Raw genomic sequence first — 72,089 nt, 5'->3', positions numbered from 1 at the left:
TCCACCTACTCACCCATCCACTATCTCCTCTGAAAACACCTACTTAACACCCTTCCCGCATTCCTCCACACTGCTTCCAAGAGAATCATTTCAGTAGATTCCCACTGGAAAAGGTGGGCGGTGCCTTGAAGGAATGTTTGAGTTGTACTATGTTGTAAAGGCTGAGCTTCGGGGAACAGCTTGCACTTGCTCTGACACCAGCCCTGCACACAGCCCAGACACTCCTCAGGCCAGATTCCATTAAGGCTTGTCATTGCGAGGGGAGGGAAAGTCCTCTTGAGAGTGGCCATCCTGCCGTGAAGATTCCAAAGATCAGAGTAATCACTTTAAGTGTGTATTATCAGGTTCTTATCAAGGCATTCATCCATTTATGAAAATAAGCATATGCCTTTCTACCCAAAGCCTAAAAAGGAAGAGAGGACTCAAGAGAAGTTAAAAATAAAAGTTACTTCTTACAGGATTTTGACAGGTTTCGAGAGGAGAAAAGGTGGCAAACGTAAAAGGAGAAACCCTGGGTCCTAGGACCAGTTCCACGGGAAATTTGTTGATATCATTTAGTCCCAAATTTCCAAAGTTTCTCTATTGGTCAGATGAAGATCAAGTGAAATAAAAAGATGCAAACTGCTTTGAGAAAACAAAAAGTAGATACAAAGAGACAGGAAGGGATATGTACTAAAAGTCCTCTATATACCATAAACAATACATGAATTTATCTCAAGGAATTTTCACAAATAACATGTGGATAGCATTATTTGGGAGGCTGTTAGCAATATTTAAAAAATGGGGATTTGAGTTTTAGTGATGTTACTTAAAAGTTGTATGTCCTTGGACAATTTCCTTAACCTTTTTCAATTTCATTGTGTTCATCCATAAGATGAAGATATTTAAAATAACTACTTCATAGAGTTATGAAGACTAGTAAAATATGTAAATAGTTTAACACTAGGTAAATACTATGATTTTTTTATTAATCTTATTTTTCAGTAATTTGAGTAATTGAGTAAATGACCAGGGAAGCTCTTGCCTAAGGGCACTTGGCCACAAGTAAAAGCCAGGATTCAAGCCCCAAATAGAATCTTAGAACACCACACTGTTCCCAAAAGTTTTTGCTATCGTCACATCTGAATGTATTTGCCCTGAACATATTTTAATAATCGCTTAGCCAACTAGAATAAAAGAGACAGTAGGAGGAACTAAAACTAGCCAGAAAGGGGAAGATTCTTTAGAACAAGCTAGAGTAAGGTGGCTTTCGCAAGCCAAATAGAGTTCAGACAGATTTTGCAACTGTAGAGCATTATTTGTAACTTGGGGATACAGAATCAATTCATTCAACATATTCCTCTGGTCTGAATGATCCTGGTTATTTTTCTACTCAGGCCAATCTCAAATCTCATTAAAATAATGGATAATGGGTTGGAAGAATCATAGCTTCTTTCTGTTGACATCTTATCATAGTTTTCATCTGAAAATGTCAACTCGCTAGCTCTTTAGGGATGAGCTCTCATTTTCTCTGCTGAAAGAATCAGTGTTACATTTTAAACCTGATTATTTTATAATTAGGTTAATGTTTATGAAGTATTCTCATTTCTCACACCGCGTGTGTGTTGGGACAGGACTAATGGTAATGGAATAAATCATTTAAAAACACACAATATCTTAACTTGCAGGTTCTCTGTCAGAAAGCTAAGAAATTGCAAGATTTGGTTTTGATCTTTTTACTCTCTAATTGTCAGTTGTTTGATGTGGGAAAAAGTATTCTCCTCATCAGTAAAAAAAGATATGGTAATCCCTGCATTGTAAAGTAGATATGTGGATTAAACGAGATAATGTATATATGCTTGTTGAACACTAGACTTTCCTGGGAAGAGTATGATTTCCTGTATCAATTACTAATGGCCCCAGTTTACTAGGCACTTGTAAGAAGGACACAACAGTCACTCCATTGAATCCTCACACAACTTTCCAAGGTAGGTTGTTTTGTTTTGTTTTGTTTTTTTGCAGTACGTGGGCCTTTCACTGTTGTGGCCTCTACTGTTGCGGAGCACAGGCTCTGGAAGCGCAGGCTCAGCGGCCATGGCTCACAGGCCCAGCCGCTCTGCCACATGTGGGATCTTCCTGGACTGGGGCACGAACCCGTGTCCCCTGCATTGGCAGGCGGACTCTCAACCACTGCGCCACCAGGGAAGCCCCAAGGTGGGTTTTTTAATTCCCACATTACAGATGAGAAAGCTGAGTTGTAGAGATTTTAGATCACTTGTCCAAAGCAGAATTAGGATTGAATGCTCAGTCTGTGTAACTTCAAAGCTCACTTCTTTTCCACTGCACCAGCTGGCTTCTCAATCTACTAAAAAATTAATATTGAGTGCCTACGGTTTGCTCACATTCACGTATAAAATATAAATAAGAAAGAGTATAAATGCCCTACTCTGGGTGATGGGATGCCTGGCTTCTAAACTGCTTATACCGCAGACTAGCTGTGGTCCCTGAACTAAATTACTGGGCAGCTAATTTCATGACTGATATACCATGATGAGTAATCAAAAAGTCTAGTTGAATTTCTGCATCAGGAATCAGATTAACGTAAACTTGTGCAAGAGGGAAATAATTCCCATTTTCTTCTTCCTCCAAATCCCATAAAAACACAGCAGGAAGTGTCGATGCTACTCTCACTTCACCACAGCTTCTTCCTCCCCCGCACCGTGTCCTCAAGTTCATTCTCGATGTCTATGTCTTTATTCCTGCCCTGCCACTAGGTTCATCAGTACCATTTTTCTTTCTTTTTTTTTTTTTAGATCCCGGAAGCACAGAACAGGGAGATCAGCTTGGTGCTTTGCGATGACCTAGAGCAGTGGGATAGGAGGGTGGGAGGGAGGCTCAAGAGGGAGGGGATATGGGGACATACGTATGCATATGGCTGATTCACTTTGTTGTACAACAGAAACTAACACAGTATTGTGAAGCAAGTATGCTCCAATAAAGATCTATTAAAAACAAAAACAAAAAACAGAGCAGGAGAAATGTCCCTCCCCCAGAACCCTAGAATTTGGGTGTGTTTATGTGTACAACATAACATCTTTTCTTCTTCTCCATTTATGCTAAATGGAGGGTCAACCATATATGATAAAATACTCATACAAGGAAAACAAAGTGGTGATTTCAATGCATAGGGGCTGTGGTCTTGAAGTCATGTGTGTGTTAAATCTTTTTCCCTTGACAGTTGTCAGTGGACATAGTGTCTGTACTATTTGAAATAGGCCAAACTACCCTCCTATTTGGCAGTGCACATCCATGAAAACAAGTCTTAGGAATGCCAGGTTTTTCATGGAAATATTCTTTGATGCAACTACTGCTCCTTGCTCTCTGTGGTACATCTGGGCCTGTGAAACTTCTGAACTCGTCTATTTCCTGGCCCCATGATGAGCCTCTTAGACTTGTCAACAGAATTCAACCCTTTCTGATGTTGATCTTTTTATTGCACTTCTCAAAGAGGTTTTGACTTCTTTGGTAGTTCATAATAGGTCTTTCCTACACCTGCCTGGCTCAGTTCTGGCTCCTGGAATGAGCCAGGATCAGGCTGTCCTGAAGCCGAAAAGGATTCTCTCCGGGAAGTTATTCACCCAAGGGCTGATCTATGATTTGTGGGACCTGAGACATAAAAGTTTGGAGAATAGGGGACTTTTAAAGAAAAAGAAACAAAACAAATGCTAAATTATGTATGAAAGTGAATATTTATTTAGAATTAGAAATCACAGCTAACAGATTTTGAGAGACTGATGAATACTATAAACACAAAACTTAGAAAAATCATGTAAATTTGTATTAACTACCTGCTTAAGACACAAGTATGGTGTAACATAGTACTCTTCAAACAACTTGCTTTTATTACCAGATTTCAAACATGTTCCTTTTCCAGTACCTTCTTCTTACACTTGGTAGTGGAACCTTCATAGGACCTGTTCATAAAGTAACATGCTCTCAGACCCTTTTGAAACAGCACAGTGAGGGGCTGAAGTTTTCCTAGAAGCCATTACACTAGGATATGATTACTTATCTACCCCTGGAAATGTTTGAGAATGCTATAAATATATCCCACTCAATCCAAATCCAAACTGTGTATGTCTACCAACTAAACTTTCCCTTAGCTTAATCCCCACTACCCCATGCAGGGAAAGTGTAATAAGGACCATCTGAGTAAAAAAGAGAGTGCTCTGAAATGATTGTGGTTAAAATAGCTTATTTTTGAAATATTTGCAGAAACATATGTCAACATGAATGCTGGGATGCATCCCAGGGCTTGGGAAGGGGCCTTGAAGCTTTAGCCTAGTTCGCTTCAGGGCAAATCTGACTGTGTACATGCCACTTCAACGTGTCCCCGTGGTAAAGAGAAGTCCTACTTACAGGATATTGGTGTGTGGCTTTGCATTTTTTTCCAGTTATAATTTCCTTTGTTACTTAGCATGTATCATAGCTTCCTTTGTGCATCATTAAATGTGCACTCATGGCATCATTTGGAAGCGTTTCTCTCCATTCCAAACATAAAATGCTAATCTATCCTCTATTGCTGTCTTTGGTTTATTTTCAGGCAAAGCTGTGATGTAAACACTTTCATGCCTCAGGTCTCCTGGGGATGGAGGCTCTGCTCACCTGTGGACAGGTGCTCACACCATGGATTGCCCTGTGAATCAAATGGCCCCTGAGGAGACAGGGGGCTAAAGGACTCGAGGCACTGGGTAGAATTCTGAGGGGAACCTTTTACACAACTCTGAAGCACCATGTGATTCTCTCCATGGCCACTGCCTGTGCTCTAGGTGACAACACAGCCACGCTGATTCCAGGATGAGCTCAGACGCTAGGAATTGGCTCATGGGAGCCAAAAGTTCGGGATGTTCCCTTCCCAAAGCTTCACAGCATGCAGAGGACTCAGGTGGGCTGTGTGACACCTCAAACTCAGTGCTGCTGAAAATGAGTCTGCTGGGCAGCATCAGCACAAAATACTTGTTAAAGATGTCATTTCATGGGCCCCAGTGCAAACTTGCAGGAACATAACGTCTTAGATTGGGGCCCCTTATCCTTAAGGGATTTTGCACACACTTTAAAGCTTTAAAAGGAATGCTTAGCTAAGTGGTTCCCGTCCATTAGGATCACATGAGGAGTATTGAGAAATAACATCACCTGTGCCTCCCCCTCAGAGTCTGTCTATTGATCTGGGTGGAAACATCAATGCTATTTTAATTAAGTGCTCCAGGTGATTCTAAGCTAAGGCCAGGATTAAGCACGGGGGCTACTGGGTATATCTGTGAGAGTTGCGTCCAGGCATTGGTCCAAGGGTGGGTAACAGAACATGCTCCGCACGTGTTTGGAAGGGGCAGGTCAGTGCAACCAACAGATTTCATGCTGTAGCAGAAATTTTGGGTGTTTGTGTAAGAGGAGAGCACATGCAGACAGGAAAGAAAACAAATCACAATTTGGTCTTCATATAGGAGTTCATTGTTCCTGAATTTCTCCTGAGACAAAAGACTGGAGAGGTTGGCATTTTCAGCATTTCAAGGTCCTTCTTTCTCTGGATGCAGTGGGAGCAGGTGAAGGAGTTGTGCTGATGCGTTTGAAGGTATGATCTCAAGATGCAGATGTGATTCCGCAACATAATCTTGCCTGAGGATACAATCCAAAGCATGAGGAGGAAACGGCAGGCTTTCAGGTAAATGCCCTCTCCCGAGTCAGAGGCTGTGTCTGTTTTTGCTCCTGAAATGCCACGGATTGAGAACTCGCAAACATTTAATTCTCTACTTCTCATGTTCCTGCATAGCGGGGTGGTTTTCAACTGCTTATATTTTTTAATTGAAGTATAGTTGATGTACAGTATTATATGTTTCAGGTGTAGAATATAATGATTCACAATTTTTAAAGGCTATACTCCATTTATAGTTATTATAAAATATTGGCTATAGTGTCCCTGTTGTACAATATATTCTTGCAGCTTACTTTATACATGATCATTTGTATCTCTTAATCCCTTACTCCTGTGTGGCCAATCCCCCTTCCTTCTCCCCACTGGTAACCACTAGTTTGTTCTCTATATCTGTGAGTCTATTTCTATTTTGTTATATTCACTATTTGTTGTATTTTTTAGATTCCACATATAAGTGATATCATACAGTATTTTTCTTTCTATTTCTGACTAATTTCACTTAGCATAATACCCTCCAAGTCCATCCTTGTTGTTGCACATAGCAAAATTTCATTCTTTTTTATGGCTGAGTAGTATTCCGTTGTGTGTATTTACCACATCTTCTTTAACCATTCATCTGCTAATGGACACTTAAGTTGCTTCCATATCTTGGCAATTGTAAATAATGCTGCTATGAACATTAGGGTGCATGTATCTTTTCTTTTTTAAAAAAAATTTACAAGTTTTTTTAATGTAAATTTATTTATTTTATTTATTTTTGGCTGTGTTGGGTCTTTGTTGCTGTGCGCAGGCTTTCTCTAAGTTGTAGTGACCAGGGCTACTCTTCGTTGTGGTATGCGGGCTTCTCATTGTGGTAGCTTCTCTTGTTGCGAAGCATGGGCTCTAGGCACACGGGCTTCAGTAGTTGTGGCTCGCCGGCTTAGTTGCTCCATGGCATGTGGGATCTTCCCGGACCAGGGCTCAAACCCATGTCCCCTGCATTGGCAGGCGGATTCTTAACTCCTGTGCCACCAGGGAAGACCCCATGTATCTTTTCAAATTAGTGTTTTTGTTTTTTTCAGATATATACCCAGAAATGGAATTTCTGGGTCATATTGTAGTCCTACTTTTAGTTTTTTTAGAATCCTCCATACTGTTTTCATAGTGGCTGTACCAATTTACATTCCCACCAACAGTGTACAAGGGTTCCCTTTTCTCCACATCCTTACCAAAATTTGTTGTTTGATATTTGGTGACAGCCATTCTGACAGGTATGAGGTGATATCTTATTGTGGTTTTGGTTGTGTTTCCCTGATGATTAGTGATATTGAGTCATTTAATGTGCCTGTTGTTCATCTGCATTTCCTCTTTGGAAAAATATCTATTCAGGTCTTCTGTCCTTTTTTTAACTGGATTTTTTTTTTTTGATGTTGAATTGTATGAGCTGTTTATGTATTTTGGATATAAACCCCTTATTAGTCATGTCATTTGCAGATATGTTCTCCTATTCAGTAGGAGAAAACTGATGGTTCCTTTTGTTGATGGTTTCCTTTGCTGTGCAAAAGCTTTTATGTTTAATTAGGTCCCATTTGTTTATTTTTGCTTTTAGTTCCCTTGCTTTAGGAGACAGATCCAAAAAAATATTGCTACGATTTATGTCAAAGAGTGTTCTGCCTATGTTTTCCTCTAGGAGTTTTAGGGTTTCCGGTCTTACATTTAGGTCTTTAATCCATTTTGAATTTATTTTTGTGTATGGTGTCAGAGAATGTTCTAATTTTACTCTTTTACATGTAGCTGTCCAGTTTTCCCAGCACCACTTATTGGAGAGACTGTCTTTTCTCCATTGTATATTCATTCATGCTCTTTTGTCATAGATTAATTGACTATAAGTATGTGCATTTATTTCTGGGCTGTCTTGGCTTTGTATTTTTAACTTCCAGTTCTTGTCTGTTGTAGTACATTAAATTATAAATTCAAAGATGATAAGAGAGTTCCATCTTGAAGAGCCGAGTTTAAAAAAGGCTTCAGGTGGAGAGAGGAAGGTAGAAGTGAAAGCTGAAATTTTTGGAAGGAATTCAACATAGACAAACAAGAGAAAAACAGTTTGTAAGATGACTCTGAACTGAAGAATTTATGTGCAAATAACCTGAAGCTGAGAATAGTGAGGAACGAGTTACGCCCTGGATAAGCCAGTCTTATTTTCCTTCAAGAATAAAAAAGTCTATGTGTTGTTTGCAACTATTCATGATCACAAAGAAGAACCACATCACATGCTCTCCCCAAAATGAAGTCTTACCGTGCAATGAAGTATTACCGAAAGAATGCTTTCTTAGATTATCTGAAAAAAGTGTATTCCTGACCTGACTGTCACTAAAAGCCTATGTGCTTCTGGAAGAATTACTGAATATCCTTGTTGTGTTTCCTCATCTATGAAATAGGGAAAACAAAACTAGAATACCTCTAAGACGTCTTCTAGCTCTAAAAGTTCTCTGATTCTACATGTATTTTTTAAAAATATACTGCTATAACCTATTTAGACATCAGCATTAATATTTTCCGGGGGCAAGAAAATTTTGGAAAGAATAATCTAATTGGAAAAGTTTATTTGATCACTTCTTCAGATGTCAGTGGAAGACTAGACTATAAAAATTCAGTAATGACAATGTTGCACACAGTGGAACAAAGGAAAATTCCAAATCTCTTTGCGACAAAGGCCATCGGTGTTTATGTAATGTTAACAGGAAAAAAGCAGGAGAGACACAATTCCCTTAGGAATTTGACATCCTGGAATTTATATTTTTATCATAGCTTGTCCTTCAAGGAGCCAATGTTCAAACCTGTGTATAATTTAGAATTTTTGTTCATCCCATGCATTCAGTGCGCAGGATTGAATTACTCAATGGTTGCAAAATAGAAATGTAGAGTTAAAAAAAAAATTACAGCATTCCTATAAATAAATATATCCAATACAGAAGATAATGTTACAGACATACAGCACTAAAGACATAACAGGTTATCCAGCCTTGCCCCTACTTATTTAGTTCTATTTAGTTTTTTTAAAAAAATCTTTTATGGGGTGTCCAACCAAATTTTAACAATCCATGTTGGTTTCTATGACTTCCACTGGAAAATTAATAATAAAATAAATTTCAATAAACACATTTAAAATTATTTTTTACTAGAGCATAGTTGATTTACAATGTTGTGTTAATTTCAGGTGTACAGCGAAGTGATTTAGTTATACATATACATACATCTATTCTTTTTCAGATTCTTTTCCCATATAGGTTATTACCTATATGAGTAGAGTTCCCTGTGTTATACAGTAGGTCCTTGTTGGTTACCTATTTTATATATAGTAGTGTGTATATGTTAATCCCAGACTCCTCATTTATCCCTCTGCATCCTTACCCTTTGGTAACCATGTTTGTTTTCTATGTCTTTGGGTCTATTTCTGTTTTGTAAATAAGTTCATTTGTACCTTTATTTTCAGATTCCACATATAAGGGATATCATACAATATTTGTCTTTCTCTGTCTGACTTATTTCACTTAGTATGGCAATCTCCAAGTCCATCCATGTTGCTGAAAATGGCATTATTTCATTCCTTTTAATGGCTGAGTAACATTTCTTTGTATATATGTTCTGCATCTTCTTTATCTATTCATCTGTTGATAGATATTTAGGTTGCTTCCAAGTCTTGGCTATTGTAAACAGTGCTGCTGTGAACACTGGGGTGCATGTATCCTTTCAAACCATGTTTTTCTCCAGATACATGCCCAGGAGTGGGATTGCTGGATCATATGGTAGCTCTATTTTAAGTTTTCTAAGGAACTTCTGTACTGTTCTCCATAGTGGTTGTACCAGTTTACATTCCCATCAACAGTTTAGGAGGGTTCTCTTTACTCCACACCCTCTCCATCATTTATTGTTTGTAGACTTTTTGATGATGGCCATTCTGACTGGTGTGAAGTGATATCTCATTGTAGTTTTGATTTGCATTTCACTAATAATTAGTGATGTTGAGTATATTTTCATGTGTCTCTTGGCCATCTGTATGTCTTCTTTGGAGAAATGTCTATTTAGGTCTTCTTATTTTTTCATAGGTTTGGTTTTTTTTTGATATTGAGTTACATGAGCTGTTTGTAAATTTTGGAGATTAATCCCTTGTTGGTCGCATCATTTGCAAATATTTTCCCCCATTCTGTGGGTTGTCATTTCATCTTGTTTATGGATTCCTTTGCTGTGCAAAAGCTTTTGAGTTTAATTATGTCCCATTTGTATATTTTTGTTTTTATTTTCATTACTCTAGGAGGTGGATTCAAAAAGATATTGCTGCAATTTATGTCAAAGAGTGTTTGCCTATGTTTTCCTCTAAGAGTTTTATAGTATCTGGTCTTTCATTTAGGTCATTAATCCATTTTTAAGTTTATTTTTGTATACGGTTTTAAAGAATGTTCTAATTTCATTCTATTACATATAGCTGTCCAGTTTTCCCAGCACCACTTATTGAAGAGACTGTCTTTTCTTCATTGTATATTCTTGCTTCCTTTGTCATAGATTTATGGACCATAGATGTGTGGGTTTATTTCTGGGCTTTCTATTCTGTTTTACTGATCTATAAGTCTCACTTTGTACCTGTACCATACTGCTTTCACTACTGTAGCTTTATAGTATAGTATATGAAGTCAGGGAGACTGATCCCTCCATCTGTGTTTTTCTTTCTCAAGATTGCTTTGGCTATACGGCATCTTTTGTGTTTCCATACAAATTTTAAGATTTTTTTGTTCTAGATCTGCAAAATATGCCATTGGTAATTTGATAGGGATTGCATTGTATCTGTATATTACCTTGGATAATATAGTCATTTTGACAATATTAATTCTTCCAATCCAAGAACATGGTATATCTTTCCATCTGTTTGTGTCATCTTCAATTTCTTTCAGCAATGTCTTATGGTTTTCAGAGTATGGGTCTTTTGCCCCCTTAGGTAGGTTTATTCCTAGGTATTTTCTTCTTTTTGATGTGACGGTATATGGGATTGTTTCCTTAATTTCTCTTTCTGATCTTTTGTTGTTAGTGTATAGAAATGTAACAGATTTTTGTGTGTTAATTCTGTATCCTGCAAATTTATGAAATTCATTGCTGAGCTCTAGTAGTTTTCTGGTAGCATCTTTAGGGTTTTCTATGTATAGTATCATGTCATCTGCGAACAGTGACAGTTATACTTCTTCTTTTTCAATTTGGATTCCTGTTATTTCTTTTTCTTCTCTGATTGCTCTGGCTAGAACTTCTAAAACTCTGTTGAATAATAGTGGTGAGAATGGACATTTTTGTCTTGTTCCTGATCTTAGAGGAAATGCTTTCAATTTTTCACCATTGAGTATAATACTTGCTGTGGGTTTGTCATATATGGCCTTTACTATGTTGAGGTAGGTTCCCTCTTTGCCCACTTTCTGGAGAGTTTTTATCATAAATTGGTGTTGAAATTTGTCAAAAGCTTTTTCTGCATCTATTGAGATGATCATATGGTTTTTATTCTTCAATTTGTTGATGTGGTGTATCACACTGATTCATCTGTGGATACTGAAAACTCCTTGCATCCCTGGGATAAACCCCACCTGATCATGGCATATGATCCTTTAATGTGTTGTTGGATTCTGTTTGCTAGTATTTTGTTGAGGATTTTTGCATCTATGTTCATCAGTAATATTGACCTGTAATTTTCTTTTTCTTTTGGTATCTTTATCTGGTTTTAGTATCAAGGTGATGGTGGTCTCATAGAAGGAGTTTGGGAGTGTTTCTTCCTCTGCAGTTCTTTGGAATAGTTTGAGAAGGATAGGTATTAAGTATTCTCTAATTGTTTGATAGGACTCTCCTGTGAAGCCATCTGGTCCTGAACTTTTGTTTGTTGCGAGTTTTTAAATCACAGTTTCAATTTCAGTGCTTGTGATTGGTCTGCATATTTCCTATTTCTTCCTGGTTCAGTTTTGGGAGATTGTACCTTTCTAAGAATTTGACTATTTCTCTAGGTTGTCCATTTGATTGGCAAATAGTTGCTTGTAGTAGTCTCTTATGATCCATTGTATTTCTCCAGTGTCCATTGTAACTTTTCCTTTTTCATTTCTAATTTTATTGATTTGAGCCCTCTCTCTTTTTTTCTTGATGAGCGTGGCTAAAGGTTTATCAATTTTGTTTATCTTTTCAAAGAACCAGGTTTTAGTTTCCTTGATCTTTTATATTGTTTTATTCATCTCTATTTCATTTATTTCTGCTCTGACCTTTATGATTTCTTTCCTTCTGCTAACTTTGGGTTTTGTTTGTTCTCCTTTCTCTAGCTGCCTTAGGTGTAAGGTTTGGTTGTTTATTTTCTTAATTCCTGAAGTAAGATTATATTGCTATCAACTTCACTTTTAGAACTGCTTTTACTGTGTGCCATAGGTTTTGAATCATTGTGTTTTCATTTTCTTTTATCTCTAGGTATTTTTTGATTTCCTCTTTGATTTCTTCAGTGATCCATTGGTTGTTCAGTAGCATATTGTTTAGCCTCCACGTGTTTGTGTTTTTTATTTATTTTTTCTTGTAGTTGATTTCTAATCTTGTAGCTTGTGGTTGGAAAAGATGCCTGATATGATTTCAATTTTCTTAAATTTATCAAGGCTTGCTTTATAGCCCAGCATGTGATCTGTCCTGGAGAATGTTCCATGTGCACTTGAAAAGAATATGTTTTCTGCTGCTTTCAGATGGAATGCTCTATAAATATCAATTAAGTCCATATGATCTAATCTGTCATGTAAGGCCTGTGTTTCCTTATTGATTTTCTGTCTGTATAATCTGCCCATTGATATAAGTAGGGTGTTAAAGTCCCCCACTATTATTTTGTTACTGTCAGTTTCTCTTTTTACAGCTGTTAGCATTTGCCTTATATATTGAGGTGTTCTTATGCTGGGTGCATATATATTTAACAATTGTTTTATGTTGTTCTTGGATTGATCCTTTGATCATTATGTAGTGTCCTTCCTTGACTCTTGTCACATTCTTTATTTTAAAGTCTGTTTTGTCTGATATGAGTGTTGCTACCCCAGCTTTCTTTTGATTTCCATTTGCATGGAATAACTTTTTCCATCCCCTCATTTTCAGTCTTTATGTGTCCCTAGATCTGGAGTGGGTCTCTCATAGACAGCATATTATATCGGTCTTCTTTTTGTATCTATTCAGCCAGTCTGTGTCTTTGGTTGGAACAATTAATCCATTTACATTTAAGGTAATTACTGACATATATGTTCTTGTTGACATTTTAAAATCTTTTTTTTTATTTGTTTCTGTAGGTCTCTTTTCTTCCCTTCCTCTTTTGTTCTCTTCTTTTATGATTTGGTGGCTATCTTTAGTGTTGTGTTTGGATTCCTTTTTCTTTTTTGTGTGTATATCTATTGTAGATTTTTGGTTTGTGGTTCCCAAGTGGTTTTGATATAGCAGTCTATATATACAAGATTGTTTTAAGTTGCTGGTCTCTTAACTTCAAATGAATTTCCCATATCCTTCATTTTTACTCTCCTCTTTTCATCAGTGCTGGCTATGATATCGTATTTGTGTGTGGATGATTTCATACCTTCACTGTATGTTTGCTCTTACCAGTGAGCTTTCCCATTCGTAATTTTCTTGTTTCTAGTGGGAACCTTTTCTTTTCTGCCTAGAGAACTTCCTTTAGCCTTTGTTGTAAAGCTGGTTTGGTGGTGCTGAATTCTCTTAGCTTTTGCTTGTCTGTAAAACTTTTGATTTCTCCATCAAATCTGAATGAGAGCCTTACTGGGTAGTATATTCTTGGTTGTAGGTTTTTCCCTTTCATCACTTTAAATATATTGTGCCACTCCCTTCTGACCTGCAGAATTTCTGCTGAAAAATCAGCTGATAACCATATAGGGATTCCCTTGTTTGTTATTTATTTTTTTTCCCTTGTTGTCTTTAATATTTTCTCTTTGTCTTTAATGTTTGTCAGTTTGATTAATATGTGTCTTGGTGTGTTCCTCCTTGGGTTTATCTTGCATGGGACTCTCTTTGCTTCCTGGACTTGGGTGAATGTTTCCTTTACCATTTTAGGGAAGTTTTCAGCTATTATCTCTTCAAATTTTTCCTCAGGTCCTTTCTCTCTCTCTTCTCCTTCTGGCACCCCTATAATGCAGATATGGGTGCATTTTATGTTGTCCCAGAGGTCCTTTAAACTTTCCTCATTTCTTTTCATCCTTTTTTCTTTATTCTGTTCCATGGCAGTGATTTCCACCATTCTGTCTTTCAGCTCACTTGTCTGTTCTTCTGACTCATTGATTTTGCTATTGATTCCTTCTAGTGTATTTTTCATTTCAGTTATTGTATTGTTCATCTCTGTTTGTTTTTTATATATTCTATCTCTTTGTTTAACATTTCTTGTATCTTCTCGATCTGTGCCTCCATTCTTTTTTCTGAGATCTTGGGTCATTTTTACTATAATCACTCTGCATTCTTTTTCCAGATGATTGCTTATCTCCACTTCACTTAGTTGTTCTTCTGGGGTTTTAACTTGTTCCTTTGTCTAGAACATATTCCTCTGCCATATTATCTTGCCTAACTTTCTGTGTTTTCAGTCCCATAGGCTGCAGGATTGTAGTTCCTCTTGCTCTGGTGTCTGCTCCCCTGGTGGTTGACACTGGTCTAATAGGGTTGTGCAGGCTTCCTGGTGGGAGGGACTGGTTCCTGCCCACTGGTGGGTGAACCTGGGTCTTTTCCCTGTAGTGGGCAGTGTCATGTCAAGGAGTGTATTTAGAGGTGGTTGTGGGTTCAGGACAACTTTAAGCAGCCTGTTTGTTGATGGGTGGGGCTGTATTCCTGCCCTGTTGGTTGTTTGGCCTGAGGCATCCCGGCACTGGAGCCTAAGGGCTGTTGGATGGGGTCAGGTCTTGGCATCAAAATGGCAGCCTCCAGGACAGCTCACGACAATGAGTACTCCCTAGTACCTCTGCCACCACTGTCCTTTTCTGCTCAGTGAGCCACAGCCATCCTCCTCCACCACCTCCCTAGGAGACTCTCCAAGTCCAGAAGGTTGGTCTGGACCAGGTTCCTATGAAGTCACTGCTTTTTTCCCCTGGGTCTCAGTGTGCATAAGACCTTGTGTGTGCCCTCCAAGAGTGGTGTTTCTGTTTCCCCCAGTCCTATGGAATTCTTGTGATCAAGCCCCACTGGCATTCAAAGACAAATGCTCTGGGGACTCCTCTTCCCGATTCCAGACTCCTGGGGAGCCTTACATGGGGCTTAGAACTCTCACTCCTGTGGGATAACCTCTGCAGTATAATTATGTTCCAGTTTGTGGATTGCCTACCCGGCCCGTATGAGATTTAATTGTATTGTTAATGCGCCCCTCCTACTGTCTCACTGTGGCTTCCTTGTCTTTCAAAGTAGAATAACTTTTTTGGTAGGTTCCAGTCTTTTTTGCTAATGGTTGTTCATCAGTTTGTTGTGATTTTGGTGTTTTTGTGAGAGGAGGTGCACTCAGGTCCTTCTACTCCATCATCTTGTCCTCAGACCCCAGCCTCAATTAATGTGTGTTGACCACTTAGTTTCTTACATCCAAATTCCATGTAATTACCTACAGACTTTCACCATTTCATCAGGAAGAACAATTATCACCATAATCTAAAAACACTTAACTACCTCCTCACAATGTCATCTCTCATGTGGGATAAAAAGCTAGTTAAATGGATACAGTTCCTGTGTTCTAAAAACATCCTCAACCTCCTTGGTCTGGCTGTACTGTGTGTTTGAGTCTCTATCACATTGTCTTTTATCAGCAACTTGACCAAATCTTCTTTCCTTTATTTTTGAAAAGTAAATGCTTGTTTCTCCTCAATTTCTTTCTCCTGGTAAATGTCCTAATGCATAGTTGGTCCGTTTTCTTCTTGTAGTAGCTTTATTCTAGGTAGATTATGCACATGGTGCCTGATGCTCTCCTCAGTACACAGTGGTAGCTGCTCAATGTAACCAGAACAGTTCACTCCAAGGTGGAGAGGGAAATTGTTTCTCCTCCTTAGTAAACCACTCTGTTCTGGAAAGAGCAACGACTTTTATTTATTTGTAGATCCAGGGACTGTTTGCTCTCAGATCTCTCCCTAAACTTTCCAGTGTTTCCCTCAGTATCACAAGAGGATTGACTCCCAGCAATGGCAGGAGATTGAGGGATGAGACCAGGAGTCAGGGAGAAGTTGGGATATTTCTCCTTTTCTACTTTGAACAACATCTGTGGCAGCAGTTATATCTCCAGGAATGACTATGGCTTCTCTGTAGCCTCTATTCCTGCTATACTCCCAGCTAATGCTAGGTACCCTGGCCTCAGGCTCTCTTAATATGTGTCCTCACTTATAGGTGGAAGCAGCTTCCTGATGTTACTAATTTCTGGTTCACTTCACCATCCCCTTAGCTTTTCCATCACTGTGAAACTAATATCCTGCATTGAATTTGCTACTTTGAGTATTCAGAGTGATTTCCATTTACCTGGTTGAAATGTGGCAGACACACTTTTGCCTATAAGGAATGGTCCTAGGAAAAAAATCCTCAAGAAATTATGTGGCATAGAGTTGCTCATATGTTAGAGCATGAATGTAGGAATGACCCCCTTGCAGGCAAAAAGGAGAATTTTAGTAATCCATGGTATGCAGTGTCAACAAATCCATTTGAAGTATCAGGGCTCTAAGAACTAAGTAATCTGCTGAACTCGTCCACTGTGGCAGCAATAATTGTTATAAATATTGTGAGGGATAGAAGAGTATATGAAATGGCATTGAAAGCCTGTAAAAAAAAAAAAGGTTAACTCAAAGTTTTGAACTTTTAGCTCAAAACTGGTAGAAAACCAGAGAACTTCATAACAGCATTTAATGGATTTTTTAATTCAATTGTAGACACAGCTGAAGATCAGAATCAAAATCTTATGGTACAGTCTGGAGAATTTTAAAGCAAGTTGGACAGACAACTTTACCAATTTTCTTAATGAGGAAGGAATGATTCCCTTAGACGTGGGCAGAAATATTTGAGTGTTCTCAGAGGAAGCTGGAAAACCTGGGCCCCCATAATTAAATAAATCCCATAATTGAGTCCCAAAATTCACTTTCCAGTTCAAACAACTCCCTTCCTCTTTTGGAGGAAACTAACCATCTTTCATAAAATACCCACATCATACTTCAAAAATGAGAGTCAGGTTCCAATAAGACCCAGGGGAGAATCACTAATTATCTTGGGAGAAGACAACTTACACATCACAGAGATTGAAAGAACTTGCTCATATTTACCATTTGGAAGCTGAGAAGCATATACATGAATGGATCCTGAGCACGTTAGACTAAGGAGGTGGAATAGAAAGTTAGATAGGCTATATCTATTGGATACAGGATTTAATGGAGTAACTCAGTTGGCCTTCTTGAGGAGGGCCTTGTAACCATTATGTGTACAGACTGTAAATCATCCTCTAAACATCCCCTGATATGGTATATAGTCATTTTGCCAGTGACTCTGCACTGGAGAAAGGGAAAAATCCCAGACACTGACTCTGAGTTGACCTTAATCCCTGTGGACCTGAGATGCGACTATGGTTCACTGAAGCTTATGGAAGGTGGCTGGTAAATAGACTTTGGTCAAACCTCTATCTCAAAGTGGGCCTATTGAATCCATCCTTTGGTTATATTACCAGTTCCTGACTACATAGTTGGGTAAAGTAGATGAAGAAAATAACATAATTGGTCCAGTCCAAAATGGCAAATTAGGAAGATCTTGAACTAACCTCTCCTACAGACACACTGAACCTATACCTGCATATAGAGCAATTCATCCTGAAGAAGAACTGAGGGTTGGTTGAACAGCTTTTGCACATTAAATGATAGAGGGACCACATAAAGAGGGGCAGATGAGTCACAGACACAGTATCTATGGAAATCCCACCCCTGATGTGGCAACGTGCAGTAGGAAGGGCTATCACTGAGGGACCCATGTGCAGACTTGCACGACCTAGGGCACAGCAAATAAAATAAAATAACATAAATAAACAAAAAACCAAAAAACAGTGGTTTAAAGGGCACCTAGTCTATGCATCAAGGATATTCATTTACTAACCTTAGAGCATCTGCTAAATGGGTGGGGAAATGATGAGACTATCTCTGAGGTAGGAGGTACCCAAAAGCACCACGACTTTTGACATTCCCCTTCCACCTTGATAGCTCAGGTGGGAATACAATCCAGGTGTTCTAACTGACCAGCTAAGGTAGTGCCAGTGTGCCCCCAGAATCCTGAACCTCACAAGACTATAGCCATCCCCCCAAGTGAGCACCAGTTTGGAATATCCTGGGCTCCCTGCCCATGCCCACTCCAGCTCCAGCTCTCCTACTGGGGCAGCCCCATCACAGTGTGCCCCAGGACTCCATGGTCCACATGTGCCTGCTTCAGCTCTAGTTGGCCTGCCAAAACTGCCTGGTACACACAGTCTGCACAAGGGACACTCTGACACAAGCCATGCCTTCAAGATTGAGAGAGGTATCTGTTTTGTCCACATGAAAACAAACACAGAAAGTCAAACAAAATGATGAGGCAGAGGAGTATATTCCAAATGAAAGAACAAAATAAAACCCCAGGAAAAATACTTAATGTGATGGAAATAAAAAAATAATTTACCAGATATAGAGTTCACAATGGTTAAAATAGATGCTCACTGAATTTAGGAGAAGAATGAGGAAACACAGTGAGAACTTCAACAAAGAGAAAACATAAGAAAGAACTAGTCAGAATATAAACACTGAAAGAAAAAATACAGCAGAGGGACTCAATAGCAGATTAGATGGTACAGAAGAATGGATCAGTGATCTGGCAGACAGAATAGTGGAAATTACCCAATCAAAATAGAAAACAAATTTCTTTTAAAATAAGGATTGTTTAAAGGACCTATGGGACAAATTTGCATTATATGGATCCCAGAAGGACAAGAGAGAGAAAGAAAGGGGTAGAAAAATTATTTGAAGAAATAATGGCTGAAAAACTTCCTAACCTGGAGAAGAAAGCAGATATCCAGGTCTAGGGAGCACAGAGACCCCCCAAACACAATGAACCTAAAGAGATCCACACCAAGACAAATTAAAATTAAAATGTCAAAATTAAACATAAAGAGAGAATTTAAAGACAGCTAGAGAAAAACAATTAGTCACATGCAAGGGAATCCACATAAGTCTATCAGCTGATATTTCAGCAAAATATTTGCAGGCCAGAGGGAGTGGCATGATATAATTAAAGTCTTAAATGAAAAAAAGAAAATGACAACCAGTAATACTGTACCTAGCAAGGTTATTATTCAGAATTGAAGGAAAATAGTTTCCCAGACAGGCAAAAACTAAAGGAGTTCATCACATTGAACTGGCTTTACAAGAAATGTTAAAAGGTCTACATGAAGTAGAAAAGAAAAGGAAATTAAAGTATATAAATTCACTGAAAGTCAAACTTTAAAAACAAATGTATAAACAAACAAAATGTTAAAACACTCTTTTCAATCTGAATCACCTCATCAGGTTGTCTTAGTACAAATTATGTAGATAATTCAATATATTTTACTTAATATAATGGTGGTTTGGAGTCTCTGGTTATGTGGGAATGTCACTGATTATTCTTATTGAAGGCTAAGCATGGTGCATCATCATTTTAAACAGAATAGGAAAATGAGGCTGAGATTACAATCATAAAATCTCAGAGGCTTCATGCAAGACACTTCTATTTCACACTCACTGTAGAGGTTGACAAGGGACCTCTACTCCACCTAGCTGCTCTAGAACCCAGAATAAGGAAGGCTTTCTTTACATCTTGAAGCTGCAACGTCTGGAACACTTAGTCTTTTCAGCTTTTACTTTTTTTTAAAATGGATTCATTTTGGAAATTAAACATGTTCCTTCTTCTGTTTATATCTAATTGGCTCAAACTATTCACATGGTCCTATCAAGCTGCGAGAACACAGAGAAATGTGGGTAAGAAATGTTTGGTGAACATTTTCTCTACCACAGCTATGAACAGTAACAAATATTTATTGATTACTTTTACTTATGTTAATCACTGAGCAAAAAGCTGAACACATATTAAGATATTAATTCTCATTTGGCCCTAGGAAGCCTATAAGCCAACCATGGAAATATTTCTTCAATAATAGTCATCCAGTTGAAATGATACAACTTCTCCAAAGGATTCCACAAATGAAGTATCCTTTCACATTTGGAAGAAAGAAAATATACAGTAAAAATTAATGAAAATACTATAGAGTATTTTTCCTATGGATAGGAACATAGTTACTTATTATTATATGTAATTTTTAAAATAAATTACAATTTTAAAATGATGAACCTGTGATTCAGAGAGCTTATATGCCTTACTAAACACATACAGCCAATAAATACTGAGACAAGGCACAATTCATCTCTGAGTCTAGAGCCCAGACTACCTGCCTTTATGGTAGAACTTAGCAGTTTTTCCTCTGCAAAAGAATATTCCAACCACCACAATCCAAGGCAATAATCATATGGTCACAGTGATAGTTCTCTGTTGATCTCCATGTCACTTTTGTGCTTTCTGTCAAAGCATTGAGATGTATCTTCCTTTGAGCAGTAATTTTTATGATACTTTATCAGATGGGTAAGTTGATGGTGTACAATTAGTCATCGTTCACCAGAGAAACAGAAGCAATAAGATATGTATGTGTGTGTATTTTAATTAATTCATTCATTCATTGTGCAAGTCCAAAATCAGCAGAGTAGCCTGGCAGGTAGGAGACCCCAGGGAAGAGCTAATGTTGTGGACGGCAGGCAGAATTTTCTCTTCTTTGGGGGATGTCATTCTTTTTTCTTGTAATACCTATTTTTATTTTAGAAAGGAGAGGAAAATTAGGCTGTGATTACAATCATCCAACCTCAGTTGCTTAATGCAAGAAACATTTATCTCAACTGATTGCATGAGACCTACCCATATTAGGCTAATCTGCTTTACTCACGGTCTACTGATTTGAATGTTAAACTTACCTAAAAACTACCTTCACAGCAATGTCTAGACTAGTGTTTGACCAAATGTCTGAGTATCATGGCCTATTCAAATTGACACATAAAATCATCATCACAGATCAGAAAGCTACTGATAAAATACTTAGAAAATTATTTAAAGGAAATAATATTTTAAATTATTTTTTCTCACATATTAATGTAATCTGTACTTTTAACATAATGTTTTTAGAATAAATACATAACACTCAAATGTCTTTCCAGACTCATTTTACATTTAAATATGTTTTTAAAATATGCATAATTAAACCCAAGTCTACAGAATTTTTATTGACAATGTTGTCTTAACCCCTCCTCTTCCCAGAGAGAAGCTGTTCTCCAAGTGAAAACACTCAGTGAAACCCAGCAAGTATTCACAGAGCACCTGTTGAAAGCCAAGGAAAAGCCTTATTTTCTTCTGTATCTTCTGTGCCATTCATTTTCCCTCATATACAGACTTAGAGTCCTACAGTTTCACGTGCCTAGACCTTGATTTCCCAAAATGATTTCCCCAAAGAATGACATGCTTCTTGACATAAGGAACCATGTCTTTTCTTTGTAGGCTCTACAACACTGTTCACAAAGCCAGTACCCTAAAATATGACTTTAATATGTTAAAAATGAAATTCCTTCTATTTCAGAGATTTTTATTTGAAGATTAATGAAATAATTACAAAAAATTAACTTATTTTTATTTTTTTATTGAAGTATAGTTGATTTACAATGTTGTGCCACTCTGCTGTACAGCAAAGTGACTCAGTTATACACATATGTGCATTCTTTTTTAATACTCTTTTCCATTATGGTTTGTCATAGGATATTGAAAGTAGTTCTCTGTGCTATACATCAGGAACTTGTTGTTTATCCATTTTAATGTAATAGTTTGCATCTACCAACCCTAAACTCCCAGTCCATCCCTCTCCCTCCCCAGCTCCCCCTTGGCAACCACAAGTCTGTTCTCTATGTCTATGAGTCAGTTTCTGTTTTGTAGATAAGTTCATTTGTGCCATATTTTAGATTCCACATATAAGTGATATCATATGGTATTTGTCTTACTCTTTCTGACTTACTTCACTTGGTATGATAATCTCTAGTCGCATCCATGTTGCTGCAAATGGCATTATTTCATTCTTTTGTATGGCCAAGTAGTATTCCATTGTATATATGTATCACATCTCCTTTATCTGTTCATCTGAAAAATTGACTTATTTTAAAAGAATGACTTATGTGTGACTTATGTGTCAAAGGGACATCTCAGGAGAAATTTGGTGGAAGGAGTATAGAACTGGGCATCAGGAGAGGTGGCATCTCCTTCTGGCTCAGTGGTAAGCAAAAGTGGCTTAGGGCATGTCAACTCTCCCTGCCCCTGAGTTCTCCACTTAGCAAAGGAGAGGCTTGGACCAGAGAACTTTAAGGTCATAGAGATTCTAAGAGTCTATAATTCTTTGAAATATTCTAGGACTTTATTTACATTTTTATTTCTCCTAAATTATCTCGGTGATGTTATTCACACCAAGATAATATCCTTAAAAAATTAAAAAAAAATTTAAAATAATACCTTTAAATAGTTTTGCAATTTTTAGAAAAAAATCTTGTAGAAAGAAGAATTCTATAATTAATAAAGGAAATCCAGATGGCATATAATAAACAGAAACATTCTGGTGTTGTATCATCCTGTTGTAGTTGAAAGATATTTTGAAAAATAAAAGCAATTCTAATAGTTTTGAAAGGACTGACTTCCTTCAGCATTCTGGCTGACATTTCTGATTATTTTCTATGTTGTTATGATTGACAGTTTGAATAAATCTACACGAAATATTAGCAATCTATCCCCAAATAGTGTCAAAACCTCCACGCTCAGAATGAGTGTCAAACTCCCAACATAATCTACAATTAGAAGACTCCTGCAAATCACAATCCTGTCTTTTTTTTTTTTGATGTGAAATCTACAAGCATAGTAATTACTTCTTGGTAGGATACTTTTTTCTTTTTTTTCCTGAGGGGTCAAATTTAAACCATCTGCAGACAGATGGAAGGGAAAGTGGAATTAGGGCTGTTACCAAAATCTTCTGCAGCTGTCAGGATATGTCTGCGGCAATCCCAATGGTCCTAATAGGCAATGCTACATCCTGGGAGAAAGAAGCAGGGCCTCAGGGGAGAGGGATGTTCTTCTCCTGGCTGACTGTTTTGGCAAATATGAGTAAGTGATGATTGGACTCATCTTTGCAGAATACTGTTTCTATGGGCCTGGCCTGTAGATTTTACTCAAAGTCTTTGGTGTACTTTCTGGTCATCCAGCCCCAGTGTGATTTCCAGTCATCCAAGGGAGAACCAACTCAGGCCCCAGGCACTTATTTCTCACAACTCCCACACCCACATTCTTCCTGTTATGATCCTCATCTGATTTCTCCTGTTTGTTTTAACTTTTGAAAAGAAAAAGAAAAAGAATGAGTATACCACAGAGCTTGTCTATTTCATGAGATAGAACAAAGCTAGCCTGTGCAGCAGGAGCAGGGGTCTTCTGGAGACACTGACACCCATTTCACGTAGGGTACACCAGCCAGGCTCTTCTCAGTTTCTGGATTCTTCAGGTGACAATCATTCTAGCTTGTTGTATGTTTGTTTTTTCACTTTCTATTTATTTGTTTCATGTAAGCATAATAAACATGCTCTTGCTTGGTGTCTCATACAGCTTGCCAAAGTCAAATGGATTCTCGGAACATTAAGTCTCCATTAAAAAGGAAGGGGAAAGAAGAAAAACATACAAAAGGAATACTAGTTTACAGCAAGAATATTTGCCTAATAGCCATCATCCGTACCGTGTTTTTTGTTGACGTTTGGGTTCTTTTCCTCTTCTCTTATGAACTCTGTAGTTTTTACTAGATGGAAAAGTGATTCCATATTAAAATTTCTCACAGTGACCAAATCATCCTACTCTTATTTCTCAGACGTGTCATGTGCCTTCCAGATTCCACAATGTGTGCTCATTATGTATATATCCTTTTGAGGATGCTCTGATACACTCACTTTTCTTGTCTCAATCTTACTCATTTTTTAAGACTCTTCAAACCCATTCTTTATTCTGCATGTAGCATTTATTACCTGTTGCAATTATAAGCCACACAGTAAATTTTACCTGGGTTCATAATCTTTTGGCACTTGTACAGTTTCCCCATATAGACTCTTAACCTCTCCGTGACCAAGATCCGTGTTACACTTTTCAGTGTTAACAATATCTTTGAAACACCTTACTCAGTAGGAGCTTACGAAAGGATGATGATGATGATGGTAATAAATTGAGGTCTCATTTGGAATGGTACGTTTGGGATGGAAAAATAGTTTAAAAAAAACTTGTGGAGATAATTGCATCATGTAATACTTTCAAGATGTCAGGGTAAAAATATGTTCAAAGATAAAGTCTTGTGGGCTTAAGTTTCACCATTTATCATGACTCAATAGTATTCAAGTTTGCCTTTTATTCAAGGGCAGAACCCTTTTCCAGAAAGAGGGTGGAATGCAATGCTATTCTCAGAGCGAGAATGAGAGAGTAGTATAACCCTTACAAATTTGAAAATTAAGACAAGGGTCATTACTGGAAATGTAGTCAGAAAGAAGATTGGAACCCAAAGATGAAAGAAAGAGGTTGGAGGAAGAACACATGTGGTTGGCCTCAAATATACTGATAGTCCAGATCAACTTCTGTACTAAAGAAGCTATAGCAGAGGGGCTAAGTATGGTCGGACTTTCTCCATGGGGTCATTTGAGTTGAGAATGAGTTTGCAATGTTGTTGGATGTCCAAGACTATCGTGGAAGTACTTCAAATGTCAGTCAGCCTCATGACTACTAAAACTTTGAAAAAGTAATTATTAATGTGAGAGTTGTTCATATCAATATATTGACACACTGATGTGTTAGCCTTTCATCTATTCCTGGAAGGAAGGGAAACAGGGAATGGCAGATAATTAAATTTGCATTCTTTTAGTGCCTATTTGTCTTGGCACTCTTTTGAGGGCTTTGTGTATATTGACTCTCTTAATTCTTACGGTAACCTTAAGAGGTGTGCGCTGTTATTTCCCTGGTTGTTCAGAAGAAAAAACAGAGGCATAGAGAGTTTAAGCAACAAGTTCAAGCTCATACATGGCTGGTGAGTGGAAGAAATGGGATTCAAACCCAGAGAGTCTGGATCCAAGGGGAAGGTCCATAACCACCACACTAAACTACCTCACATGTCATTGGATATTTCAAGTAGCTTTGTGCCAAGAATTGGACAAGGATGGGACAGATTCTAAGTTTACAGTTGGTAATCCGAATAGAACATTTGGAATTTGAGAGCAGTTGATGAAGGCAGGCAACTAGTACATTGGTTATTCAATGGTTTCTTTCTGGTCCTGAATGAGGGTACCTCTGCATGAATACAATTTAATACATCCTTAGAGTCCTTGCTTGGTAATATGTCAGGTCCTTGGCTATCAGCAAGCTGGGTGCTGGCAGTTGTGCTTGCCCAAGAACAATCCAGGAAGCCATAGTTTTCTCCACATCCCTGGCTTTAGCACAATTGTGCTTCTGGTGCTGATAGGAGGTTCTGTCCTATAGTGTGGTTCCTTCTTCAAGTCGGAGTTGCTATGTGTTGTCAGTAAAGATGCCCTGGAGTTTGTCTGCAGTTAGTGCCACTTGGTTGACTCACAGAGTAGAATAGAGCACTGAGTGAAGGTTGAGTCACACCCCCAGTCTAACAAATTTCATACCCACAGTGTTTGTAGAAACACCACATTTCTTATGCCTATCGGATGGTGAAAATACCCACTATATTCATGCATCACATCTTGGTATTTTGTTGAATGTTAAACACAGAACCTGAACTATTACATAACTCAAGCCAATTTATTTGGATTAAAATTTATCTCCTTAAATAGTTTTCAACACTTGAAAATATTAAAAACCTAAATATTGACCACTGCAACTCCCATTACTCTCATGTTCTAAATTTATTTTCTCATTCGGCAGTTAGATTAAGAGAGTCTCTATTGCTTAACGTATGGTCAGGCCACTCATTAAGTGAAGGTTGTTCTCTTGCTCTCTGTACATCCCCTGCCCAACCACTGCCTGCCTCACCTTTATCCTACTCACATGACTGAGCTTCCTACATCCTTGCCCTAGGCCCCAGCTAGTGATTGTTCTTATCAGAAGCAGTGAGGGACGTGCCCCTCTGATGGCTTTCTGCTGGTTTCCTGGTAACTAATGAGCCTGCCTGCCGTTCACCGTACATGGTAGGGTGTAGCTCCAGGACCTTGCTACCGATGTGTAAGCTCCCCCATCCATTAAAGGCATGATGTCTCTGCTGCTGACTCAAGGCTCTTTCTTCAGTCTTGAAGCTGGGCAAGCACAGGCCTTGCAGGCTGGCGGAGTGAAGACCAACACTTAATGTGTTGCCTTGTGTTTCTTTCTCATTCTACCATTCTTGTATAGGAGGTCAATTTAACTTTCGTCTGAAGTGTAATTATTTTCTTTCAAATATTTCAGAGTTTGGTCCATTGACTACTAGGATGTCTCTCTCACAGCTTTTTAAATTTTTTTAAAAAACATTTTATTGATGATTACTGACATTCATCTGCCTTTCCAGTTGCCACTATTTCTCTTCCTAGAGATGCTTTTCTTTAGGTTTCCTTATCATTTCCTGCATCAATCACAGACGATCTTTTACTATTTGTAAAGCAATATTAAACTAAAATAAAGGCTTATAGAACTTCCAGTTCAAGTTGTAACAGAGAGCACGTATATTTATTTCACTTTCTTTCTGAAAATTCAGTGAAATTACAACACAAATGACAAAAACAGAGCTGAGTAAAGTGAAGCTATCATCAGAACAAATATTTAGTTAATTTCTGAATAATAAAATTCAGATGGACTTATTTGAAAGATAAATCAGATGAAGGGTACTTAAGTTTAAAGCCAATAAAGACGAAATTATAAAATAAAAGTAAACTGCTATATATAAAAAGAGAAAAACAATCACCAATATAAAATGTTAAAAGTAGACTTGAAGAAAAAAATCTAAGAAATTACCAGAATATACACAAAAAGAGAAAGAGATGAAAAAGTAAGAAATCAGTATTAGAGATATAGATAGTTATTCTGGGAAGGACATCATTTATGAAATAGGAATTCCAGAAATGCCGAATGAAGAAAATGGAGGGTGTGGTAGATAAAACAGTGGTTCTGAAAGATGTCTATGTCTTAATTCCCAAAACTGAATATGTTACATTACATAGCTAAAGAGAATTTGCAAATGGGATTAAATTAAGGATCTTAAAGTGGGAAAAGTATCCTGAATTATTCAGGGAGGCCCAATGTAGTCACAGGGGTCTTTATAAGAGGAAGGTAGGAAGGTCAGAGTCAGAGAAAGTGATGACAGTGGAAGTCTGAATGATTTAAGGAAGGAGCCGTGAGCCAAGGAAGACATGTAGCCTTTAGAAGCTGGAAAAGAAAAGGAAATGGATTCTATTTTAGAGCATCCAGGACAAATGCCTCTGATGACACCTTGATTTTAGGACTTCTGATCTCCAGAACTACAGATAAAAACTTTGTGTTGTTTTAAGCCACTAAGTTTGTGCTAATTTGTTACAGAAGCAGTGGGAAACTAAGAGAGAGAGAATGAAATAATCAAAGGGAAAATAAAGTGGAATTTCCTGAGGGCATAAAAAAGAACAGTGCATTCAAGATTGAATGAAGGCTTCCCTGGTGGCGCAGTGGTTGAGAGTCCACCTGCTGATGCAGGGGACACAGGTTCGTGCCCCGGTCCGGGAAGATCCCACATGCCATGGAGCGGCTAGGCCCGTGAGCCATGGCCGATAAGCCTGCGCATCTGGAGCCTGTGCTTTGCAACGGGAGAGGCCACAACAGTGAGAGACCCGCGTAACGCAAAAAAAAAAAAAAAAAAAAAAGATTGAATGAACCCCTCTAGTTCAAAACAACATTCAGTGGAAAAAAACAAAAAACACCACAACTAGACATATCACAAAATTTAGAACAAGAGAAGATCTTAAAAGTTGTTGGCAGGAGGACTTAAAATGAAAGTTAAAGCAATACTAAACTAAACAGCCATAAACAAAGGATCGGTTTTAAGATGGGCATCATAAATATTTTTCACAAGAATCATTGGATAGAAGATGATGGAACATTCCTTCAAATAGATGTCTAGAATAAATGGTTTTAAAAATTGATATCTATCCACAAGAAGACTATTAATCAAGGTGAGAAAAAAAGGCATTTTGGAAATGTAAAAACTCAGATAGTTTACTACGTGTAAATTCTTCCTTAAAGAAATATATAAAAGTGTACTCTGGCAAAATAAAGCCTGAGTATGGGAAAAAGGAAAGTAAGGAATTTAAGAACCCACATACCAGATTCAGGAAACTAAAGAATAGAATTTTCTGGATAACAGGTAAGTAGCAGTGTTGAAACCAAGCAAAAAAAAATTAAAATAGGGAGTCAATGAGTTTTGAGAAAAACTTGTGCGAGAAGAAAATGAATATACTGGGGCCAATGATGTAATGAGAAAGCTGGGTGGTCTTGGAGACAAGGTAAATGCAAATTAAAACATAAAATCTTGTAAAAAGTACACTACACCCTCACAATTATATCAGTTTTCAGTATTTTTGTTACTTGAACTTTTATCCTCCTATATATTTGAAGAATTCATTAAAAAAGTTATGGGTTTTGTCACATCAGGAAGCATAGATTAGTTGAAAAATCTTCTGCAAGGCAGAGGTAGCTTTGAACCCAGGCTCTGATTTCTAGTGAATATTGATTATGCTACTGTCCTTACTGAGTTTTGTTTTTATCATCTCAAAGCTGGACAATAAATTTCAATTCATACATAGGTTAAAGAATTACTTCAAGATACCATGTAAAAGCCTCTATCATAATGTAGGCATTTATCAATATTATATGTTTTTTGCCATCCTATTCTACCCTTGGAAGTGTAAATTTGAACTCTTTTACTATTTACCAGCCTCCATAAAATCTTGGATTCTCACAATTTATAAGGACGTCCTCACTGTAATTTAGGGTTAAGGTTCTCTTTAGAGTCTCTTTAGAAGCAGCTCCTTTTCTAGGTGTCTACCTATAGCCAAAGTCTAAATTTCAAAAGCAAGCACTGATGAGATTTTTCACATTTTCAAGTAAGAGTATTTCTTTTCCTTATGGTAGTTAAATAAATGCTTGTTTAGGGAACAGGGAGGAAAATCTTAAACTGTTTCACAAACTTGTTCTTTTTTACACCTACTTCCTCTACTTATTGCCCAGGGAGTTTGAAAGAACATCCTGGGATGCCTGACAGTATAGTTGCAAAATCTGTAGCATTTGAAATGGTCCAACCATTTTTATAGACATCCGGCTTTCAGTTGAGACTTTTAAAGGTTTCAACATTATTTGCAATTCCTAGAAATATTTTTAAGAACACAATGAAGGAAACTGAATTACCACTAACCAATAATTCTTCAGTCTAACCTTGTTTAGCTGTTTGTAGTCCCCCATTATCTGACCCCCTAAGAAATATACACATTCTTTTGGCATTTCCTCCATCTTAAAGGCCCAATATAGATTTTTGCAACATACCTCTTCCATAGAAGGTATATTTAAAGTGGTTTGAGTCGTAACTATATCAGATTTTTTTGATCACATTTCTATCAGATGTTATTAGTATATGTATTTCAAATAGACATTTCTCTCCAAACAAATCCTGAGATCCCTTATTCTCTACCCTCAGCACTTCAGTTTGGTGCTGAGTCTGTGAAAGCTTATGAATGGCCAAGGAGGACAGCACTGACTCTACTGCAAGTCTCTGGGGCTACTGCCCCAGGGTTTCTTTCTCTTTATGCTCATGGATGGCCAGAGATCTCTTGCAGCAAGGGGAGGGATTCCAATTCCCAGCAAGAAGGCTCTCTTGCTATAATACCTTCAAATTACCTTCTCATTTTGGAGAGCCTGAAGAATGCTTTGCTGTTCTGATGTTCTTTGTTCTATCATCCACCAGCATGCATGCACAAATACAGTGATGCCTCTTTCTCTGAGGCCTGCTAGCACACTGCAAAAGAACATGGGTGGACTTCTGGTTTCCAGTTCTGTGTGGAAGAAGATTGGAAGTCACCATTCAGTTCTAACAACAAGTAAAAAGCTGGACAGGATGAAAAACTCAACAACTCATCCTGAGAGAGGAATGCCCACAGGGCAAACTGCTGCCCCCAAGACTGGAGAGACAGTCAGGCAAATACAGGGAGTCTTGGCTTATAGGAGCAGAGACTCATCAGCAGAAACTGCTGCAGGAACAAGTGCTGGGGTAGAGAAACCTAAACTGTACTTGATACATTTCTGGAGGCTTTGCGTGGACAAATCTGAGAGTTAAAAATTCTAGAGGGACTCAGTCATAGGGGTTCCCCCACATTATTGTGAGATTTACTTCCAGGAGCTTGACCAGATTCTCACAGTAAATGTGTGAGAAAAATCCCCTCAGGCTTCCCATAGGGGGAGGTGGAAAAGGAACTATTATGAAATCCCCAAGAATACAGGTTTCCCTCACTTTTTCAAAGTAAGGGAGTTCATGAAATCTTTCATAAACTGAAATGGTGTAAAGCGAAGAAGCAATTACCTTAGGATACATTTTGCCAGTGGATGCATAAAATAAATCGAGCTAAAGCACAGATGCTCACAGGCACAGTTCAAAGCCTTGGTGGCTTGATGCTGAGTGTAGTTCCTGGGGAAGGAGCTTGGTGGGGCCACCCTTATTGCTCTGGGTGCACGCTGCCTCTGTAATGACTCGCTGCAGAACAAACATGCAATGCTAATTTTGTTTTTTACCTTTTTTCATAAATGCCAAGATACTCTTTAGATTTCTTTTGGTTAGTGAAAACAGGTACTAAGGTAGGTCTTTCATAAAAGTGAAGTGGTATAAAGCAGACTTCCAAAAAGCAGGGGATACCTATACCCTTTTTTTAATTTTTATTTTATATTGGAGCATAGTGGATTAATAATATGTTAGTTTCAGGTGTACAGCAAAGTGATTCTTTTATACATATACATGTATCTATTCTTTTTCAAATTCTTTCCCCATTTAGTTATTATAGAATGTTGAACAGCATTCCCTGTGCTATACAGTAGGTCCCTGTTTGTTGTCTATTTTAAATATATCAGTGTGTACATGTCAATCCCAAACTTACTCTGTTTCTTTTAACAAGACTTGTCATCAGGAGAAACTAGTTAACCAGACCCTAGACTTCTGGGGTTTTATCAGAGGTTAAATGACATGAGGAAAGGAAATACCCAACTCTAGCCTACTCTAGCCTTCCATGTGGCAGAAGGGAAATACAATTGACCCTTGAACAACATGGGTCTGAACTGCCTGGGTTCACTTATAGATGAAGTTTTTTGAATAAATACTACATGATCCCTGGCTGGTTGAATCTGCAGATTAAGAGCCATGGATACTAAGGGCTGACTATTGGACTTGAGCGTCCTGGAATTTTGGTATCTGCGGCAGGTCCTGGAACCAATCCCCACAGATACCAAGGTATGACTGTAGTTAACTCAAGCCCACTTTAGCATCTTTTCTCAACTAAGTGGGGAGAAAAAACCTGTGAAGTGCAGTCCAGAGGCATAGGGTCACTGAAAGACTGAGATCTAATCATAGAACTGTAAAAAGTTTCCCTCCCTCTTTACTTCACCACCACATCAATAAAGGCTTATTTACAACAGCTCCTTTTACTCAGTATTGCCATTGTTCAGCTCTCAAGAAAAATTTCTAGGCACACTAAAGGAAAAGACACAATTTGAAGCAACAGAACAAGTATCAGAACCAGGCATGGCAGGGATGTTGGAATTATCAGACTAGGAATTAAAAAATCTGTGGTTGATATGCCAAGGGCTCTAATGGATAAAGTAGACAGCCTGCAAGAACAGACAAGCAATGTAAGCAGAGATGGAAATCCTAAGAAAGGATAAAAAAGAAATGCTAGAGATAAAAAATGCTGTAATATGAACGAACCTGAAGGATACATCAATAGAATCCTCAAAAACTAAAAAGGAAAGAGAACAAAGACCAAGAAAAACAGAAAAGAATATCCAAGGACTGTAAGAAAACAAAAGGGTGTGACATACACATATAGTAAACCCCAGAAGGTGGAAAAGAGAGAAAGGAACAGAAGAAATATCTGAAACAATAATGACTGAGAATTTCCCCAGAGTAATGTCAGACACCAAACCACAGTTCCAAGAAGCTCAGAAAACAACAAGCAGGATAAAAGCAAAAACAAACAAACAAAGTACACCTTGAGGTAATGTTTTTAAAATACAGAAAATCGAAGATAAAGGAAAAATCCTGGAAGAAGCCAGAGGGGGAAAAAAACACCATATCTACAGAGGAATAAAGATAAAAATTACATCCAACTTCTCCTTAGCAAGCATTCAAGTAAGAAGAGAGTGGAACAACATATTTCAAGTATTGAGAGGAAAAAAAAAAAAACGTGAGAATTCTGTATGCTGTAAAATTATCCTTCAAAAGTGAAAGAGAAATAGAAACTTTCTTAGACAAGCAATAATTGAGGAAATTTCTTGCCACTAGACCTGCTTCACAACAAATATTAAAAAAACACAACCTCTTTTAAGAAAAGGAAAATAATGTAGATACTCAGATTTATATAAAGAAAGGGAATAAGTGAAGGTAAAATAATTTTTTTTCTTAGTCTTCATTGTTCTAACAATTTTTTTTCAAATTAAAAATAGAAAAAAGTTTTAATTGTGCTTACGTATGTATCTTATGTATATTTGTTATGTATGCTTATATATAAGTGAAATGAACGATGATAGTAATACAAAGGATAAGGGGAAGGAATTAGGATTATTTTGTTATTTTAAAGTACTCACACTACCCATGAAGTATTAATTGAAAGTGGACTTGGATGTAGTTTACAACACAGGAAATATACCCAACATTTTATAATGACTTTAAATGGAGTATAATCTATAAAAATATGAGATCACTATGCTGTATAGCAGAAACTCATATTGTAAATCAACTATATTTCAATTTAAAAATGCAAAATTGAAAACAAAGTAAGAAAGTGGTCTTGGAAGTATCACTGATATGCAGAGAAAGGAGACAAAATGGAGTCATATAAAATCTCAATTAAAACCACAAAAGGCACACACAAAAATGTAGAAGATAAAAATAGGCACAAAGAGCAATGACAACAAATAGAAACTGGGTTCAGCTATTTTTCTCCTTCTCTTACTTCACTTGCTAAGAAGTTGAATTTTCAGGATAGAGGAAGGGGCATGTCATTCATATATCTTCATGGTGGCTCTTAGTTTTGTCTTATTTTGGTTCAGCCTCCCTCTGTTTACTGCACATGCACTAACTGATATCTTTGCCATCAATCTTGTCTACTTTGTAGTTAGGCCTCCTACATGCCCCTGAAACTAAAGTTTGCGATTTTGAACTTAGGGTTGTGACTGTCCTTCCAGGAGCATAGGCATCTCCCACCTGGTTAATTCAGCTGACCCTCAGTTTCATTTGGCAGAGACATGCAATTCTCCTCCATACATCTGTCTGGTCTTGACCCAAGTTAACTCATCCCACTACAGTAGGGCTACTCACAGACCTGGTGACTTCCAACGTGGTCCCTCTTCTATAGAACTATGGCAGGACCAAGAGAGTGTCAACCATGTCTCTTACCATGCTGCTCCACCTTCCTTTTTTTTTTTTTAATTAATTTATTTCATTTATTTATTTTTGGCTGCGCTGGGTCTTTGTTGCTGCGTGCTGGCTTTCTCTAGTTGCAACAAGTGGGGGGCTACTCTCCGTTGTGGTGCAAGTGCTTCTCATTGCAGTGGCTTCTCTTGTTGTGGAGCATGGGCTCTAGGCGTGTGGGCTCAGTAGTTGTGGCTCGTGGGCTCTAGAGCACAGGCTCAGTAGTTGTGGTGCATGGGCTTAGCTGCTCCGCGGCATGTGGGATCTTCGCAAACCAGGGAACAAAACTGTGTCCCTTGCATTGGCAGGCGGATTCTTAACCACTGCGCCACCAGGGAAGTCCTTGCTCCACCTTCTTGATCAGACTGGGGTACCTCACGTTAGCACAGTTTGCAGAGTGTCCTGTGTCCACCCAAATGATCTCAATGGAGGGAGTGAGTCACAAGTCCCTGAATTTAGTACTCTCCTCAAATTGTCTAATAGACTTTCCTCACCTCCAGATCAACCACAGAGAGGGAATATTGAGTCACAAGGCAATCTCCTTCTCTCCCCCACCTCCATTTCCTGACCTTTCCTCAAGGTCAGGGTGAAGTATTATTTCACTTATCACATTGTCACCTTTCTTTCCATCTTGACCTCAGGGGAATGTGGCTGCTTTCTCTACTGGAAAACACCTAGTTTAGCCCTTCGTATATTAATAGAAACTAAAGAAATCAAGCTAATCTTTATTTTTCTCTACAGTTTTGGGATTTAAAATCACTGTCTTATTGTAAAATATTATTGGTACTCTGTCATCATCTCTTTTTCTCTTTACATTGCTTCTGAAACAGACTTTAATTTTCTCATCCCCCAGTGACTGGACCTAGACCTCAGGTCAGTAGGCATGATGGTTATATATGCAGAAAAGTAAAGGCATAAAGTTCATTAATACTTTTCAAATAATTACCTTTTTTGCCATTTTTATCTATCGTCTCTTTAGAACTTAGATGTATATTTCAACGGCTCATCTAAAAGCTTCTGTTACCAGGAAGTCTGATAATCCGTACGAAGTCTTTTTGCAAAACCTGAATTCCTTATGTCCTCCTGTAACCCTCACACACTCTTGTAAATCTCATTTAATGGTGTCATTTCTAACTCAGTGCCCTACTCCAGAAACCACAGTCACATTTGACTTTACCATATCCTCCCTCTAACCCTTCCCTCCAATTAAGATGTGACTCAAGTATACCGCCTCCAGAGTTGTCATCCTTAAATCCTTAGGAAAATAACTAAAGTCTCTAAATGTATGCTTCCTTTTTTTTTTTTCCAAACAAAAATATTGTTACATAGATCACAGGTTGTTGAAAGAATTAAGTGAGATGATGTATGATGGATGTAAATTTCTTTGTAAAGGGTAGCATTACTCTTGTTTTTCTCCTCATAAACTTCCACAAGCTTCTCCTTTCCTACTGGGTCCTTCTGTGTTACGCTCAAGTTTTTAGCAAAATATTCAGGATTCTTCACCATTTTCCACCGTCTTTAACACCTTGAACACTGAGTACTCAAGCCACTCTGAATTTTTTCTCCTTCAGCATCAAGCCTTGCTTTTTCATAATTAAGCGTGCTCTCCACTGTTTATCTCACTGCTTAAAATGCCTTTCTGCCCCAGCTCGCTCTGCAGCTCTGCCATTAACTCTCCCAGTGACCTTGGGAAAATGTCAGAATCTCTCTCTGCCTCAGATTCCTAAATTCAAGGCTAAAGATAAAAATGAAGCTGTTTCTGTTTTGTATATAATTTCATATGTTTCATTTTTTAAGATTCTACATATAAGTGATCATGTGATATCATGTGATATTTGTCTTTCTCTGTCTGACTTACTATACTTAGTATGGTAATCTCTAGGTCCGTCATAGAAAACAAATTTATGGTTATCAAAGGGGAAGGGGGAGGGTAAATGAAGAGCTTGGGGCTAACAGATACACCCTACAACATAAAAAATAGATAAACAACAAGGTCTTACTCTACAGTACAGGGAACTCTATTCTATACCTTGTAATAATGTATAGTGGAAAAAGATCTGAAAAAGAATATATATATATATATATATATATATATATATATATATACACTGAATCACTTTGCTGTATACCTGAAACTAACACAACATTGTAAATCAACTATACCTCAATAAAGAAACAAACAAAAAATGAAACCAAACTCATAAAGATTAAGCAAAATAATACATATTGATATTACAAATTGGCCTATCTTGAGGGGCAAGTAAATGTTACCCACTAACTAAATATTGTATTATTAATTACTATTTATTATCATCATTATCAGCAGTAGCAGCAGCAACAACTTCCCAGAATGCTCTTACTTAACCTTCAAGAGCTAGTTAAAATATCATCTCATCTGAAAAGACTGCTCCAGGGAAATATATTCATTTATCCTGTTGTACTGTCCTTTCCATCTTGTATTCATTTCTTCCCAGTTTCTCAGCGTCTTGAAGGCAGAGACCATGACAGTCATCTTTATAGTTCTAGTGCCTGGTCAGTGACTGCATATAGCAGGTGCTCAATAAACAGTTGCTGAATGAAGGAAAACAAACCAAAAAAATAATAAAACTTATTGTGTTGTTAGCGTGTAACAAATTGTTTTAAGATCTCCTATGTATTAAGTCACTCAGTTCTCCAATAGCCCTGTCATTAGCTACTCCTATTATCATCCCATTGCAGGGGTGAGAAACTGAGAGATGGAAAAATGCATTAATTTGGTCACAGTCAGGACCAGAACCAAAATGACATAGGGTAAGTCCATGAAATGATTGAATCCATTGCAAGATAGGTTTAGGCCAGAAATCCATTTACTGCCTTGCAATAATATATTAGGGATTACGGTCACTTTAATTTCAGTATCAAGTAAGGCTCAGTTTTCAACGCCTCACGATAGATCTTGGGTATTCTTCCTCCTCAATATGCAGTTACTTTAAGGCCATAGGTTCTTTCAAGGAGAGATTGGCGAAACATTTATTATACATGCTTTTGGTGGCATGACAGAGTCTTTCCTCAAGAGAATTTATCTCCCTTTGGGTCACCAGGCCCTGTGTGTGAGGTTAGCTCAGATCTGGATACTGGACAAGGAATAATGATTTTTCATTGCAGAAGCTAATAGAAGCCTTGGTTTATTTTCTCTTGAGGTTTTTTATTCATATCCAGCATCACCCTTGCTGGCTGCTCATTTATTTCACTCCTAGACATATCACAGTGTCTTATAATTGTCAAAGAACCCCGTAATTTAAGGACCCCTTGTTTATCATATTAGTATTGCTGTGCTTTATAGTAATTATACTGACTTTGCTCCTGATGGGTATGTGCCACCATCTGGTCTTTGCTATTCGGGAACCGTGTCATCTTCATTGACACAAGGACCCTATCTCTCATGGCATCATCTCCTCCTGCTAATTCTGTCTTACAGAGGACAGCCACAATGAACTTCTCAAAGATACTAGTGTTCTTCTCACTAATGCATGCCTTCTTGGGTACAACAGCTATCATCATTCCAGACCTCAGGCTCCTGCTTACTCTGTATCTTCACCATAACTTTAGCCTAGAAGACACTGAGGCCGAACTTTGTCTCCTTTGCAGTTTTTCTACATTTACTATTAAATCCTGTGCTTGAATTTCAGCAAAGGTTACCCCTAGCTGTAGGAAACAAAAGTTTTGAAAAATTTCCATGAAGGCCCTTTGGCTTATCCCAGCATTCCCTGAATTCATAGGTGGATAACTTCAGACTGTCATTCTCTTTCTGCAAGGTTTCCAATATAAACAAAAAAACAAACAAACACACAAACAAATTAAAAATTCGGCTTATTCCATGGTCTTTAAAATTGCCATTGTTCCCACATAGTTCAATATTGAAGTTACACCATAAGCCAATGTTTTCTCTCTCTCTGCTGCTGGTCATCCCATTCTAAAACAGGTGAAAGTATGAGTGATCGCCGTGCTAAAAGCAGAACTTAAGACAAGGACTTATTAAAATGCAGCTTATTTAGAAGGTGATACCCAGAAACAGAAATGAAGAGATGAGGAAAGTGACACAGGAAAGGAAGCTATTTGTTCTCACTGTTAACAACTGGCACTTAATCCCACTGTGGGCTTCATTCTCTCTAAAGAACTGTGTTGAATGTACTTGTTGAATGAAGAAGCAGAGCCTGGGACCTTGATTACTAATCCCTAGCTCCACTGATGGATGGATTCATCCAAGGGCATTCACTCTCTGAATTTCTGGGCTGCTTTGCTGATACTTCCTGAGTTGCTATAACAGAAAAGTAGAAAAATATGGCTATAGTTTCATATGGGATGTGATAAGTGTGATGAGCTCTGTCTATGAAAAATGCAGCTTAGATTATAGTAGGCTAAGGGGTTGTGTCATAAGGCACAAGAAGCAGCATTTCCCTTATATTCATGATCACATTTTTACTTATTATATCCATTTTACAGATGAGAAAATTTAGGTTCAGATTCTGAAATAATTTACTCAAGGTCACATAAAAAAATAAGTGACAGAATATAACTAAAGCTCACAAGAAATGAAGAATCTCCAGTCCTACCCCAGACCTACTGAATCTGAATCTGCATTTTAATAGAATCCCTAGATATTATACATGCATATTTAGGTTTGCTAAGCACTGGCTTAAATTTTTTTTCTTAAATGCCTATGGTTATAAATCAAAAGAGAAAGTCATATATAGTATCAAGTAATCCAAAAGGTATACTGTTCTTTTAATTAAACCAAAGAAATTCTCCTAAGTATTTTCTTTTATAAACCTTTAACTAATTAAAATATTTTGCTGGGAGGGACCCCAGCAAAGAAGTTTCTGTGAGTTAGAGTTGGGTTGGGAATTGATATAAAAGGAGTGTTACTGTCATAAGTAGTGTGCCAATCAGAGGTGAAGGCAATGACACACGTGGGTATAACTCAAGGACGACTTATTTGAGAGTGTATTAGTTTTCTATAGCTTCTGAAACCAATTACAAAAACTTAGCTTAAAATAACACAAATTTATTATCCTACAGTTCTGTTCGCTTGGCTATTTACTCTGCTCTGTTTCTCTTCTCTGCTCTGGAATAAAGATGTTGTTCAATTGGGTTTTTATCAAGAGGCCCTGGAAGAATTTTCTTCCAAACACATTCAAGTTTTTGGAAGAATCCAGTTCTTTGTGATTTTAGGACTGAGGTCCACATTTCCTTGCTGGCTGTCTGCTGGGGGCTGTCATTAGCATCTAGTGGCTCTTAGGTCCTTCCCTGTGGGTCCCTGCATCTCAGAGTCGGGAAGGGCACATCAAATGGGCTCATGCTTGGAATCTCTCTGATTTTCCCTTCTGTCACATATAGCTTGCTTTCCCTTCTGCCACATTTTTTTCTGCCTCCAGTCACAAAAGATTCTCTACCTTTAAGTGCTCATGTGATTATATTGAACATGCTGGATAATCCATATTATACTCCCTATTTTAAAGTCTGTAACCTTAATTTATATCTACAAACCTTCTTTTACTATGTAGCATAACATATCCATAGGTTCCAATGATTAGGGGATGGATATCTTTGGAGAGCCATTCTGCCTACCACAGAGTTTTGTGCTTCAAAATGTAGTAAGAGGTGGTTTGGGGATAGATTTTAGACAGCTATAAATGAGAGGAATACTTCCATTCTTTCAACAAATATTTACTGAGTAAATACTGCTCTCTAGTATTCTGGGCTAGGAGTTTAGCTTTTGAGCAATGGGGTGTTTTCAAAGATTATTAAGTAGAAAAGTGATAGAATAACCAGTATCAGCAAAGCAGCCCAGAAATGCAGAATAAGTGCCCAAACCCCAAGTTCCTGTCATCAGGCTACGGGTTCATACTTGAAGTGGAAGGGAGACTGATGATTTCTTCTTTTTTGTAACTGCAGGTTAGAGGTAGAGAGATAAGTGTCTCCTTTGGGAAGCTGGCCATGGAAAGAAAAAAGGAAGGATGACTTTGAGGAAAGGTACAAATTAATAACTGACAAAACTTTGTGCTTGGCATAAAAGGAATAAAGTTGATGAAGTATTGCATGATGATTGGGGGAATTTGAGGAATAACAAAATGATCATTACCATATCAATAATTCAAGAAGAACAAAGCAGTGATCCCAAATCACTGAAGTGCCATGCATGCTTGAATAGAAACACCAGGTGAGACTGCAGCAAACAACAAAAATAAAAACACCAACTTTTTTTGGTGTTCTTGCTTAATTGTTCTCTCCATTTGTTGCAGGCTGTGAAGTTGGACATTGCCTGGCATAATGGTGTGTTCCACAATCTTGACTTACCCACCAGTAAATCTCAAAATAACCCAGCTCTTCAAGTTTCAGTACAATTCTTGCCTATTTACAGGAAAAGAGTGTCATCATAGACAATGTGTTTCCAACAAATACATAGGCAGTAATTGGAGTAAAGCATGGACCAAAGTATTAAAAATGATGCAAATTGAGAATACACTAACTATTTGAAGAGTACAAGTTGAGGTTAAGTCAATCTTACCACTAGGGGAAGGTTGACATTTTTTTTTACACATATTCAGATGTTGTCTCCTCTAATACATGAACCAGAAACATTATGAGAAATAATGGAATAGACACAGAGTATGACACATGTGGTGGGCATTTGCTTCAACATCTCTAGATGGGAGATTATTTAAAAAAAAATCAATAAAATCCTTAAGAAGTTATTCATTCATATCCATACCTTGGTGTATATTTTATGGCTTCAGTTCTCCTACTGAAAAATAGTGTTTATTTTTAGGTTAATAGACAAACACAACAATGTTGAAGGTCATACTACAATCTAAAATTGTCTCAAATGTTTTTGGCTTGGCTTTACGGAAAATGCATTGTGCCAAACACTTTTTCTCCTTTATTTTTAAACCCTTGTGTATTTTTAAAGAAAATGTAATCCACATGTTTCTTATTCATTTACACTTAACTCATCAAATTCCTCTTGTGTAAGAGTGACTTGGAGACCAAAAGACTTTGGAAAATTATTTGTTTGCCTTTGAAGCTCTTTCTTTTTATTAGGAAAGTAATAGCACGTTCTTTGGTATAGTTCATGTTAGATACTCAGGTATTCAGTTTTTCAAGTATGTAAATAACATAATCTAGAATATTTATATTTGTCCTTATATATTGCTTTCCCTATTCTATTAATATAATGGTAATTTTTACCACTATATCGTTTGTTATACTATTACTATGTTATTATTTACTATTAGTATTGTTGTTATAAACTTCATAATAACATTAGTGGTGTTACAAGAATATCTATATATTTGCAACATCTTCATTTACAAAGTGGTTTTATCTTACTCATCTTTCCTTAAAGACTTGTATGGAAAGAGAATTCCAGGCTTTGTAACATACTCACCTATTTCATTTCCTCATAGAATGTCAGACAGAGAGAATTTGCCAACTGCTTTACATCCTCCAAAAATCTTATTTTCAGTTCATCTGTTTTATTTCTACTTTCGTGACTAAGTGTGCTATTCATCTCTCATAGCTATTTTTAACTTCTCTTCAAATCCTTGTACAATTGTCTGACTTTATAATCTGAATTAAAAGTCATTTCATTGTTGAGCTGAATGATTCTGTCCTACTGGTTCCATTTATGTATTCTTTATACTTATGGATAATACATTGCTCTAGTTTGCTTATCCTCTGAATTATAGCCTGTCACAGGTCTTTAAGTATTCTTAAATAATCTTGTAGATGTATACTCTGAAACTCAAGAGCACCCCAAGCACCTTTAAAAGTAGGGTCTATGTGTTTTTATTTCTTTCATGTCTTCTTATCATGCCTAGTTCTGATTGCTACAAATTTTAATCTTAGTAAATATGACTGGTGGGTTGCTAATTTTTAAAGTATTATGTGGCATGTGCTACTTGCTTTCTGCATGAAAATAATATAGTAAAATGCCAGATAAAAGTGGATTCTGACTTGGTCTCTTTTTAAAATTAGATTGCATGCTTGTAATCTATTGTAAGGATTGGTCCTTTAACTATTTTCTTAAATTTAAACTAGGGTCTTGAAAACACAGTGCACATGAAAAGAACAAGTAGTGAACAAGACCTTAATCAAAATTGCCAGTTCATTTGCAAAACAGATACTGATGGCCCACAACCAACAGGGCCTTTCTTAGGCTTTGTGCTACATTTTGGCAATGAAGAGAGGAAAGACAACCTCTTCTCTCAGACAACTGACCATTTTGGGAGTCACGATTTCAACACTGTGTGCAGAGTGATAGGACAAAGGTCAAAGAATAGAGGCAGGCATCTCAGTCTAGTTTCATAAAAATGCTTTTGGAGCAATCTCAAAGTTAAGCAGGGTGTACAAGCTAAGCATTATAACAGGCAACATGAAAGCCTCGATTTAAGAGACATTTACATCACTTACTTGTGTGGGTTACTGTTCCAAGCTCCTTACAAATATGCACTCATTCAATCCTCATCACTATCCCATGGGTAAGCACTGTTACTAACCTAATTTTACAAGTGAGAAAACTGAAGTAACTACAAGTTAAGTGAATTGCCCAAGGTCAACAGCAGGTCAACAGCGGGCACAGCCACGACTTAAATATAGGTATTGTGGGCCTCCATAGTCTCTACAGGAGACTTTTAATAGGGAATTTACATACTCATGGAGAGCAACACACAATCAAGGAAGAACAAGTGGGTTGGCATTTCCTGAGGGCAAGTTATAACTGGGGCAATGTCAAGAGATGAAGGAAGCTAAAGAAGTGAATGAGAACGATGTTACACTGAAAAACCAGGGTTTTATCTTAAACGAATCATTGTAATCATTGGGATAACAGGATTTTGTCTCAATATTAGAAAGAAGATTCTCTAGCATCATGGATTATGGGATACAAGATGGCTGGGTTGGAGGTAGAAAGACCTGGTAAGGGGTACCTGCAATAACACAAGTGAGAGAAACAGTGGAAATATGGTTGGAGGGAAGTTGAAGCTCACATGAGTTATTCTAGGAGAGGGCATGTGAGGGCTTAAGCTGTTGATGTTGGAAAAGGAGAGAAAGTTGTGTCTGGAGTGATTGCTCTGAGTTTCTGATTAAGGTAACAGTGTAGACAGTGGTGACTACTGGGATAAAGAAGAAAACAAGATAATTGAACATTAGAAAATGCTTATGATACCATGTAAAGAGAAAAAGAAAGTAGAGCTCAGAATTATATATTCTGTATTGTCCTTTAAAAAATATGTGTGTGATATGCACGGAAAAGCTCTGGTGAAAACAAGAACCACTATTCATTGTAAATGGTAAAATTTCTCAGAACTTTTTATTTTTCCCTGTATCTTCTAAATTTTCTGCAATGAACATGAATTTGTTATTTTTCCATTAAACTAAAATTAAGTGTTACTGGAAGGATTTAGATAGTGATCTTATTTAAAGTTAACTTCTATGATCTTTCAGGAAAGCAAATAAAGTACTTAGCAAAAGTAGATGATTTATTAACTTTAGATCAGGAATTCCCCTCTTAGGAAGCTAAAGTAATATGTAGGTTCTCACGTGTTTATTTATAAATATATTTATTGTCATGCAGAAAAATTAGCATTAGCAATCAGGGTTGTTGAAAACACTTATAGCACAAGTGTGTGAATGCATATTATACATTCATTAGAACAGTTACTTATAAAAATACTTAATCATCAGGGAAAATACTTCTGATATATGAAAACAGCAGGGTATGAGTTCTTTGATGCTATTTGCATAGGATATCTCTGAGTGAAATATGATACTGATTTTCTTTGACTTGAATTTTTTAAGATTTGTAAAATATACCTATGTATTTACTTACAAAATATAATAAAACATAAAAATAAAGACATTTAGTTCGAAGTGTGAGCAGTATCACTGCTGTTTAATCATTTCAAATGGGCTTATGTTGGACTGTAAGTACACAGCCAAAGAGGAGTGGAAAAGTCACCTGGACTATGAGGCTGGCTGTGTCAGGGGAAGCAATTGGTCAAAATCATGATTATAGATGAGAACAAGTATGAAGGACCAATAATTACATTAAAAAGGATGTTTCTCAGGAGTATTTGAATATAAGAGGGATCATAGCTTTAAACTTAAAGAAGCACTAAATTTTGGAATTTCAGATACTAAGAAGATAAAAGGATATTTTTTGAGATATTATCATATTCTTGAGATTTCTAAAAACCAATGTTCAGGGCCTACACATAAATAGTGGACTTATTTGTGTTTTAGGCAAGTACTGCTTGTGTTATTATGTTTAGATATTTGGATACATTGACCAACATTCAGATATGGTAGTGCTATGACTTGACTTCCATGGAAAATGTGAAACTTAAGGTAGCCATGTTTTTCCTTTGTCCCATGAAAAGTAATAGAATCTTTAGAAAATTAATTCATCTTCATTTAACCTTTATCAGTTTTTGAAGAAACCATAAATATTTTAGATTCATTTGACAGAGCTAAAAATCCTAGGGTGTTAAAATAATTGAAATGATGGTATCCACATGTATATATCTTTAACTGCATGTTACTGGAACTTTTATGCTAATCTTTATATTAATTATTTATTGAATGACTACTATGTGCAGGTACTTTAAATGCATTATCTCATTTAATTCGCAGAAGAGATAAAACTTAGAGATAGATCAGAAACTGACTGGGAGCATTTAAATTGATTTTGTTATGTGACCACCAGGTTAGTAAGCAACAGATTCATTAGACAAGTAGGTAGTATAATCTACATTTGATAGGTGTTGGTATCAAGGCTGTGGCCCAAAGTCACATTACTGGAGCAGTGTTGGAATCAAGATTCAAACAAAATTTAGTTGAAACCTCTATGGCAACAATGTTTCCAGCATTTCTAGAAAATAGTATATCACTTACCATCCTTTAAAAACACTCTTGAGAATTTTCCATCTTAATAACTGATCTTTTCTTTTATAGGTATTGAGAAATAATCACTACAGTAAATCTAGGAAGGATCTGTTATCATACACAGCTTCATTTTTTCTTGTGATGAAAACTTTTAAGATCTACTCTCTTAACTTTCAAATATGCAAGACAGTATTATTAACTATAGTCACCATGTTGTGCATTACATCCCTATGGCTTATTTATTTCATAAGTGGAAGTTTGTACCTTTTGACTCCCTTCATCCATTTGCAACCACCAATCTGCTGTTCTCTGTATCCATGAGCTTCTTTTTATTTTTTATTTTTGATTCCACATATGAGACCATACAGTATTTGTCATTTTTTGTCTGACTTATTTCACTTAGTATAATATGCTCAGGGTGCACCTATATTGTCACAAATGGAAAGATTTTATTTTATTTTTTTTTGCTGAATAATAGTCTAGTGTATACAAATATACACCACATCTTCTTTATCCTTTCATTCATTGATGGACAATTAGGTTGTTTCTGTATCTTGGTTATTGTACCTAATGCTGCAATGAACATGAGGGTGCATATATCTTTTTGAGTTAGTGTTTCTGCTGTCTTTAGGTAAATACCTAGAAGTGGAATTGCTGGATCATATGGTAGTTGTATTTTTAATTTTTTGAGGGACTTACATACTCTATAGTGGCTGCACCAATTTACATTCCCACAAACAGTATACAAGTGTTCCTTTTTCTCCACATCCTCGCTAGCATTTTTTACCTTTTGTTGTTTTGATAATACTATTCTAACAGGTGTGAGGTGATATTGTGGTTTCAATTTGCATTTCCTGATGATTAATGACACTGAGCACATTTTCATGTACATGTAGGCCATCTGTATGTCTTCTTTGGACAAATGTCTATTCAGGCCCTGTGCCCAGTTTTAAATTGAATTGTTTTTGCTAATGAGTTGTATGAGTTCTTTATATATTTTGGATATTAATCCCTCATTAGATATATGATTTGAAAATATTTTCTCCCATTTAGTAGGTTGTCTTTTCATTTTGTTGATGATTTCCTTTGCAGTATAGAAGCTTTTTAGTTTAATGTAGTCCCACTTTTGTTATTGTTTTTGTTGCCCTTGCTTTTGGTTTCAAATCCAAAAAAAAAAAAATCACAAAAACTATGCCAAGGAAATTACCTCCTATGTTTTCTTCTAGGACTTTTCTGGTTTCAGGTCTCATATTCAAGTCCTTAATCCATTTGAGTTAATTTTTGTGTGTGGTGTAACACAGTGGTCCAGTTTCATTCTGTTGCATGTTGCTGTCCAGTTTTTCCAACACAATTTATTGATGAGCCTGTCCTTTCCCTATTGTATATTCTTGGCTCCTTTGTCATAAATTAATTGACCATATACATTGAGTTTATTTGGGAACTACCTATTTGTTCTATTGATCTATGCCTCTTTTTTTAAGCCTGTTCCATATTGTTTCGATGACTATAGCTTTGCAATATAGTTTGAAGTCAGGGAGTGTGTGATGATATAGTTTGAAGTCAGGGAGTGTGATGTCTCCAGCTTTGTTATTCTTTCTCAAGATTGCTTTGTCTACTTGGCGTCTTTTGTGGCTCCACACAGGTTTTAGGATCTTTTATTTCTGTGGAAAAATGCCATTGGAATTTTGATAGGGATTTCACTGAGTCTGTATATTGCTTTGTGTAGTATGCACATTTTAACAATATTAATTCTTCCAATACATGAGCATGGAATATATTTCCATTTATTTGTGTCTTCTTTAATTTCTTTAATCTGTGTCTTATAGTTTTCAGAATACAGGTTTTTCACCTTGGTTAAATTTATCCCTGAGTATTTTATTCTTTTTATTTTTTTATATTTTTTTATTTTATTCTTTTTGATGCAATTATAAATGGAATGGTTTTCTTAATTTCTCTTTCTGAGAGTTTGTTTTTAGTGCATAGAAATACAGTAGATTTTTTATATTGATTTTGTATCCTCCAACTTTACTGAATTCATTTATTAGTTTTAACAGTTTTTTTGTAGCGACTTTAGGGTTTTCTACATATAATATTATGTCATATGCAAAGAGTGACAGTTTTACTTCTTCCTTTCCAATTTAGATGCCTTTATTTTTCTTGCCTACTTGCTCTGGCTAGGACTTCCAAAACTATTTTAAGTAGTATTTACCTGTTAAATATTTCTTATAGTGCTTATGTTTATTCCTTTTGTAGTCATACCTTTTATATATAGCTGTTGACAATTTAATTTTTATAGTATGTAACTTTCCATATGTTCTATATATCTCTGTACTGTCATGATTTAACTTAATCATTTTGGGTTAAGGAGAAAGAGTTCTCTTCTGGAATTAAAAAATATATTTCTTTTTGTCCCCACAGCCCTTCCTCTTTTCTTTTCTCCATGTCTTTCTACCTCTTCCTTCCTTCTTTCCAATCGTTTTTTTTTTAAAAATAACTATTGTATTTAAACCTTGCAGTATTGGGAGAGGGGAGATTTGATATGGGGGTAGGTGTGATTTTTCATTCTATGTGATTTTTCATCTTACCAAGGACAGAAATATAATGGGAGAATTTTTTTCTTCAATGATTTTAAGAAAATATTGAATATTTATATTGGAACTCATTATTCTTTAGTTTTACTTGTTCTTATGAAGCAAGAATTGTTTTCTCTATTTTGCAGATAAGTCAGCTGAATCTCAGAGAGATTAAATGATGCATCCAAAGCCATTCAGCAAGGAAGTTTTCTGAATGTGGGTTTGAACCCAGATCTGCCTGGTGTCAATGCTCATGATCTTTTTTATTCATATGCTCTCTTACTTTATTTTAAACATGGGATTATTAGACTTCAGAGATGAAAGAGCATTTGAGATTACTCATTCCAACAACTTCAATTCATGTTTTAGGGAACTGTAGCCTAGAGGAGTTAGACCACTTAGTTAAGGTCATATAACCATAAAGTTATTGGATTGGGCATAAAGTTCATTTGTTTTTTTCCATAAGATGGCTCTAGTAGTGCTTAGTTGTCTAACTTCATTAGAAACAATTTTGTTAGATTGTATTGTGACAGTTATCATATCAGCGTGCATTAAAAAAAAACATCAAAATTGGTGAATTTTTGTGTAGCCATTTTAATATTGAAGATGGAAGAAAAAAGTAACATTTTCAGCATATTATGCTTTATTATTTCAAGAAAGGTAAGAATGCAACTGAAACGCAAAAAAAGGATTTATGCAGTGTATGGTGAAGGTGCTGTGACTGATTGAACATGTCAAAAGTGGTTTGTGAAGTTTTGTTCCGGAGATACCTCACTGGACGATGCTCCACGGTCGGGTAGACCAGTTGAAGTTTGATAGTGATCAAATCGAGACAATAACTGAGAGCAATCAACCTTATACACGTGGGAGATAGCCGACATACTCAAAATATCCAAATCAAGAGCTGAAAATCATTTGCACCAGCTTGATTATGTTAATCACTTTGATGTTTGGGTTCCATATAAGTTAAGCAAAAAAACTCTTGACTATATTTCTGCATACAATTCTCCACTTACACGTAAGGAAAACATTCTGTTTTTAAAACAAATTGTGACAGGTGATGAGAATGGATAGTGCAAATTAATGTGGAACAGAAGAGATTGTGGGGCAATGAAGTGAACCACCACCAACCACAACAAAGGCCGTCTTCATCCAAAGAAAGTGATGTTGTGTATATGGTGGGGTTGGAAGGGAGTCCTCTATTATGAGCTCCTTCTGGAAAACCAAACGATTAATTCCAGCAAGTACTGCTCCCAGTTAGACTGACTAAAAGCAGCACTCGACAAAACGCGTCCGGAAGTAGTCAAAAGAAAATGCATAATCTTCCATCAGGATAGCACAGGACTACATGTTTCTTTGAAGACCAGGCAATAACTGTTACAGTTTGGCTGGGAAGTTCTGATTCATCTGCTGTATTCACCAAATACTGCACTTTCAGATTTCCATTGATTTCGGTCTTTACAAAATTCTCTTAATGGAAAAAAATTCAATTCCCTGGATGACTATAAAAGGCACCTGGAACAGTTCTTTGCTCAAAAAAATAAAAAGTTTTGGGGAGATGGAATTATGAAGTTGCCTGGAAAATAGCAGAAGGTAGTGGAACAAAAGGGTGAATAAGTTGTTCAATAAAGTTCTTGGTGAAAATGAAAAATGTGTCTTATTTTTAACTTAAAATCTGAAGGAACTTTTTGGCCAACCCAATACTATAGCACCAGCATTAATTGTGGTTGCTTTCTTTCCATATTTCAGGAACTAACAAATTGTCCTAAATTCCTTGGCTTACTGGGTTTAAATTTAAAAAATAGACTCCTACACTTTACTTTTCCTTGGCAAGAAGGTGGAGTAGGACTTGACTACTCACATTGCACACTTTTTGGATCGGCATCTAGTCTTTTCATTGCTTGAGTTTCTCTCTGTAAAGGAGATATATAATGAAAAACAATCATTACAAGGGAAATTGGATCTTCTTAGTGATAACAACACGGTAACCTTTGTTATGTATGTATACCAAAACCTTTGTTCTGATGATATTCCTCATGCTTTGAGAGAAAAAAGAACCACTGTTGCTGTACAACTGAAACAGCTTCAGGCAGAAACAGAACCAATTGTGAAGATGTTTGAAGATCCAGAAACTACAAAGCAAATGCAGTCAAACAGGGATGGTCAGATGCGATTTGACTACCTGGCAGACAAGCATGGTTTTAGGCAGGAATGTTTAGAGACACTCTTGGTATGCAAAATTCCTATATAAATGTGGAAATTACTCTTGAGCTGCTGAATATCTTTACTTCTTTAGAGTGTTGGTTCCAGCAACGGATAGAAATGCTTTGAGTTCATTCTGGGGAAAACTGGTTTCTGAAATCTTAATGCGGAATTGGGATGCAGCCATGGAAGACCTTGCATGGCTAAAAGAGACCATAGATACAATTCTGTGAGTTCTCCACTTCAGTCTCTTCAGCAGCGAACACAGCTCATTCATTAGTCTCTGTTTGTTTTCTTCAATAACCCCAAGGGCGTGATAATGTTATCGATCTCTTCCTTTACCATCCTCAGTATCTTAATGTAATTCAGACGATGTGTCCACATATTCTCCACTGCTTGACCACAGCAGTCATAACAAAGAAAGATGTTTGAAAACGCCACAGGTGCTAAAATATCTGGTCCAAGTTATTCAACAGGAGTCTTACACATGTAAAGATCCAATTACAGAGTTTGTTGAATGCTTATATGTTAACTTTCACTTTGATGGGGCTCAGAAAAAGCTGAGGGAATGTGAATCAGTGCTAGTGAATGATTTTTTCTTGGTGGCTTGTCTTGAGGACTTCATTAAAAATGTCTGTCTCTTCATATTTAAGACTTTTTGTCCATCCATCAGTGTATCAGCATTAACATGTTGGCAGATAAACTGAACATGTCTCCAGAAGAAGCTGAAAGGTGGGTTGTAAATTTGATTAGAAATACAAGACTGGATGCCAAGATTGATTCTAAATTATGTCATGTGCTTATGGGTAACAATGCAGTCTCACCCTTTCAGCAAGTGATTGAAAAGACCAAAACCTTTTCATTTAAAAGCCAGGTGTTGGCCATGAATATTGAGAAGAAAATCAGAATAGTAGGTCAGAGGTTCCTAACTGTATAACTCAGGACTCTGGCTTCTACTGAAGAACTGTACAGAAAAAATGAAAAATCTATAAAAGAAAGGTGAAATAAAACCATTTTACAAAGATGAAACATTATAGAAACAATTAACATGTTAAATATAAATTTTGGAGACTTTGAATAAAATTGGCTGTGCTTCATTAAAAAATAAAATAAAAAATAATAAAATAAAACATAGACTCCTGAAGTAGGGAGATGAAATAGAAAAAGATGTACCATTTGGACAAATGATAATTTTGTGCAATTAAAACTGCACCCCTGCCTCAATGTCAGGTATCTGGGTGCAAGGATTGGAGGTGGACTTTTAACTCCCCCATCCACTTCAGCTGGATACCCTTGATCTATGTACCAATTCATGACCATTTGTAGTCACTCTTCAAATAGAGACTTCAAAAACCTTTCTCTTCTTACACAGCATCTCCTTTAACTTTGTCACATGGTGTTGCTTTGCTCCTCTAGTCTCCATTTGGTGTGTATTGTTGATATGTTACTATAACATATCAACAAGCACTGATTGTTGCTTTAGTTATTGCTCTTAGGAGTGTCTTGGTCTTATGCCAGTATCAACAGTGCTTTCATCTTTAGGGCTCTGAGCAGGCACTCTGTTATACAGTCATATGAACTGCAGACTCCATTGTAATAAATCTGTTCTCAATATACCCTTTAAGTTTATATTCAGTTACCCTTTCACTCATAGGATTTTAACATTAGGCTAAAATTGAACATCTTATTCTACTAATTATAAGCAATAAAATTTTTTACATTCTGTAACTAACTTTTAATTCAGAAGTAAAATTAGCAACTCATGGACCTCTAAACTAGTAGTTCTCAAAGTATGCTCCCTGATTCAGAAGTATTAACATCACCTTGTCACTTGTTAGAAATAAAAATCCTTGGGCCCACTCAGGAGTCACTACTGAGTGATTCTGATGTGCACTAAAGTTTGAGAGCAACAGATCTAAACCATTATGCTTTACTTGCTTTACTCCTAAAATATTTTATATTACAACCACACGTGATGACCCATTCATTTCCAATTATGCTACTAAATTTGCCTATGTTTCTCTTTCCCAAATAGCATGTGTAACTTAGGGAAACTTGAAAGCATGCTGGAATAAAAAGTGGTATGATGGATATCATACCAAATGCCCTTATTGGCTTCACAGTAAACACTGTTTGCCAATTTTATAGAAGAAAATACTGCAACATCTTTTTGTATATTTCTTAAGTTTTATTTCATTGTTCCTAACATCACAGAAAAAAATATATCAGAGGTTTTAGAATATAGGTTCAGTACTCAGTTATCGTATTTGTTCATTGCATTGTGGTTTATTTTTAAACTAGACACTGTAAATGAAGTTTCTTGGGTTAAACGTGCTGATTAAAGAAAGGGTAATTAATTTATTTTTAGTCACAATTCTCCAAATAGGAAAGCAGTCACAACTCTCCAAATAGGTGTAGTTGAAACTGAACAACAGATTAATACTAAAATCAGTTTTACATTAGTTTACAAAAATATATGTATATTGTTCTAAAAAGTTTTAGACTAAGTTACTTTCATTTTCAAATCTCTAATTGTGCTAGTTTTGGGTATCTTGACCACTGAGCTATTAAACATAAAAAAATTTGCACCATTCCAACATAATTAGATAGCTGATTATAATAATACAATCACAGCTGCTGAAGCCCAGCACAACTTAAACACTGTCATTTTTTAGTTTCTTAATAAAGAGTACATATCTATGAGGTCATCATAAATTAGTTCCTTGCCATTTGTATCGCTGAATTTTATTTTTATATTTCAAGACTGAATCTACTTTTGCAACAAAAGAAATAGTATATATTCTTTTCGTTAACTACTTGGAAAACAAAGTTATTTCTGTCTTGAATATACAACATTTTCTTTCTTTCTAGTAATCACAACATTCGTTTTATGATACTTAGATTTTTTTGGTGGAGTGTTGTTACTCCAGCATCAAAACAGGTTTATGGTGTCTCTGCAACTGAAATATCAACTAGAGACAAAGTCAGATTGTGTGAAATTTCCCTACACTTTCTTGGGTAATTCTCAAATTCCATGGAGTACTTCACATTGTAACAACAGATGTGTGCTGTCCATTAGGTACTGCTGTCCCATTTTGTCTAATTGGGCTCAATATTGTAGCTGTCAGATATGCTTCCTCTTATTGTTATCTGATACCATCTACAAGAAGTATCATTCATCATTTCTACATGATAACATAAAATGTGTGTCTTTTCAATACTGGTCCTTTTGAACAAACTGGTTGTTTCTTCTGTATAATGTCTTCCAGCGCTGCTGTCCTGTGGGAAACATAAATCTATTTTCTTTGTGTGAGAGGTTTCCTCTAAGACGTAGAGTACTGGCTAAGAATAGTTCCAACATATAGTGGATTATTCAGAAGTTGAAATTTTATATATTTTGTTGAAAGGATAATATATATTTATTATAAAGGCAAAAATTCACACACGCCCAAAGAAGCTCGTGTACATAACACACATACACACAAGACTACTGCTGCTGGTTTGAGTACATGAGACCTAAGGCAATCTGAAATAATGGTTTTAGTTTAGTCATCTGATCTAATGACAGATGCTCACTTGCCTTGTTAATCGCTATAATCTGTAAACTCCTCAAGGAAAATTCCTATTTGCTATTCTTGGGGTAGACATGGAAAATTACGAAGGTTTAAAAAGAAACAGGCTACTGCAGTTTAGGGTTCCATCTAAATGAGGCAAATTCCAGATAATTTTTTATTTTATGTTAATAAGAAAAATCTATTATTAAGGCTCTTTGCAGTTTTTACAATGTTTTTATTTTTTGCAGAGTATCTTATATCTTTTGATAGTCACCACAAAGTTATGAGTCAAAGAAAGTTGTGATGGTCTCCATGATGAAATTGGGATCTAATGGGGTTAAATAAATGACAACAGGTCACACAGTATTGTATGGCAGAACCAACCAGCAATCAGGCTTCTGACTCCTAAATCAATAATTTTCAAATTATGCCAATGAACATCAATAATTAAAATAAGCAAAAGATTTTCTCTCTTAGGACCTATAATATTCAAATGGGCATCCATGGTCTCTCACTATGGTCTCACTGCCTCATTGATTTGGCTTTTCTCACGAACAGCTGAAGTAGGCTTAGTTCATTCATTTATTCTCTAATTTACTTCATAAATATGTAGATAGACTAAAGGATTGATTATCTGCATAAACAATCAGGGAAATCCATCCATATAAATTTATGAATTTTATTGACTTATAAATGTGACATATTGATTAAAGTGGTCAATTTATTTGTCCATCTAGACAGTCTAAAGCAAAAATATGGATATAAGAGTACTATAATAGAATTGGAGTTTTATATTAAGCTCCTAAATCAGTTGTTACATTTCTACAATAATAAAAATAACTTTTGATTTGTACAGTTATTTCTGTTGCATTGGATATAATAATCACCCTGATGAATATTCAACTTTGAAAATAGAAGCAGCTATAAAAATGAGAATGCAAACATGGCAGTACTTTGCCTCTCTTTTTATGGAGAATACGTTATAGTGCTGCTGCTTTTGATAAGAAACAGTCTGTTCTATGGTCATGATGTGGCTCTCTGCTACATAAGCAGCTAAGAGCATCCAAATGACATAATGGGAATAAAATTATGGCTCTCAGAGAGTCTGCTCCATCACTAGTCATATCTGAATTGTCCCAATTGAAGAAGTAATATGAGCACTTTTTTTGGTGATTTAAATACATGTGTTTTCTACTCATCTCTAAACAATAATGGTTTCGATTTGTTCCTTAATTCAGTATTTCTTGTACAGTTTTTAGTGGTATATTGACTTACATTAGTAAAAGAAAAGTATGAAAAAAAAAAAAGAAACTTTTCTTTGCCTGAAAAATACTAGAATATCATAAACAACTGTGTCTGTATCCAGGCAGGACTATGTAAGCATTTTTGGGAATCAGGAAAACAAAACGAATCAAAGACTTTAACATATGAAAAACAAATCTGGTGCTTCAAAGTAAAATTTGTTTTTATTCCTCAATCTTTTATATCTCTGGACATATATGCTTAAGAATGTGGAAACCTAAAAGAAAATATGATAGATTTTCAAATATAAAAAATAAGTTATATTATTTGTATAAAATACTCTGAAAAATTGACATTTACAGCCATGTACTTTTGATTCTAGACTTAAAGGTAAAGGAATGACTTTGCTAAAGCAAGGGCTCTAAATTGATTATACATAACTTAGGAACCAATTATTTAAAAAAATACATTAAAGCAATGAATGTGGTACATACATACACATACTACAATGCCAGCAAAAATAGCCTTGTCAAAGACCATAGTAACAATTTCAAATCTGACAAGTTTGGCCCTGTTAATAGTGGAACAAACTAGGTCAGATTCTTTAATAACTCTAGGCCTAGGTTAATAGGAATGATAATTATAATACCTACATCTTAGAGTTGTTGAGAAGTTTATGTAAAATAAAATAATGGTTACATGATATTCAATAGGTAGAACTGTTTTAAGAAAAATTGCTTATAACTGTCAGTCATCATGCATAAAAGCTGGTAATGATATGTAAACAATGGAAAATTCAACATGTAAATTAACATTTCTGCAAAGAGAACAATTGGAAAAACAAATTTAAGTTTTTTGAGATTTAACCAAAGACTTCCTTGATGCTTGTATTAAAAAGAGAACAGTGACTAAAACTTTTGGCACACTGGGGAACTAACATACCTATTAAAAATCCTTGGAGATTTGTGAAAAGAAAATATTTTCTGCTGTTTTCAATGAGTATATTCCTCACTCTAACAGTTTTAAAAATAACCTGTAAATGTTAAGCAGGAACAGTTTAGTACATTCAGCCATTCAGTCATTTTTCCATTCAACAAATACTTTCAACTGCCTACTATGTGTCAGAAAATGTGCTAGACTCAAGATGAAAAACATGGTCCCAGCCTCAGGGACATTCTGATGTTCTCACAAAACATTGGCAAGATAAAGTCTCAAAATCTCCTGCTCTTTTATATCCACACCAAGCATCGAATGTTTTACAATAGGCATAGAAGTTATAACTTCTATATTTATTGATTCACTGACCAAATGCTAAAGCTAAACAACCTGGAAAAAAAGAAAAAAAACTGTTCACTTCTGAGGAGATCATAAGGAGGACCTATTTGGGGACCTAGTTATTATTCTTTCAAATAAAAATTTCTTGAATTTATACTTTAATAAGTCCAAACCTTAGGTAGTCAGAGCAGAAACACCACACTGTGTAATAGCAATTTAAGTAAAATGTGCTAGTCATCTCACACATGCTAAAAGTTAGCTAGCATATTTTGCTGATGTGTTAATTTTTTTTTTAATTCCACAAGAAAGTCTCTGTTTAACAAATTTTAAGAAACAGCCAATTTGAAAAATGTTATCTTGCTATTTCTGTCGTTATATTTAAGAAATATTTCATGGTCTATAATATAAAAACTAATTTTAAGATGATTTTAAAATCATCTTGAAAATTTCCTAAAGTAAATTTGGCTATATATCTAATACTATGTGTTTGACATATCCATAAGATCAAAATTCTCTTAAGTTCTATGATCAGTTGCAAATATAAAAAAAGCAGGGCTTCCCTGGTGGCGCAGTGGTTGGGGGTCCGCCTGCCAATTGGGGGGGCGCGGGTTCGTGCCCCGGTCCGGGAGGATCCCGCGTGCCGCGGAGCGGCTGGGCCCGTGGGCCGTGGCCGCTGGGCCTGCGCGTCCGGAGCCTGTGCTCCGCGGCGGGAGAGGCCCGCGTATCGCAAAAAAAAAAAGCAATTACTGTTTTGACATCAGATTTTTACTTTTTCTTAGCAATGCTTCAGTCACTTGAAAGTCCATGGTGTTGAACACCAAAATACATGAAATATTTCTAACTTTTAAAGATGTCCCCCGACCCCAGCCTTTCTGGAATATCTTCATGAGGTCACTGAGGGTAAAACATTAATTTAGGAAAAAGAAATTCTAAAATGTAATTTGACTCATTTTTTTTCCTTCTAGAAACTCCTCCAAACAAGGTAAACTTAAAAGGAAAATTATATTTTAAAATATAATAATCATAATAACATTTTCCTATTATATGCATATATATACATATATTTCTGTCCAAATGATTCTCATATATTGTACATGGGAAATTATGAATAGGAGTGTCCATTGCCAAAAGAGGTTATGATTATATATTCCTACATGCTCTAAGGTATTGAGTTTAGCATAAACAAAGTTCATAGACCTGAAAACTTGAAAATTACATAATGACTCATATCAAGCAATTTTGAATATGTCATATTATGAGTTATCCTAAGGCCACTGAATCTTTACAGATAGTTCTTCCTAAATCTAATATAGAGAGGAAGAACAATATTGCAGATAAGGACCAGGCAAGCTGAACAGGCTGACTTCAAATCCTGATTCTACCATTTACTGGCTTTGTGACCTTCTCTGGGTCAGAATCCCCATCTATATTTGGGGATGACTCCTTATTCCCCTTCAAAAAAGTATCTTCCTCATAGGGGTATCATGAAGATTAAATGAGTTAATACACAAAGAAGCACTTAGAGTAACAACTCAATAAGAATTAACACATTTTTTTAATGCTCATGGATCCACCACTATAAAAATTACCTTTGGGTTCTAGAAAATAAAATGGGTAAATCTAAAAGAACACTCAGTGCTATGAATGTTTCCTATAAATTGCTCAAAGCTATGAGTGCTTCCTATAAAAATCACTTATCAAATCATCTCTAGATAGACTTACCTAATGCCAAAGCCCAGAAAAAAAGAGAATAACTTTGAAAAAAAATAAAACCCAAAAATTTCATTAGGCTTTCAAATATTCCCAAATATCTAGACCCAGATATTCCTGTAACTGTGAAATCAAGCCAGGCAGATATTATTTTCACCTTCAGGTGATTATATGACATTAAATGCCAAGCATTTAAATGTTGGGATATGATATTTTTTATCATGCTTTTCAAGAAAGGAATTAAAGTGGTTATTAATTAATCACAAGACTAATTTGAGTCTGGGAATGCCAGAAGAGAAGTTGGCTGGCAGACCCAGCCAGTTCAAAGAGAACAGACTGTGATTACGTTCTCTCAACTTCCTGGTCAAGATCAAACTTTATAACATGTTTTGAAGAGTAAATGAGACTGTTCCATAAGGCCAGCACAAGGAGAAAGAAAGTCATTTCCTTTTTAATTTATTCCAACTGGCATGAGTCTTGGGTCAGTTTCTGAATAATTTTTGTATGTTTAATGAGCAAAAATGCAAGTGGAACTTTTGTTTTCCAACTCATGCAGACATATGTCTTCCAGGTTCTTTACCTTAAAAATAAGTTATGAGAAGTTGTCTTAAAAGATCCTATTAATATAGGCTCTAGTCACACCTAGTGTCAGAGGGACTTCACATGGAAAAAAATGAAAGAAAATGTCAAAAGCAAGTGTGTTGCATTCAGAATAGCACACGTAGCTATCTTCAGATTTTCCTAAATATAAAGAAATAGGAATCCCTGCTAAACCTCAAATGATTTCAGGAAAAATATAAATCTTGCTGTCCAAACAGACCAGAATTTAGATAATTCAGAAAACTGTTATAGTGGAGCCAACACTGTTCTAGAATTTTACATTTTGTTATTTAATATATATGTTGAGAGTTCAGCTAAGCTACCCCATGGTATTGTTGCCTCTGCATCCATTTTGTTTTGTTAAGTAGCCTATGGGGGTATTAAACTGACACTAGCCCCTCATGAAAGTGCCCCAAATAACAGTCCACAGAGTCACAAGCAAATTAAGTTTCTGATAATACTTCCCCAACAGCTCTTTTGATCAACAATCTTTCCCACCTCTCATTGCCTTCTCTGTGTGCTCCCTTTAGATAAGACCCCTGTAGAGCTTACCAAAACCCCACGCTTTTGAATTGAATTAACCAATCTTGCCTTAGCCTGGGAACCCCAAAGCACTTCTCCCAGGAACCCTAATAAAAGCATGTGCTCCAGGGCCTGCCTCTTTCTCTGCCTGCACTCTGTCTTGATCTCTCTATGTAACTTTTTTTAATTTAATTTTTTTAAATGGAAGTATAGTTGATTTACAATGGTGTGTTAGCTTCCGATGTACAGCAAACTGATTCAGTTATATATATATATATATATATATACACACACACACACACACACACACACACACACACATATATATATATTATTTTTCAGATTCTTTTCCCTTATACATTATTACAAGATATTGTGTATAGTTCCCTGTGCTATACAGTAGGTCACTGTTTACCTATTTCATATATAGTAGTGTGTTCATGTTAATCTCAAGCTCCTAATTTATCCTTCCCACCCTCTACTTTCCCCTTTCGTAAGCATAAATTTGTTTTCTATGTCTGTTGGTCTATTTCTGTTTTGTATATAAGTTCATTTGTATCATATTTTTTAGATTTTACATATAAGCTGTATCATATATTTGTCTTTCTCTCTCTAACTTACTTCACTTAGTATGATAATCTCTAGGTCCATCCATATTACTGCAAATGGTATTATTCCATCCTTTTTTATGGCTGAGTAGTATTCCATTTTGTATATATACCACATGTTTATTCATTCAGCTGCCAATGGACATTTAGGTTGCTTCCATGTCTTGGCTGTTGTAAATAGTGCTGCAATAGCATATAATCCTGCAGTCCCACTCCTGGGTATATATCTGGAGAAATCCATGTAACTTCTTGAGAGTGCCATGTACTTCCCCCAGGACCTGTGAGTAATAATCTTCTCTAGTTCAACTTTCTTGTGGTCTGTAGTTGAACCATAACTCACCATTCAGTACCCTGTGCTCCACTTAACAAATGTTAATTTAACAAAGATATAACAATATCACAGTAAAAGTTTGGCTATTTAAATATCTTAGATAAAGCATTTTTACATAGAAAATATTAATTTAAAAATATTAACTCATAACTACCATTAGGTCCCAATTATTATAAATCCTTAATCCCTAAATTAAGTACTTCCATGGCTATAGCAGATATTCTAAGTGATCTTATCTGTCCTATTAAAGTAGACCTAGTGAACGAACGTGAATAAAAAATGTACCACAGTTAGGGAAAATACTAGGATGATTTTATTGCTACTGTAGGTAAAATTGGTTGAGTGATTTGCTTGGAACTTAGAATTATCTATCAAAGAAGACATCAGAAGTAGAGACCATACTGACTGGATTGACAGCTCAGGGCTACCAAAACAATGGTTTGCAAATTAATTCTCAAGCAGATACGACACAGCCTTTAAGTCAAATATGGGCATCATACTTACAATTTTTTTCAGTGGGAATTTAAAAATAAAGATCAGTATGTCACAATGAGTGGTCATTGTATCTTTTATATAAGAGTTGAAAGATCCTAAAATCAGCATTGAGGTGAAAATAAACCATCTATAAATCCCCTTTTATAAGATAAACACCAATAGTGCATTAATTTTTGCTGTATTTCATAGATTCATGTCACTATACTCAATATATAATTAAATAATGTTTCTCTGACCGGATTTTAAGTTATGGGTTCTAGAGTATACAACTGGGAAAATGCCATATTCTTATGACACCAATATCATTTTAGGTTTGGTTCAAATACTCTACACACAAACATACACCCACACCAAATGCAACAAATCTATAGAGCTATCCAATAACTTTAGGTTCATTTGCTTATTATTTTGTCATTAAAATTTTTGCTTAAAATTTTGTCATTTTTAAAACGGATATTATGGCAGATTAAAGGTAGCCACAAACTCTTTGACTCTGCTTCCATGAAGAATTGGAGCCTAGGAATCTGTGTGTGTACTGTGACCACTTTGATCAATAACATACAGCCACAATGATGCTGTGGGCAGGTGCTGGGTCTAGATCTTAGGAGGCTAGAAACATCTACCTACTGTTTCTTGGAACATTCTCTTGAGTAACACTGAGCCACCACACAAGAATCCCGACAACCCTTAGCCTGCCATGCTAACTGGCACGTATAGTCACCCTCCTTGGCAGCCCCTGGCCAACCTCAGCCTTTTAGTCATCCATACCAAGGCTCCAGATGTGTGAATGAAGACACCTTAGACCTTCCAGATGAGCCTGTCTTCTGCTGAACACAAAGGTGGCCTTAGTCGAAACCACACAGGACAGAATAGCCCAGCTGAGCTCTTCCTGAATTCTTGATCCATAAGATCATAAGATATAATAACTCAAAAACCGGTTCCTAATATCTCCCACTGCTTCATTTAAATCATATTTTCTGTATAAGTGAAGTTAATAAAAACATTCTGTGAATCTCATCTATACATATATCCAAGTCATCTGACTTGGTTTCCTGTGATAGAACAGAATTCCTCCGTGTATATCTTACAATTTTCTGGCAGCTTTGGCTTCCCCTCAATTTCAGAATAATAAAAATATTAAATAATTCTGCAAAAAAAAAAACCCACCAGAATCAAAGATGGGGCCCTGCTTAAATGTCACCTCTTCAGAGAGGACTTCCCTGACCAACCTGTGTGTACATGCTTTACTGATCTCCTTACTCTGCTTAATTTTCTTGTTACATTTATCACTGCTGACATGACAAATGTCCACCTTCACTTTTGCATATCACTTCCCTGAGTGTACTGTGTTTTGTTTACTGCATAGAACAGTGACTCTCACACAGTGCCTCAATAAATATTTGCTGAAGAATTAAAACTTTGTCTTTAGACATTTTACCTGAAAATTACAAACTTTGTTTTTAGAAATAAAACTATGTCACCCCAATATTTTAAAAGAGAAAGGTATTATGGCATTGTCTAATATAGACATACTCATTTCAATATAGAAATATTCAGTGCTCAATAAAGACTAATAAAATGCATTTATTAATGTTTTGGTTTTAAGGGATAATTACCTCAAATATTTACTGGATATTCACTTGTATAATCAAAAGTCATTTAAAAATTAACTTGCTTTTGAATGTCATATTAAATCTTATAGCTCTCTGTGGAGTTGATAATCAACCCAAATTTTTTCTTTTTCTTCCCTTGATTGAATTCACATGACAGTAAATTGTATGTGAAATACTAGCCTCCACACTTCATGTGATAATCTGTATAATTCATGAGCCTGAGGGTGTCAAGACATTTATTTTAGCACATGTAAGTTTATAATGGCATTGAAACACTATGTTGATAAAATCAATCATCCTATTTGACAAAGGGTGGAAAAAAAGTCTAGAAGGCCTTTAAGTAAAAGTGAAATTGACTTTAAAATGGCAAAACATACAGTGGCTCCCCATTTGGTTTAAATGAACATGCTATTATCAATCTATTCAAAAAATCTCAGTGTGGTACCATTTCCCTATTAAAGCTTTATGCAGAAGGGGTGGAGCTATTTTGTATGCTTTTCCTTTGTTCTTCCACCACTTTCTCTTTCCCATGTTTACATTACAAGAGGAAAGTTAAGAAAATAAAAGAAGAAGCCAACTGAGAAAGGCCACGTAGAAGAGTTGAAGCTTCAGGAGTGGGAGCAAGGAGCAGAAATCCTCCAGGCATGTTGCTTGCATGGCTAACAATACCTTTCACTTTAAAATTCAGTTAAACTGCATGAGAAGCTACATCATCATTTTCCTGAATTCATCTCTCTTTCCCATGCAACAGATGACTGTTCTTCTCATCAACCACTCTCATAATGGGCAATAAACAACCAACAACCTCAGCAACGTGTATTATTAAGATTCGTCCTTTTTCAGGCCAGCTGTCCCTGCAATTATATTTTACAAATACGATTCTACACAGCTCCTCTCAGTTGAACACAATAATGTAATTTTACTGAATGACTCTGCAGAAGGCCTAATTATTTCTTGAAGCAGGGCTCCTGATGTTATTTTGCATTTAATTCACGACCACATGCTGAAGGTTATTATCTGTGCAGCAACCAATTGAAATGTTTCCTAAAGTATTTCACATACTTTTTAACCTGTGACTTTAAAAAACAATTGTACTTTGCTTTGCGTCTCAAACACACCTGAAGGACTCAGAGATAATAGAGAATTAAATTATAAAGCTTATATACATTGAATTAAATCCATTCTTAATTCAAAAATATGTACTAATTCTAGTGTTACTGAAAGTACACTTTGGTCAGCCAATCAGTTATCCATATATTTTATTTTAATAACAAAATAAACTTGTGAATCTGTTTCAGTGACTGGGAAGGATGTTATTCATTCATGGAGTCCTTTCAGAAAGCATCACTTAAAAATGATCTTCTCTTCTTGAAATTCCTAGAGCCTGTTTAGATTTCCTTGTGATATTCATCATGATATTGTTTAAATTGTGGTAACTTTTTTTTTTACAAAGACATATATACGCATATATCCTTATCTTCCGTTTAAAAGTCCATTGATATGAAAAAATACCACAATAGTTAATATAAAGCAATTGCTTACATAGTACTAGGATCTCATCCTTTTTGTATGTTATCTCCCTAAATCTTCACAGTGTTCCTGGGTAAAAACCCCATTGAACAGGTAAGAATTTCAAAAATTGGAAAAATTTAGTAGCTTACAAAAGGATAAACAGGTACTAAATGGAGAACACAGGATTCTAGTCAAGAATCTGCTGTCACAGATCTAACTCATAACAGTACATGCTGACACATATTTAGATTACATTTTCAGTTGCAGAGATATCATGTGTGTGTATGTGTGTTTGTGTAATTGTCAAGATGTGTAGATTTCTTTGGAAGGAATATAAGGTTAACATTAAAGTTTCCCACATGGACATTGGGTCTTTAAAAACCGACAAATACTACAGCAGTACTATTAACAAAGTACTAGTATTTTAAATTCTAGAATAGAGAATGTAATAAAACTTGTCTTTACTATATGACTTTACTTGGGGGAATTAAATATAGTGCTTTATGGCAATAAAAATGATTCACTCTCTGATATAGTACATAGTTACATTTGAGGGGAAAAAGTATCCTGCTGAAGACTGAAGATGAAAATAATATTTAGAGCTATAACAAAAGAAAAAAATGAAGTTACAAATAATAATAGTAAACTTAAAATATAAACATGATTTGTTAAAAAACAAACAAACAAACAAAAAAGATCTATTTCACTTTTCCAATAGTTCTGGCAGCCCAGTAAACCACCTCTACAATCTAGGCTTATTCTTGGTCACAGAGGTTCATTTGTTGAAATGACATTAAAATATACCTACAAACCTCACGAATTCTACCACGGAGGCTGGTCGGTAAGAATAGTTAGCTATTAGTGAGCCCTGCCTGCAAGAATATATCTATTTATATTACCTAGGAAACGTTTAATTCACACTGAAAATGAGTTGTGACAAGTGTAATTCCAAACCAGAAGACAGAAAAATACCTATGTTAATGAAGTTCACAGAGAACGCATTCTCGTGATCCAGAGAAATAGCCTGAGTCATTTCCTTAGTTTCCAAATGATGAAGGTCAAATAGTTGTGACTTTGGTAATAATTCATACAGATATGTCATTTAATTTTTTTAACTTATCAATAAGAAACTTAGGAAACATGATTACTTAATTAATAGTTCCTGTGCTAAAGTATTAACAGAACTAAATAATACTCTTCTAATGAAAATTACAATAACAGTGTAAAAATATATCCTGAGGTCTATTCTGCAAAATGAGAGTCAAAAGACAGGATATGTGATTTCAAAAAGCATGTTCAGACTGCAGTGCTATTAATGACATGATTAATATAGTGTTTTTATACTTTATATCCAGGTGGATAAAATGATTTGTACAATTGATGAAATCATAAAATCATGAATATTGAAGGTGTGCTTTATCAAAAGAGATACCATTAAACGTTAGATGCTGCATGTGTAGGAAGAGGCATCCTGTGAATAAAAGAACTGTCATTTTAGGTCTTCATACATTCAAAGAGTATTTCCTAAGTATTTTTAACTATTAGGGAGAGATAAATCAAATTCATATATAAAATTTTCTAACACCCAGAAGCAATATATAATTTAGGATTAGGGCATAGAGTGATTCTAGGTGTAAGAGATTGATATCTTTTCTATTCCACAATAATAAAGAAATCATAAAATGGTCTTTTCAGTTGTTTGTATGGCTTTACAGTGAATGGATTTTTCAGATTATATTTTCCCAAATACTAATTGTATAGTAACAGATTATTATTTTTTTGTGTGTGTGGTACTGTTTTGTTTTTTGTGGTACGCGGTCCTCTCACTGTCGTGGCCTCTCCCATTGCGGAGCACAGGCTCCGGATGCGCAGGCTCAGCAACCATGGCTCACGGGCCCAGCTGCTCCGCGGCATGTGGGATCTTCCCAGACCGGGGCACGAACCCGTGTCCCCTGCAACGGCAGGCGGACTCTCAACCACTGTGCCGCCAGGGAAGCCCAGTAACAGATTATTAATTGGAATGAAAATATTGCATTTCTACAAGAGTTGTTGTTATATATCAGTTCTCAACCATCAGTCTGTTGTAAAGATTTTGTTACATATTAAAAACTTTAGCCAATGAAGTAATTGGTGTAATACACTTAGAATAAAAGAAAATATTTGAGTAATCACTAGGTTAAATTGAAGGGGAAACATTAAACCTAGCAACTAAAAATTGAGAATACACATTCATATAAAGGGTTCATGAAAAATTCTTCAAAAAATGTGAACTTTGATCACATCACAAATAAAACGTCAGTGTATTTCTCAAAGAAGAAGTTTTAGTTTCCATTTTTAATTAAATCATCAAAGTTAGATGTTAAAAAAAAACACCTCAAGTTGAAAATAAACACAGAAAAGGAACAAAGCAAAGCAAATCTTTGCTAGAAAGTACTGTATAAAATAGCAAATTATGATGACGGATTATTTAGCAGCGAACATTATGGTAAGCTGTGTATGTCCAAAACTCTATTCAGAGGTACAAGCATAGTTTTGAAAATTTTCATATTTATAAATAGAGAATGAAAATAAATAAGTATTCATATTAATAGGCCATACAAAGAAGAGCAAAGTATACTAAAAAGAGATAGGAAAGAAATTCCAACACAACTGAGGCAAAAAATAATTGTCCAAGAAAAGTAGAATTAAGTTTTTAAAAGGCTTTTTTTGGACAAACGGAATATATGAAAACTCTTCCAGTCAAATCTGAATTTATATCCATCATGAAATATTGATTTCTAAGATATATTATAATCTTTCAAATATCTTCAGCTCTGCCGCTAGCCAACAGTCAGCAGCAAAAGCCAAGTAAATGGTGCCACTTTGCAAGTAATTTTTCCAGTCAAAGTTGCTTTGTATGATGGATGTTGAAGCAGGAAAAGATATTCCCATCAAGCTCTACCTGAATTGCAGACGTATGAGTGAAAAATTAGCTGCTGTTTTTGAAGCCACTGAATTTTGTGGAATGAATTGCTTTATAGCAATAGCTTCTTCACTAAAATAATTTATTCCTTTGCAATTCCTTTGCAATTTCTTTTGTGATTTTAGATACCTTTCTTCTTTCAATTTGTTCTCAATTTTGATCCTCAAATTCAATAATTATTGAAATAGTATACATAATAAGTCAAAACATTTAAAACACTCCAACAATAGGGAAATATTTAAACCTATTGTTCATGTATTTATTTATGGATGGTCAGGCCACTCAGGATGGCTGTTCTCTTGCTCTCTGTACATCTTCTGCTCCACCAGACCCTGCTTCACTTACACCCTACTCACATGACTATCCAATCCTCTTAATCGTTGGGCTTAATCAGTAACTGCCAACATGCTTGCCCCCTGCCCCAGCCACTGGTTTCTCAGGTAACTGATGAGCCAACCTGAGGTCAATTCCCTCTATAAATGGTAGCCTCTTTCTCCCCCGAGTAAGCTTGCTATCGTGTCCTGCCTGCTGTCCTGCCGTCCTGCCTGCCATACATGATGGGCTGTTGCTGTAGTACCTTTTGCTTCAGACAGGTAGGATTCCCTACCCAATAAACTGTTGATGTCTCTGTCGCTGTCTCTCATCTCGAGGATGGGCTTACAGGTCTGTGGGGTGCAGCCCAACAATTTACAGACTTTAAAACGTTTACAATGATATTTGATAACACAGAAAAGGCTTATGACTTAATGTTAAATGAGAACAACTGGATAAAAATCTTTTCTTTTTTTTTTTTGCTTTCTTTGCCACTTCATGGTCTAGCCAATAACCACCTAAATCCACAATTTCTCCTACTCTTTTCCTGTGCCCAATCAGATGAACATGAGCAGAGAAAACAACCACCCTGATTGTTCTCACCTGAAATTCATGAACATTAGCCTTGATCCTTCCAGACCTATCCCCTCCCATCCCTACTCCATTTCCTCAGTCGTCAAAAGGGATCATTGCAGACTGTCACTAATCATGACTAACCTCACCTGCCCTCACATATTCTGCCCTTCTGCCTATTTCCAGAACTCATTTTTTCATAGATCTGACTAAAGGATGTCCCATTTCCTTTCTTTCTCATGAGCATCACAATTCCCCCCTCTTTCTTACACCACATTTTTGCTTCCCTTTAGCTAACTTCAATTACTACTCAAACCATATATTATTTTTCTCATTTTAAAAGAAAAACTTATTTTGAACCCTTTCCCACCTTCTCCTGGAGTACCACTCACTTTTTTTTTTCTTCTTTTTTTAACTCTCCTTTCAGCAGAACTCCAGGAAAGAGTGGCCTATACACACTCACTCTAATTCTTCTCACATTCTCCCTTCAGTCCACTGGGGCCAAGTTTTCCTCCATAATACTCCATGGAAACTGTTCTCATCAAGATCACCTATGTCCTCCTCACCTTAAATCCAACAGTCACTTCTTACTTATTCTCATACTTGCCCTAGGAGCACTATCAGAGCCAAAACTCTCTCCTACTATATTAAACTTTTTTTTTTTTTGTGGCCTCTCCCGTTGCGGAGCACAGGCTCCGGACGCACAGGCTCAGCGGCCATGGCTCACGGGCCCAGCCGCTCCGCGGCATGTGGGATCTTTCCAGACCGGGGCACGAACCCGTGTCCCCTTCATCAGCAGGCGGACTCCCAACCACTGTGCCACCAGGGAAGCCCCTATTAAACTTCTTTTATTTGGCTTCTAGACACCTCATTCCCTTGCTCTCCCTCCTCCCTCACTGGCTGCACCTTCTCTGTCACATTTCCTGGTTCTTCTTTTCTCCTAACCCTCTTAAGTGCTTCAGGGATCTGTCCTTGGTCTCTTCTCTACCCATTATAATGTGTTTGTTGCTTTATCTGGCCTTATGGTTTTAAATGCCTTCTACTCCCAAATGTTATATATCTGGACGAGACTTGTCTTTTGAACTGCACAGCTCTACATCCAACTGCCTGGTCAACTTTTCCATTTGAGTGTTTAATGCACATCTCAAACTTAGCATGTCCAGATCTGGATTCTCAGCCTTCTCTCCATCAACAAACTTTCCATTTCAGAATACAGAGTCATGGGTGGTATATTCTGTTGCTCTGGCACAGAGTGGTTGTTCAATACATATTTGCTAAATTAAAGAATAAATGCATACATGAATCAAATTTTCAGGCACAAACACATATAAACAAATAACAAATGAAAAATGTAATACATCAATATCTGAATAGTAGTGACCTATAGTGGTGGAGGGATTACAAATGTGACTATTTGTTTTATTTATTTAAATTTTCCATAATGGTTATGTTCAACTCTTATAGCTAGAGAAAGTATTGAAAGTACAACCATTCTAGATTTTAAGACACATAAAGAAAAAGACTTGATAAGTAAATTAATGAAAATACTGCTTTAGCAGAACTAAATAATTAGAATTTATGATTATGTTTATAGGGTCATCAAGTAAAGTTTCTTTTTGCTCTACTAAAAAGAAAAAAGGCATTTCAATGAAAAGTAATGATATTAAATAAATTTTAGTGAACATTTTCTCATATTTATGAAAAATAGAGAAAAGGAATTTTGCCTTTTTATTTTTAAATTTTATTTATTTACTTACTTATTTATGGCTGTGTTGGCTCCTCATTTCTGTGCGAGGGCTTTCTCTAGTTGCAGCAAGTGGGGGCCACTCTTCATCGCGGTGCAGGGGCCCCTCGCTATCGCGGCCTCTCGTTGCAGAGCACAGGCTCCAGGCATGCAGGCTTAGTAATTGTGGCTCACGGGGCTAGTTGCTCCGTGGCATGTGGGATTTTCCCAGACCAGGGCTCGATCCCGTGTCCCCTGCATTGGCAGGCAGATTCTCAACCACTGCGCCACCAGGGAAGCCTGGAATTCTGCCTTTTTAATTGCTATGTCAGATCTAAGAAAGTGTCTGGCACCTGTAATAAGTATTTTTCATAACTTAAAACGCTATTTTAATTTTATTAGGTGAATTTTTTATGAGTAATTGATGCTCAACATTTGTATCAATTTCTTATTTTATATCCCCTAGGGCCTCTCCATACCAATAGTTGATTAACAATAATTCAAATGATCAAACGAAGTTTCTGTTAAATTGATATATAATTCAGATATTTGATCTATTCAAATCCTTCCACCAAATTACTGTTGCAAAATGAAATACATTTTTTTCAAGTTAAAAATCTAAGCATTTTAACGAAGGGTCAGACAATGTAGTCAGCTTTTATTTCCTTCTGAGTTGTATCTACTTTTTATTTGTGCTCATGGAATTATCCAGTGGATACTTGGAGCTGATGGGGCTAAAGGACTCTAATATTATAGTCTAGGCTATGCTAAAAAGAACTCTTTGTGTTTTAAAAACCACATGTGTCATCTACATTCCTCATGAAAATGATCACTGAAAAGTTCTTATGAAAATAGAACTGATAACAAGTACCCATACATGTCCAAATACGGATTAAAGTCTATATGACTTTTCCTTCTTTCTTAACAAGGGCTCAGGGCTTCATGTTCTTTAATGAATAATGATGTACAATTTGTATACACACCCATAGAACTGAATGTTTGTTATGAGCATAGTGGTTATGAGGTTAGGCTCTGGTTTTAGGCAAACTCTGTAACCTTAGATTATTGAAAGCTGTGACTCAGTCTCCTCTTTGTAAAATAGACATTAAAATAGCACTTAACTCATTATTGCTATTTTGAGGATTAAATAAAAGAATACACATAAAATTTTGGAACATTTCCTGAGTCATGTTCCTAGAAACTATGACATACAGCAATGGACATATACCTACATTGGGATACATTTCTTTTTCTCTATATGTGTATTGTATTGGTTTGCCAGGACTGTCACAACAAAATACCAGACAACAGAAATTTATTTTCCCACAGTTCTGCGGCTGGAAGTCCAATACTGAGGTGTCAGCTTCTCCTGAGGCTTTTCTCCTTGGCTTCAGGTGGCCACCATCTGGCCGTGTCCTCACATGCTCTTTCCTCTGTGTGCAGACATCCCTGGCATCTCTTTTGAGTGTCCAAATTGCCTCTTCCTATAAGGACACAAGTCATATTGGATTAGGACCCACCCTAAAAGCCCCATTTTAACTTTATCTCCTCTTTGGAGGCTCTATCTGCAAACACAGTCCTATCCTAAGGAACTGCGATTTAGAACTTCAACATATGAATTTTGGGGGACACAGTTCAGCCCGTAACACTTGTGTACAAATTTCACAAAGTTCTCTAGACACTGTCCCCCATTATGCCAATCCCTATATTGTTTAATTATTACAATAGTCCTATGAAAGATGTATCATTTATTTATTTATGAAGATTCCAAGGCTGAAATAAAGGTTATCTTACTCAGAGGAACTAAAATGATGACAAGTTTAGAATCCAAGTTTTAAACCATGTCTGATTCAAAGGCTAAGTTTTTCCCACCACATTGTGATTTATCCTAAATTGATCAATTGTCTGTCATTGGTCAACTCACTTGCCAGATAAACCTTTCAAAGGACCACTTTTTTGTAGATGTTGTTTTAAATTTTTGTTTGCTTTTTAATCATCTCCATTGGCCAAGCTGTTTTATCAGTTTGTAAATAGATGTATCCTTGTAGAATTTCATTTTTGTTTTATTGGAGTGATTGCCTTTTTAAATTTTGAATTTATCAATGATTGTCAAAGTAAGGATCAATTAAGCTTTCTTACAACTTTTGCCATGTCTTCACTAGACTCACTGGAACGAGGATTGGGCCATTTTTGCCTATGTGGCCAATTTGGATGATGGTAAAATGAGATTAAGATTGTCAGGAATTCCTGGAAAATGAGAATAACTCATACGGCTTTATTGAAGATAAGGCTGAACAAGGCACAGAATTTTGGGTTCCTTTGCCCTATCTTTATCACTGCTATCTTCTATTTGTCCACATTCCTAAAGTAGACTAATAAATGGAATTAACAGTATGGCTTTTTTAAAAAGGGTTTATTTTGGGGATAAAAACAGGACTAAGAAATTAGACCAATTTTTTTTTCTAAGTGGATTGTAAAAGTACCACTGATTTTCAAAACAACACTGATTTCAACAAATAAATGTTGTGAGCTCAACTGACTCATTTTGTTAAAAGTGGTCTTATGTGCCAATCTGTGGCCTACTCTAAATGCATGCTCTTGTCAAAGAGCAGATTTTGAAATTTTCTTTTCATGCTATTAAGCCTTTTTCCTCCCCTGTGATATGATCCACTGAGCACAGTGAAAGACATATTATAATTTTTCACAATAACAGCATTTTTTAAAAAGGAGATACAAAAGTTCTTTCACTTCCATAGTTTTTTTCTTTCTTTTTTTGCTAATAATCCCTCTTCAGAGACCATTTTTGTCATGAAAATAGATGTTTCTCTACCATATGGCTTTACCAGCAAGTTGCTTCAAGTTTCCAAAACCTGCGGCAATTTGCGATTTTGATAATATATGACTTTATATTATGCAACCATATACAAATTACCTAAAACAGTGAGAAAGAGCCCAGCTGACTACTTAGGATAAATATCTCAGTAAAACAGTATTTTCATTTAAATTTTATCATCTATGACTTGCTTAGTTATTAGTAACATTATTTTATTATTATAAGTAATAACTAATATTGTTATTTATATTAGTTATTATTATGATTGATGTGGGAAGGTAATATTGTACACTGTTGATTCATGTTTGGATTTATGGATTTATTGCTTTGTAAAGGAGTGATTTTATTTATCAGAGAAAAAACCATAAAACTCTTGTATATTTAGGTTTAGTAATAATTTTTTTAAAGGTGTAGGATAGTTTATTATTTATGAATTTAATACTTTTTAAGATAAATGAATCCAAATATTATTTGAAGAAATAAACATCCTTTTTCTTAGTTTTAAATAGTTTTATAATTTTATATTTAATTTGAGTTATGAGAAATTTTACATATCAAAATGAGAAAATATATTAATCCTTAAAACAATTACAAATATACGTAATTCTAAAAAGTATGGTTAAATTCCATTTATTGGGTTCAACACTGGATTTAAGGTGGGTTAAAATTCAGATTCCTCAATGCCAAATTTTGTATCATATAAATTATTTTTGGAGAAGTACAAGGGAGCTTTAATAACGCTGACATGAGCTAACATTTTTCTGTAAAATATACATTTCAATATTAGTAAAAACATTGATTTTTGAAATTAAAGTATCAAAGCATTTCTTAATATTTTATTCTTTCTATCAACGATCACTGTTAGAATATTTTAAAGACAGTCTTTCTTTCATTCACTAGAGCATTTCCCTTAAAAAAACAAAAGAAATCAACTTTTGAAAATGGATTGAAAATGTACGTATAGTGAATCTAGCTTTGCATTTCACATTTTGTTACATCATGTAGTTTTTAATTATGTGTATTTTATAAAATAATAATACTCCT

The 72,089-nt window shown here is 36.1% G+C and overlaps 1 pseudogene across 1 annotated transcript; it reads left to right on the top strand.

Annotated features, from left to right (window-relative positions):
• The first annotated feature begins 42,409 nt into the window (after positions 1–42,409).
• LOC309961731 (eukaryotic translation initiation factor 3 subunit E-like) lies at positions 42,410–50,472 on the top strand (annotated as a pseudogene). The gene is made up of 2 exons: positions 42,410–42,437; positions 48,784–50,472. The product of its transcript is annotated as a eukaryotic translation initiation factor 3 subunit E-like (transcript).
• Positions 50,473–72,089: the final 21,617 nt, after the last annotated feature.

The sequence above is a fragment of the Leucopleurus acutus genome (genome assembly GCF_964270905.1).
Source record: "Leucopleurus acutus genome assembly, chromosome: 5".
Taxonomy (NCBI): Eukaryota; Metazoa; Chordata; class Mammalia; order Artiodactyla; family Delphinidae; genus Leucopleurus; species Leucopleurus acutus.
This window is presented reverse-complemented; position numbering and strand designations above follow the sequence as displayed.